Here is a 60,275-nt window from a genome sequence, read left to right as displayed (position 1 = left end):
CACAATTAAATTTTTTGACAACTTTTTTATATTTTCTATAAAAGTTGAGTTAATACTTTTCTAATATGGTTTATTAAAAATTATCCTAAAAACGACTATTAACATGACTCTTTTTAAAAATAAATATAAATCAATAAATCTCTACTACAACCTTCTTATTCACAAAAAAGTATGCAACAAATGTGAGTAATTTTTAGATAGTCTAGAGCAAAGTGAATGGTGTTCTCTATTCTCATATTCATTGTGGGTTTTACTCATTAAATTCATGATGAAGTTCATCATGAATATATAAAAAAAGAGACAAATTTTATTATGCCAAAGAAATTTGATTTTCCAAAAATGTATGCATTTAGCTGTGGGTCCTACATAGAACTACAATGTTTCTTGGCAGGTTATCGCTATATTTTTCTTCCGAGACAAGGATTGCTACTATTTTTATATGTTTCTATCCATAGAAGTTAATATCCACCTATAGGTCCAAATAATATTTTTTATAATAATTTTTCTAAACTATTTTTTTTCTTTTTATTTGTTTTCGACTAATTGCACTTTTCCCTCCTTGATTATTGGGTCAACTTCAATTTCCCTAAACAATAAAATCAATCAATGTCCCCCTAAACTATTGGAACGTTTGATAAGAGATTTTTAGTAACGTTATTTGTATTTTTTGGAAATACGTATGAGTGAAAAAGTATGTGAAAATACATATAATATTGTTTGAACACTAAAAATGTTATTTAAACAATGGTTACAAACAGGCAATAACTTATGATTGTCCAATTTTATGTTAAGACCAATGAAGGGTAATGGAATCTTTTGATTCCCTTTATATTGTTTAAAACTAGTAAGTTACTTGTGCAATGTATGGATAATATTGTAATGTTTTATGTAAGATAGTTTTGAAAAATGTTGTATATATATTATAGCATAATTGTTATAGAACTTTATTAGTAATGAGTTCATCATAAAAAGCAATAATTATAAATTGTACATACATATCCATTATTATTATTCAATTGAAGTAATGAGAAAAAAAAAATTAGAGAAATATTATAGAATAAAAGTTGATATAGAATGTGTATTTCTCTTTTTCTTTAATTCTAAAATAAAATACACATCCTAAACACACACAATCAACCACATCATTTACAAAACTCATAAATCTACAATGTCCGACCTTAACATCAAAGTCATAATTGCCATGTCACTCAATATAAAATGCAAGCCTCCTCTCCTTGGTTGTAATCAACTCATACGAATTAGGATTATATGAAACAACAATGTTAGAGCTATGAGTGTGTATATATATAAAGAGGTAGAGGTGCAAGAGGTAAAAAATCGTGAATTAAAATGCAAAGAGTTTTGTGTGTATGTGTGAGGGATGAAAAGTCTTGAAACATTGAACCAAATGAAACAAAATGTCAATATTTAATTTGTTCTTATCTCTAATGTGGCACTTGAAAATATTTTAATTCTTTTTACATAGAATGCACCACTTCACATAATCTCTCTCTCTCTCTCTCTCTCTCTCTCTCTCTCTCTCTCTCTCTCTCTCTCTCTCTCTCTCTCTCTCTCTCTCTCTCTCTCTCTCTCTCTCTCTCTCTCTCTCTCTCTCTCAAAGAAGCTTTTATGCCATTACGAACATCACAATTGTGCTCTACCACATTGTTGACAATGGGGTTTGTATTGGTTGGTTTCTTTGAATGTATAATTGTTCAAATTTGTAAACCTTAAATACAAACCCCATTGTCAACAATGTGGTAGAGCACAATTGTGATGTTCGTAATGGCATAAAAGCTTCTTTGAGAGAGAGAGAGAGAGAGAGAGAGAGAGAGAGAGAGAGAGAGAGAGAGAGAGAGAGAGAGAGAGAGAGAGAGAGAGAGAGAGAGAGAGAGAGAGAGAGAGAGAGTCACGATGTGATTAATTTTTTAACTAAGATATATCTGGTATTTTGCATGATTATTTTTAGATCTAACATAATTCTTTTTTTTTTTTTAATATCCCTTTAAAATTCATGAAGTTAATGAAAATTGGTAACAATAGGGGGTATTTGCTATTTTCTAATAGTTCATAAAGTATATTGATTGATTTTATAGTATAGAGGGATTGAAGTTAACAAAATAGTTAAGGGGGAAAAGTGCAATTAACTCTTTCTTTTTTTCTTCTTGTACTAGCTGAAAAATCAATATTGGCTTGAACACCCGAAATACCTTGATAAAACTAATAAGACTTGGCTTGGGTCCAATGTTGGGGTATTTGCTATTGTCTAATAGTTAATTGCATTTTTCCAACCTTAATTATTGGGTCAATTTCAATCTCCCAAAACTATAAAAATAACCATTATCCACCTAAACTATTGGAAATAATCATATGGCTTAGGCTTCAACCTCTAAGCCTTGACCGAAAGAAAATGTTGAAATTGGGGAAATATTGTAGAAGTAGTTTAAAAAATCATATTTGAGGAGAAAGAAAAAATAATTATAAATGAAGTTGTATGTGAAGAGTGGGTTAGCTAGCTCAACAAAAAATATTTTATATATGACACATGTATTTAGTAAATATAGGACTTAGCTTGGATCTTGTGCTCCAATTCATTAGTTTACACTATTAAAAATGTTTTCCTATTCTTAAACTTTACACACACACACACACAAAAAAAAAAAAAAAAAAAAAAAAAAACTTTTTTCAACCGCAAACTATTCAAGAAAGTTCTTTTTGGGTTCCTATTTTTTACCCCTACACCATGGAAAAATGCTGAAGATAGTGCCACAATCACGCCCTCCAATGCCCACAAAAAACAAACAGCATTCAATCTCAATACAAATAAAACTATCACTTTGTTAACACATGTAATTCAAAGAAAATAATTAATAAGAGTTACATAACTGAAGTTTGAAAATAAAAGTGAATGGAAATAAATAAAACAAGAATATAAATAAGCATGAAAAACAAAAACAGATTTGTCTACAGCTATAGCTGCTCCATCTTGAGTCATCAACGAGGACCACCTGATTCGCCATTGCCAAACTCATGAGCTGCTTTCGAGTACTTTGTTACCTTTAGCTTCAGATCATGTTGAGCCTCCACAGAAGGTCATCTGGCCTCAGCTTTGATAGGCTGGAAAGAGGAAACAAGAAAGAGTGTCAGCAACAGTACAGAAAAGATACAAGGAAAGAATCATGACAAAGATTAGAAGAGATATATACAAAGTACTTTTACATCTTGTGTGTTCAAGGCAAAGTGATAGCCACAGGTGCCCCGCTCCTCTTAGACATGGGCATCTCTCTGATGGAACCGTCATCCATGTTACTAGGACAATCTAAGGAAGATACTGTAATGATGGGAATTACTCTGAAGAGCTAGCCCTGTTGCATGCATCAAAACAAACCGAACTTTTGTGAGGTATTTTAAACAAAAATTTTCTCAGTTTAAACAACATTATAAATATTTTTACCTACTTTTTCACCCAGACGTATTTTCAAAAAGTACAAACAACGTTAATAGAACAACATTATCAAATAGGTTTATTACTTGAAAAACAAAAATAACTCCAAACTTTAAGAATGAAAAGTGTGTTTTAGAAAATTATTCCCTTCTTTGTTTTCTTTATTTTTCTTTTCATATTCCAACATGTAGCATAAAAGTCCTTGTAAAATAGTTTGTATCTCTAATATTTTTTTAAAAAAAGATATTTTATTTCCTTTTACACTCTACCTTTCCTTGCTATTTTTCTTTTCCTTTTCTTTTTCCAAGTGCAACCAAATACAGTGTAAAAAATGAACTTCATAGCTAACAAGGAAAATTCATTGAATCCATATTCCCTTGAATACTAGGGCTATTTGGATTTGTTGTTTTCATCACCCATAACTCAAAACTGATGGGTCCCACGGTTGAGTAGTTTGCTTGGATTTTTTTTCAATTTTTTGTTTTCATCACTCAATTCTCTAATTTTTTAGTGATGAGTCATGGAAACTAAAAACACATTTTAGGTGTTTTCATGGCATTTTGGTAAATAAACACACATGCATGGGACCCACGGTTAGAGAAGTCACGTCCTTACTTTTACTTTTTAATTTTTTTCTCTCATTTCTTCTTCACAAACTCACTCCAACGGCCATTTTTTTTTTCTTCTTCTTCTTCATTCTTTTTCTTTCTTTTCTTCTTCACAAAAACGCATGGGTAAATTTATCAAAAAAAAAAAAAAAACACATGGGTACCAATTTCTCAAACCCATAAACACATGATACTGATCATACACACTAACACACAAACACAAACCCGCAAACATGTTCATCCACACAATAAATCTAAAAATTTATTCTCCAAACACAAACAAAACCCAGAAGTAAGAAATGAAAGAGAGGAAAAAGGGCGGAGAAGAGGGGTGGAATCGATCTTGCATGTCCTTTCCTGCATTCTTGATCGGCGCTGCTGGGTCATGATGGAGGAGATCGGTGCTGTTGCTGCCCGTCGGAGGTGATCTTGCAAGCTAGGTGCCGATGGAGATCGGCACTGGGTGAGGTGGAGATTGGCTCTATTTGGACTCAATGAGAGGAAGAGAATAGAGGGGCAGGGAGGGGTTTGTACCATGTGTCTAGGTATTAGGGGAGAGTGATGGGGAAAAAAAAAAAAAAGGATTTATGGGGAGAGAGAGGATACACGCGGGTATGGTAACCGTGAGCCTAACATGGTGCTCAGGCAGTGAGTCCCACAAAAAGTACAAATTTTTGAGTGATGAGAAGTTGAAAACAGTGTGCCAAACGTGTAGGGTTTAGGAAGTTTGGGTATTTTAAATGATAAGTGATAAGTGACGAGTGATGAGTGACAAGTGACAAGTGACAAGTGATGAATTATGAAAATTGAGTGAGGAGTGATGAGTGATGGTTTAGAGTTTGATTTTCCTCTAGTATTTGTGTACATCGCAAGATATATAAGCATGTGATGTAAATATGAATTTAGATTTTGTTTATTTTTAATTGTTTATTTGTACTATGTTTATAAAAAGACATAGTTTTTTTTAAATATATAACAAAAGGTTAGCCATAAGAGTATTTGCAAAAAAATATTGAAAAAAAAAAAAAATTAAGCATCCGACACAATTTAGGCTTTGTTTGGTAGAGTTGTTAAACAACTCATTTTTAATTTTTAAATAACATTACACATATTTTCACATACTTCTATACTTACACATATTTCAAAAAATTAAAAACAATATTATCCAAACTCTTTCAAACCAACCCTAACTTTCAGTGATTAGTTTCCAGTGTCGCAGTTTAGTGCGTAGCAAATTACTCCATACCGCGCTTGGGTGAAAAAATGGTTACATTGAATGAGAGGTGTATGCATCTGACCACAAAAGGTGTTATCGTCAGCTTCAGATGTTACCAAAAGCTTAAATATGCTGTACCTTATGGCCAGATTGACAGATTGATTCACAGTAAAAAAAGAAAAGAAAGAGAGTAACATTGGATTTTGCGCATCCTCTCAGACTCATACTCAGACGTCAGATATTTTGCATTATTGTATACATACCTGCTGAACCATGACCTCAACATAGCTGACATACGCACCATTTGTTGCACAAAAACCAAATCAATCTTTTTTACCCTTTACTTTGAACCTTTTTTTTTTTTTTTTTTTTGGCCTCCGTTAGAGAAACAGTAACCAATAATGTTAGGACTCTGACTAAACTTACATTTTTGTCGCAATTTATTCACGCAACATTATGAGTATTAAATAAAAGTAGTGAGTTAATGTAAGTTTATAATTTGTTATGATTCTAGTAAGTGTTTCGTATTGTTTAAGTGTAAGTTTAAATATGTATTTATAAGTTCTTCAATATTCTCCTTTTACAAGCCGATTTTCAATGGTGAATTTTACCTATGGGTTCTTAACATTTTGTATGGGCGTGACTTTTGTGGTCGGATCCCAGAAGGGATGACTTAAAAGCTAAATTAAACTAATTGATAGTTTAAACATGTGTTTGAAAACTCTTAAACACCCTCTCCTTACAAGTAGTTGCAAATAACTTTCATACTAACCTTACTTTTTTTCACCATCCATAATTCTATGCAATAAAATTGTGGGAAAATTGTGACCAAATGAGCTGTAGTCGTATATTTTCTCATATGTGCTGTGTAGCTGACCTAGAGGGCAGTACATTTTCTGGGTTTTGGACCATTAATATGGCTCTATTTGTAGGAGGTGGATGTGGCAGTGAACCTAGTGGTAGCCTGGTAGGCACCGGCCAAGTTTAGGGTGTGAGGCTGTAAGCAGATATAGGCACCGGCCAAGTCTAGGGTGTGAGGCTGTAAGCAGATATAAGGTGATGGTATTTGAACCCACATTTTCAAGCCCACCCAGCAAGCTGATCATGTTTTCATATTTTTATAGATACACCGTATTTCAAATTTATGATATACGTTTAATATAATTGTTTTTTATTATCAAATTAAGATATTAATCAATTATTTGATATTAGTGGGAATGAGATTTTTTATTTGATAACAAAAAATTTTACCAATTAATCTAACTTAAAACTCAAAATACCATTTTTATTATATATCGATCATAACTTGTTATTTTATCTATTATAAAAAATATTATAAGATTTGATGTGTAATTGGTGATATCAAAATTGTCACCGACATTTCCACCAAAATTGTGTAATTTCTGTGTGTTGTGATGGACTTCAATGAGACGAGTTTGTGAGAAAGTATGTAACAGAAAAAATTTTGTTCCTGTAGCCGAACTCTTGGACTGGACTTAACTTTGCATAGGATGCTATGGAAAAAGAAACTCATAACCGTTTGACAGAACAGAAGTTGGCGGCCGCCCAATAATTTTGTATTTTGTGGCTCAGGCTCAGGCTCATCAAATAGAAGAATTCATATTTACTATTTAGTACTGAAATGTCAAAAGGACTACACTAGAGCTATATATGTAGTATATACATATCAAACTGTTAGGCCAGCGACATTTACCAAGCTGGAACTTGACTGGTCCTCTTGGGAATCCAAGGTCAAGTCATGAGCTTTGTTCAAAATTTACAGCCAAGCTTTTAGTCAAGAAGACCACCAAACATTTTTCCACGCGGCAAAAGTTCATAGACTCGAATAGAAAGCAACTAGCCATAGCTGGAATATTGTAAAAGAATTGGTCTTGGTCATAGCATATATAGGAGAAGAAATATATGAAATTAAGGTCTTACTCTTACTTTTGTTCTATTACACTTACAACTATTTGATGGGTTTTGATTGTTACGTTTGAAAAGTTCATTATCATTGTACATTGAGAGAGAGAGAGAAGCTGTCATACATGTATGGAACATAGTAATTTAAGACCTTTAAAATATTCTAAAGAGGTCTATTATTGTATGTTGCACTTCTTAAGGTAATGGTTGGCTATGTGTGAACTTTTTTGAATGCAAAGGAGCTAGCTGGGGTATAAATCAAACCAATCAATCATAAAGGAGAATCGCATGCCACAGTAAAAAAGAGGCTTGTTTATTATTCTATCTACCATAAAAGTTGAGGCAACCATATCAAGGATTTTCAACTTACTTTTCAATAAAAATGATGATGGCATCATGCTAGGATGCGGTACTAACAGAACAATCCAACTACTTGGCCCCTGATTCCACCTTTTATTTGATATATAAAGCCAAATTGGGATTTAGGGACATAGTATATAGTTCAATGCCTTCCAACAAGTTGATCCAAATGTACCTAAATTGTTATTGTTTATGCATTGCACCAACAAGTACGAACCTGTCCAAGAAATGGAGGGCTCACACGATTCATTGTGTTTAAGTAAAAAGTACCACTTTATCTGGATACAAGTTATAATTTAATTCAAATTGTTTTTTAAATATAAAAGTAAAAAAGAACGGAGAGGGACATGTTCCGAATGAAATTTCTATGTTTTATATATTAAAACGTATATACAATATTTGTCTATATTTTTTTTTTTTTTTTTTGCTCCTAATGATAGCTTTTTTTTATTAAACCAAAACACCAATCGGTTTTTAGTGTAGGTGATGATTGAACTCTAGATCTCTTATTCAACCTTTAAAAATTTTACTAGTTGAGCTAATTGGAATCTACATCTATCTATACCCTATGTAAACATACAAGATAGTTAACCAATGAAGCCTTTAAATTTATGCATGAATCAAGGAGACTTGATATGCATTGATTCAAGCCCTTAATCAAGGGTTGACTAAGCAATGCTAAAAACATATACAATGCGAAATCAAATATGTGTTTAACATTAAGCAAAGTAAACCAATAAAAATAAGTAATCCCAAATGCATTATGAGGAAGATATGATTCTCGGAGTACATAAAAACCTGTCTTGGTTAAAATGCCAACTGAGGAATGATGCTCCTCGAGTCCTTGACCCCAAAAAGAATAGACAAATAGGGATCATCATTAGAAATGGAAAGCAGGCCTCCACTGGCTTTCTTGCAATGCCAAGTAATATCTAACTGGATACTGTGAGTTGCTAAGGTCAATTGATTGAGTAATTGTGTCCTAGAGGAAATTAACCGTGTTGGGAATTCAAAGGGCACACTGAGCAAGTTTGCCTAGAACTGGATGGTCCTTTTGGGAGCACATATCTTCAGAACCGCAAAGAAAGTGAAGAGGGAGTGTGAGGTAGCTATTATGCGTGCTAGACCTAAACATTGCAATCATTTACTAGTTGATAATGCAATAAACAATGCCATGCATACTAGATTAGTAATAGTGGGATACAAAAGCCATATTACCCTACAAAGAAATATTGTATGACAACCAAGAAAAGTGAGTAAAGCACCCAAAAAGAAACCATAAAACTTTGTACACGTCTGTGTTTCTACTTCTATAAACAAGGCAATCTGCCATGCTTTTCCAACAAAATCATGCAATGTTAACATTAACATTGAAAATCTTTAAGAATTAAGACCCATCATTCAATATTAAAAAAAAAAAAAAAAAAAAAACCCATCATTCGGTGGATTTCACTTTAAATAATTATCCATCATCTCTTGGTTTTGGTGAATTTGAGGGTGCCCAATTGATTTTTTTTTTTTTTTTTTGTCAGAGGAAATAAACAATTATGGTCATTTGTTATAGTAACAGGAACAATTACTGTTGTTTCCCTGTCGTCACGCCAACTTTAATATAAAGTAGGAGTACTATTTTAGTGTTGCGTCAAAGTTTATTAGAGGTACTTCGTATTCCTAAACTAATACTAAAATGTTAACAAAATTGTAATTTTGATAAGGCAGGACAAGTTCTGTTGTACTTATATTCGTGCAAAATAATTAATAAAAAATAGGTGGGTTAAACTTTTATTGATATAAAAATCTGTGCAAGCACATACGAAAACTGGCTGAGATAGTGATAGGTGTTAAATGTCCATAAATTCTGGCTCCAAATTTATATAAACAACCCAAAAATATAAAATATTAATAAATATATATAACAACACACAAAAAAAAAAAAAATTTATTTATGGAAGGGTTGTTCAAATGGCTTTGTACTACTACTGTGCAAGCAATATTTGGAACGTTGGTGTGTTCTTCACCACTATTGAAATGTCACTGACTTTGGATGCATGAGTCATGATGACATGATGCCTAACCACCATACGGGTATTTCAACCTAACACAACACAGCCAAACCGCACATGAAAAAGTCACATAATTCATGACTTGTTGAAATCAAATTGCAAAAAACAAATAAAGTTCGAGTGTGAGTTGGTTTTTGATTGCAAACCACAACATTTTTATAGTAGTAAATAGTAATATTCTCACCACCAGCAAGCAACAGCATCTTCTTTTTCTTCGGTAATTAATCACCAAGCATCATTTTTTACTTTGTCAACGCACTAGCTTCTTCCTTCGTCTTCCTCCATACACTAACTTATTTACTATATTTGAACAAAGGAATGTGAGGGAGGTAGAGAAGAGAAGTGGGTAAGATAACTCATTGACTCTCATAGTCATACATTTAGAGAGCGAAAAATTACTACAATAATAGAAGTTATATTTTACCTCATCTTCATGAACCTCAACTCTATAAAAATGTTCACCATAAATATCAAGCAAGCTTTCAACTCTTTACTCTCTAGGGATTTTTATTTTTGTTCATTGAAAATCAGGTTTTTTTTTTTTTTTACTCAAAAATTGTTCCTTGGTTGCTTTTTTGTAAATAGGATAACCCTTTTTTTTATGTTCTCTTCCTCATTGAGATGGGTCCGATGGTCCTCCTTATAGTCGTTTTCTCAATAAATTTATATATATATTCTCCTAGTTTTCCTCTCTCCTCTCATTTCATTTCCCCATCCTAAACATACTTAGGCCCTACTTCAGGTTATGATAAATCTATTCCACTTCACCTTAATATTATCAATATCTTGGGAAGAGGAACTTTAATACAGTCATATGCGTATCATTGTGATTAGAGAATTCAAAGAGTTTTTGTTTAATTACTATAAATCTTGGGATATCAAAAACCAAGTAGATATTGATATTCGGATTACTATTAAATAAATAAAAATATGCAGAACACACCTATAACCTCGTAATAAAAACTCCTAATTTACTGGTTGTAGTAAAAAAATGTAACCCTATTCATGAAAAGTTGAGAACAGTGTGTTTACCTTAAAAAAAAAGTACTATTAATAAATAAAAATAAATAAAACACTATAAAAAAAATTAAAAAAAAAAAAATGAGTACACAACACACACTTAAAAACACTTTTCGAAACAACCTCGTCTCCTTCACATGAGAGGGATTTTCCCCCACATAAAAACTCAAAGGCCCTGACCCCAAAGCAAAGCTCTCTCTCTCTCTCTCTCTCTCTTAAAAGTCTCACCCGCTCTCTCTCTCATATGTCCTATCATGCAATTAGTAGTGTAATAGAACTAGAAGAGAAGAGAAGAGAGCACCAGGGCAAAAGGCAAAGCGCTCCTTTTTTTTTTTTTTTTTTTTTTTAACCCCTTTAAAAACTTCATTCACCCCACGACATTTGTTTCAACTCTCCATAGGCCAGCTCATTTCCCTCACAACACAACACAAAGCCCCATCACCAACCCAACCCTCTCTCTCTCTCTTTCTTCTCTCTCTACAGCTCTCAGCGTTTTCTCCACCAGATCTCTCGGAGTAACCCTTTCAAGATGCGAGCTTTTTGAGCTTTTATCTCTCTCTACAACCATACAAACCCAAATACCCATTTTCTTTTTTTGATTTCTTTTCGCTTATTTTTGACTTTTTCTTCGATTTCTCTCCGAAGGGTTTTCAGGGTTGGTGTTTATTTGTTTCCTTATTTTTTATCTTTATCAAAGAACAGATTTTTATTAGTCTCTCTCTTTTTTGGCTTTATAGAGAGAGAAAAATGGCTAATGGGGTAGAGAGAGAAAGTGAGTTGGTGGTGATGTTTAGCGAGGAAGAGCTGAGTGAGATGAGTGGGGTAAGGAGATGTTTGAACTATATAGAGGTCACGTGTGGTTGTACCAGTCACAGATATGGTGATGCTGTTGGGAGGCTTAGGGTTTTCCAAAATGGTGACCTTGAAATCACTTGTGAATGCACCCCTGGTTGTCAGGAAGGTCTCTCTCTTTTTTCTCTCTATCTCTCTCTCTCTCTTTCTCTATCTCTCTTTTGGTATTTTCAGGAAATGGGTTTTGATTTTTATGCATGTTGGATGCGTCTATGTGTGTGTGTTTGTGTGTGAAAGATAGAGGTTGTGGTGAACTGGTTTTGACGTTGATGTGTGTCACTTTCTGTTTTAATCTGCTTCGGGATCAGAGTCTAAGGTTGATGATGGAGAGCTTTTCATTGTCTTTCCTGTTACACAATTTATGTGTATGTTGTTTTGTCTGAGTGAGTGGGTGGAGTTCTATGTGGTTGGATATACTTCCGGCTTGATATGGTTTGGTTTTAGATTGGAACATGGCTTATATGAGTGGTTGTCTTTTGAGGTGGAGTCTTTAAATAAGACCTACATTGTTGTTATATTTATGACAGCAATGTATTAGGCTTAGGTAAACAAAGATTGGTTTTTGACCTCCAAGTTCTGTTCTTTCTGTTTGACAGAGTGGCCTTGTGGGATGATGTAGCATTGGCTATATATTTTATGCGTTTTCTCTATATTTTCTTCTTCTTCGTTCTGTTGGAATGTTAAGACAAACCTGGTTGGTGAATTTTGTTTGTCATTTTTGACATTGGCATATCTGGGGGTGATGCTATGATGATCGGTTTGTTCTTAGGCTATTATCCTCTCCAGGCAACGCTCAGACTCTGAACTTGAATTCTGATGAGCAAGCATGCGTACGGTTTGACAAGTTTGGATTATGCATCTCTTGGTCTGCATGTCTTTTCATTTTTATGATGCAGGTATCTAGATTGAAGGTTTAAGTCTTACAGTTGGTGAGATATCAGAATTAAGATGGTGTTGCATTCCTACTTTACACAATTGTTGATATCAGAGGCTTGCCATAGCAGAGCATGTCCGATCAGCTCCTAGAAACTTCGGGAGAGGATTATTGCAAGAATTCTTTGTAATATGCCAAACTTGATTCTCGAAAGATAGCACTTTGAACTTGGGTTGATGACTGAGTTGGATGAGAACTTGAGACATCTGGATGTTCTAACATCAAAAGTGTATGTTTAGGGGTTGACTCAATATATGGTTTCTTATCTCCTTCTGAAAGAAACTTAGGTCGATTAGGGGGAGATTTCTTCTGTTTATCTTTGACTTGTCTTGCAGTTGAGCATTGTTATTTTCTTCTACTCCAATGCTCAGAAGTGAAAGGATCACCTACTTGGAACTATCACTCTTTCACCATTCTTCTGTATACAGTTAGTCATCGTATGGCTCTTTTGTGAATGTGGTAAATGTGATGACTTGGGCAGTTAGTTTAGGCCTTTGTCTTGGTCAGCACGATGTTTTGAATGCTGAATGTGTTGAACTGATAGGGATACAGGCCTATTATTTCTTCTTACCCTGCTTTATGTTTTCATGCTTGCAATTTGCTTTCTGATGTTTATAGCATATACCATATAATACAATCCCAGGATTTTTATCCTCATTCTTTCCTTTAATTATCATAATCTAATTATTCTATTGACAATTTGAATGACTAGACAAGCTGACTCCGGCTGCATTTGAGAAGCATTCTGGAAGAGAGACAGCAAGGAAATGGAAGAATAATGTGTGGGTCATAGTTAACGAGGAGAAGGTTCCATTGTTTAAGACAGTGCTGCTCAAGTACTACAACCAAGCATCAAAAAATGCTAATGGGTCCCATAGATCTCATAATGGACGAGCTTGTCATCGTGATGAGTTTATTCGCTGTACTAGGTGCAACAAGGATCGAAGGTTTCGTCTGCGGACAAAAGAGGAATGTCGGATTCATCATGATGCTTTGGCAGATTCAAATTGGAAATGTTCTGATCTGCCATATGACAAGTATGTTTTCCCCTTACATTGAATGAATTCTTCTTTTAGTATTCTTGAATGAATAATGTTGCATTCTGTTGTTTGATATGTTATGCTATTGGCCATTTAGGAATGTGTTGCGATTTTAATCCTTTTACCCCTACACTCTAGGTATCTGGAAATTGTCAATGAGTTAAATCCTTTTCTAACGGCTTAATTGGATGCTCATTCACTGTGGTGGCCTGTTCAATATCTCTGTCTGTACTTAATTGGTGTCGTTTGTTATAGAGTTGTCTTTTCCGCCTAGGAAGCATTTGAACTTTGTTACAGGAAATAACATCTATAGTTTGTTAGTAACCTGCATGGTTGCAATATTAGTCCTAAATTGATAGTTGAAGATGTCAGTTTGCTTAATAGATTAAGGGGTACTTGTCTTGTTAGTTTCAGAGTTTCGCCATACTGCTATATTGTTTGATTTCTCATAGTAGCCATCAAATCTAAAAGGCTAATTTATATGGTATGTCAGCTGAAGTCTGAAGGGAAATTTACAAAGTAATTTTGTTTGATTGAATGATTGGAAAGAATTTGTAGAAACCTTTGCAAGCTTATACATATTTATAGATAGAATGCAGCAAAAATTCTTAAAACATATGAAATCTTGATTTTGGTTCTCCTAATTATAGATAAAGAAATCAGTTGGCCCTTTTATATCATTTTGTCTTCTAGATGGAATGCAGATGATCATGCACGCTCCCTTAGACAGAAGGTAAATTTATTTTGTGCTGCTGTAAAGTGGACATGTCTGCATCTGCATAATCAAAGGGGAACTTCCAATATCTGTGTGGTCTCAACCTCTTACCCACACCTTGTGATTGGAAAACAGGGTTTCCACTTTTAAGGGACATCAAACCACTTCAATTCATCATGAACCATGGCTATGTAAAGGTTGAAGGCCATGACAATAAGCATTTATCTATTGGTGCTATATTGAACTTAGTAAAAGCTTCTCTATGGTTGCCCGCTTAAGGAACTCTGCTTGCTTTTTTGTTTATTGTTTGGTAATCAGTCACAGCTGATTTCTTGTTTTCTGTCTATTGGTGACATTAAATCTCCAAATGATATATTTTGCTAGACGTGTACTCAATTTAAACCAACATTTGAAGTGGGTGATATTTTTATGATAATTTACCGTTTGTAGAGCTTCAACTAACATGGTAATGAGAAATGGACTAGACTATCTAAGGTGTCCTTCAAAGGTGAGGATGTGCAGCAGCAACAATGGTGATGGGTACTAGCTGTTGGTGCTATTGCATGTGTGAAATAGTGTATGTGATTCCCAATTTGTTGGAATTAAGGCTTAGTTTTGGTGAGTTTAATAAGAGGACTTTATTACGCCATTTTCTATGAGGACTGGAGTTTTTCTGGCTACTTTGTATGGAGAAATTTTTAAAGTTATGGAAGATGGAAAATAGAAATGTCAATATGTGCACATATGGGTAAGCAGAGTTGTAAAGAAATGTCTCATGGATATTTTACTCATGCTTAATGCCACAGACGCAGCAAATAACTGAGGATGGGGTTATTATAAGCAGAGTTATATCTAATGATAGTTTCAACATGAAAGTAGACTATTATTTCTTTTCAACCAAATTAGTCTAAGGTGACTTCAGGGTTAATTACTTTCCATTAAGCAGAATTAGATTAGAATTAGACTTAGACGAAATTTGGTCAAGTCAAGAGATCCCTCTTTTGGATATGCTTTTGAAGGAGACAACACAAATGGTGATATTGGTAAATGAACACTCTTACTACTTACAAAGTTGGAGCTTAGCAATAAAATGGGGAATCCAATCCTCAAAATTTGTAGAAGTGTGGTTCATCTGTACTTGACTGAACAAAGCCATAAAAAACTAACCTACATCTTTTCCAAGATTGGGGTCTTGGATCAAATCATTTGCTTTGACCTTCCTCTCTAATATTAAAGACGTCATGGTTACCTGGAACCTGGTGTTTTCATGTTCATCATATGCTTTTGTGCCCAGAACATGGTATGGTGGGGGTAGGCTTAGATGGTTTTCTACTTGGAATCATGGTATGAATGGATTGGGATGCTAATTTGTGTTGATTTGGGAACAATACATACATGTGCACAAATATTTTATGTATATTTTGTGCAGATTTTATATATTTATCATGTATAAACATAAAGAAATTGGATAAACTACAAGGCACAATCGTGTGAGGATAAAATAGTACTACGACAGTTATGCAACAACATTATATCAGAAGAACACGTAAAATAATAATAATAATAATAATTAAGAAAATCAGATTTTTATTATTTTTTGGGTATGATTGAATTGAATATTCTATTATTTCAAAAATTAAAAAATTTCTATTATCATATTTTAAATTTAAGCATGAGACAAGTTAAAATGTTAAATACACTTCTTCTTTATAAAATTAATTAATTAATTTTTAAAAGACAAAAAAACTATGTGATAGAAGAAGGGGTGTTGCAACCCCCACCCCGTACATGCACACTAATACAAAAGTAAACATCTATTTATGTATGTTTTATATCTATGTATTCCCACTGATGTTTTTAGGGTGCAAGTACACTGTTTTTATTATCTTTGGTTAAATAAGTTGGATGGTAGATAATGTGAACATGCTTTCTGAATTCAGAATTTCATGCGATGATGATGAAGAACGAGCAAGTCGCAGGGTGTACAGGGGCTGCACCCGGTCTCCAACATGCAAGGGTTGCACTTCTTGTGTGTGTTTTGGATGTGAAATCTGCCGTTTCTCAGATTGCAGCTGCCAGACTTGTGTCGACTTTACGATGAATGCAAAAACTTGAGTCTCTAAAGTAACCTTGCTATCCTGATGATTTCCCCTTTGTGTGGGTTCTCTGCCCATTATTGGTGCTGCATTCAAGCGCCACCCCCCACACATTTGAAAAAAAAAGCTTCCATTGTCTTTGTCTTCTTTATTTTGAACATGAATTTCCAGTCCCTGGGTTTATCAGTATTTGCTGTTCTCATTGACTGGTTCAGAACTTCAAATTCAGTAATTTATTTCCTTCATTTATATCTCTTATGTGTGATATTTGTTTTTTATTTCCATTATTGAATTCATTTACCATCATTTTTCCCCCAAGGAGCTCTACTGTTAATAGTGGTTCCAATTTCATTTAATGGAATGGCATAATATATGGCCTGCTGGCTGCAGAGATGCATTCTTGTGGGAACTTGTAACATCTCGAATCAAAATTTTAAGAACCTTGTAGCTCAACTGACTACTCGTGTTTCCAATGAATATGTGCAGGGTTCAAATCCCCCATCTCCCATCTCCCAACTATCAATTCAAATTGTCTAACTCAAGCAAAATCCTTAATGGTGTAACCCCCTATGGTACTGAAACAACTTAATCAAGCAAGAGATGCATTCTTGTGGGTACTATTGTCTCAAAACGCTGTAGGAATTAAAATCCTGCTCATCATAAACGAAATGATTGAAGTTTGTGTGCGCGTGCAACCTACTGACCAATGAAATGACAAACGTGAATATGATACACTTTGAAATTGGTTTACTAAAAAAAAACAAGCAATTGTGGTTCTATAACCCACGTGTCCAGTCCCTAATTTGTTTTTTTTTTTTTTTTTTGGTTAAACCTAATTTGTTTTTTGTGATATCAATATAAGATCACAAGTAATTGATTTTGAATATATAATGGGAACATGATTCAGCATTCGTTTGGTCAGAAATAGGGTGGGCTCTTTGTCGATCTCCCAATATTGATTTTCTAGTGTGTAGTCCCTTATTTCACACACATCATGATGTGAGCATAATATAAACTCAAAGAGAGTCAAGACTCATGGAATGTTATTGTATGTCTAAGTTCCCATGAGTTCACATTTGATCACATGAATCCTAAAATTGTCAGTGGCCCACTCTATGCACAAAAAAGGAATTTCGAACTTTCATGTTTCACATGATCTTGTCAAAAATTCCTTGAGGATATCCAGGACTAGAAATCTGATCATATGTAGTCATTGACCCCATCATTATTTTAATTTTTACAGTCAAATCCAAAAGAAGGAAAATGAAAGAAACGAAAAAAGGGCTTATAGAAAAGAGAGGGAGATATATATATATATATATATATATCATGAGAAAAAGCAGAGTGGAACTTCAGTCCAAATTGTGCCGAAAGTGACAAAACATGAAGAATCTTCTTTTTCCAAAAACATAATCATTTGTGGGTAGTACAATAATTGGGAAACATTGTAGCATTTTGGCCGTTGTACAGGTCAAATAAATAAGAAAATCAATCTTCCACTAAATCAGGAGTATCTTCTTCATCATAACCAAACAGTTCCTAATTATAGGGGTAATATGGATTTTTTGTAATAGATGCTTCAGAAGACCGTTCATCCTCTGAATCATGATTTGTTGTAGCTTCTTCCTCCTTGATAAGTTTCTTTAGGAGGGCAAATAGAGTGTCAGGGTCCTTGCGAATTTCCTTCAAAGGAGAATCTTTCTTTTTAGGCTTAGTAGAGGACTTAACAATTGTAGCAGATGTAGAAGTAGGTGCATTGGCTAGTTCAACTATTTACACTGTGGATCTAGTTTTAACAGGTAAAATATTGGGGGAGGGGAAATCTCTGGTAACATTGTTAAAAATTGCTTGTGTGTGAGGAAACTTATCCCACCACTTAACATACCAACGGCGAGTGAGAACATTCCCTTCCTTATCATATTGCCATTTCAAGATCCAAGGAACCTTATATCTTTTTATGAAATGGAGCAAAGGAGGGAATTTAGCACCGTAAGAATCAACTTTGAACATGCTTTGTAAAATATTTGAAAGAACCTACTAATTATTCTGGGAATATTTCAAGAGCAGAGCCAAACTGGGTTCACCATCTTATGAACCAAAGAGGCAATTGGAATTGAAATCCTTGTCAAAATTAACAAACCATGAATGAGTCATATTTTCATTCTGATGAAACATGAATTTGAATCAAGCAGTGAAATAATCATGATAGGAATATATATATATATATATATATATTAATGCTGAGCGAATTTGATTTGTAATGTATATTAATGCTGAGCGAATTTGATTTGTAATGTATAAATGGGCTCAGCTGTTGAGTTTCTATGGTCTTTGTCTCGGACAGGAGAGGAAGAGGGCTTGACAAGCAATCAAGCATATTGATGTTCTATGGCCTATATGCATGACTACGAACAGGCACAACAGGTACCTACTGCTTTAAAGTCAAAATCCACCTGCTCGTTGGGCTCCTCCACAAGCATGTTGGTTTCAAGTTAATTACAGATGGGGCTGTTCTTGAAGAGATACAGAAAATTAGAGTAGGTGTTTTAAACCGAGACGACAAGAGAGTACGGAAGCTAGAGCAATTGCAGCACCTTGGGGTATAACCGTCTCATGCTGTCCTCTTGATGTTATTGAGGGGTGATTCCTTGGGGACCATAAAAGCTTTACAAGCAGAGAAACAAGTTCAATCTAGAGTTGGGCATATTACTGATTTGGCTAGAGCTCAGGCCACTGCATTACACTCAAATTACACAGTTGTTTTTGCTTATGGGCCTAGGGAAAAAAATTAGGGTGTCATGGATTAGCAAGATATGCAAAAGGGCTATGAATATTGGGTTGAGGTTCCACCTTTTCTGTATAGTACACTTTCTAAGGATGAACTGTTCACCTAATGAGTGAATTTTCATTTTCCATTACACAAAAATAAAAAATAAAAAACAAAACTAGGCTGCCTCTGTTACAATACCAACATAAGAATCTGCAAGGGAATTGTTTTTTGAACACTCATTTGCATATATTAAACAGATATGAACAAAGCGATTCCAAAATTGCATTGGCCATAGCCTATTATAAGTCAAATTCCACAAGTTTTAATGCATCGGGGCACACAAAAGCCATCACTTGGATTGCTGCCGAGCTCTCCCACCTGCAAAACGACCACCCCCTCGACGATATGGTTTCCTTCCACGACCAGAAGATGCACCCGCATTAAATTGTTGGGCAGCTTCAACATTACCAGGAGCAAAAACAGATTGCTGCATAGAGTTTTGTTGGACTTGTAACCCATTGGACGAAATTCCTGGTTCTCCCACATTCATTGATGGGTGAGTAAGTTGGCCCTGTAAACCCATCCCAAATGCCCTTTGATTGAAGTCATTTTGAACCATGAGCCCTTGTGCATATGTGGGTCCAACTCCTGGTAAATTAGCAGTAGGATGTGTCTGACTAGGATCAAAATGCTGTTGAAACGGCATTCTGTTTGGCATAGGCATTTGACACGGATGTTGATGAGGATTCTGAGAGAACCAAGGCACACCATTACCTGGAAATCCATTAGGAAAGACTGCACCCTGTGGTGGCTGATATGCCATCCCATTTGCCCAAACTCCATTTGAAGGTGTGTTAAAACCAATGGTCTGCGCTGTTGGTGGAAATGGTGGAATAAAACCATTGCCAATAACAAAACCCTGTCCTATGGAAGATGAGGACGAACCATGATCAAAAAAGGCTGCAGATGGTGAGAAATTATGCTGACTTTGATTAGATGGTAGGTTCTGGGGTTTCTGGGGTGAAGGTTGAGTATTTTTCCAGGGCCCATCCTTATTTCTGACCTTCCTTCTATTGTTTTTCTTGTTTCCAAAATTCTCGTCTTGTGTGCCCCTCTTTGTCATTTTTTGCATTCTTTTGTACTCAGCCTCTTTTTCATCATCTGAAAACTCTGCCTCATCTGACATCTCCTCGTCATTTGCACCAGATGCATCATACCCTTTCTGGTAAAGACTCTTGTCATTGAGCACATGATTCGCAAACTCTGGAACAAAAGAGATCAAAGAGCCCTCATGGATCCCAGATGGGACTTCACTTTCTGAATTGTATCTTATCTTATAGTATGGATTTTTGACAGGTCCAAATATTTCATCCACAAACCCCAATGGAGATCTGCTTTCAGTTACCCAGAGGATTGAACCCTCACTAATAGGGTTGTGCTTCTCAACTCCCTCGACAATGACTTGGGCACCAAGAATCTGCAAGTAGTAAATATCATCAAACTGATCTAGCCAACACTGCTTTGAAATCAATTTAAAGCTGCTTAAGGGGTTATCCAGCTCCTAAAGCTACAACATTCAACTGACCAACAGAGTTTATGTCAAAATATATGGTTCTGCCTAATAGTTAAGATCAAATTCTTGGGCCAATGAGCTCCAGCAACTACTGTAAGAACAGGGTGGAGGGTGTGGTAGTGGGTTAGTGACCCACTGGAGGCATGTATTATTTTCCATGAATTAGTTGTTTGTTGCTTTCATTAAACTGATGGGAATGCATTGCCAAGAAACCAACAAACCACAATTGATCAATGTATAAACCACAGGCACATAGCTAGGCATTATCATCAGCCCTATACCTGTTCAACTTACCGTCAAGTGTCAACTACCAATATATAAGCAAGGCCTACAGGCCAGTTGTGATACCGCTATACTTCTTATTCCAGCCAATGAATAGGAATATAGGATATATGCATGTTTCCATTTTCCAGTAAAAATAGAAATAGAAAACAAATAATAATATATAAATTTTAATCCACTAATAGTCAAGTCATAGACCATGGGACTCTAATTTCTTAAAAACTTGAAATTGTTTCGACCACAATAACTTGTTGACTAGATCAATGTGTTATATTGGCTATGAGTCTATGATAGCATTGCAGAGAGAGAATTCCTAAAAAGCCATTGCTTGTGGAAAGTGTGTTGACAAAATCAGGGTTTGGAATGATAGGTCGATTCTAGCCACCCCTACTCTAAACAGGCCAATCGATGCTCAATAGGAAGAGGTTTTTGAGCTCAATGATCAAACATGAAAATGTTTTAAACTTTGGCCTCACACAATGTCAGGTCAGTATACAGTTGGAGTGGTTATCAATACTTAAAAAGGTCATGAACCAATCAAAATAATAAAAATAATAGGGTGATATGCTTATTGTTTTCCATGAACTCACCGATAAGACAACTCCCACAGGAAGCATCTGATGATGTGGCTGCAGGGTCTCATTCACCGGAGGAACAGGAGGAAGGACCTGCAATTCAATACAATTTATTGCAGGCTGTGATATCACTTTAAAGGAACCAAAACTTAGCATCATCAATGGAATAAATAAGCAAGTAATCCTCATTAGAAACCATATTTTGAAATAGAAAGGAACGAAAAGCATGGGCGTGTTTCTTGTGCGGGTATCACAAGTTAAATGAAATCAGAAAATAGAGATGTTGCACTTTGTTCAATTTTCATGAATCATGTGGTTTAAAGGTTAATTTTAACAGGTCAATTACCCCAGGGTAACTGACATCCAACATTTAAATAGCCTAAGAACAACTAGTCCTTCATATTAGAACTCTAGTTTGGATTGTTTAAGCTTGTCATTTAACCATTTTCAGTTTCAGCATACTTGGTTGATCATTAAATTTTACTTCCCCTTTGAGAATGAAGATGCTTATAATTTTTTAGACTACCTGTTTAAAAAATTAACTAATTGTTGCTTAGAAATGTACTAATGCACATAATGTTTAAAATAATAAGCTCCTATGGCCACTCTAAATCGGCCAATTCAAATTTACACTCATAAATTTCAGGAGCAGGATATGATTAAATTGCTGCAATAGACACCCAAACCAATCAAAATCTATCCTAACCTGCAACAGCAACATCTATCAAAGCATTTAGGGCCATTATCCAATCAAATATACAAGATTTTACCATGAAGAATGCAAGAAATACTCAAATTTATTCCTCAAGCTACAAAGAATGCAAATGAGACAATTAGAGAGTAAATTTTCAGACACACAAAACCAAAGTGACATTTGCGTACCTCAAGCTCATGCTTTGATCTAATGGGTCCCTTTGGAGCAGCACCTTCATCATCTTCATCCTCTTCAAAATCGCTAAAACTAGCCATCAGCTTTCCATCATCTTCATCAATTTCCTCCTCCTCCTCCTCTTTCACCTCCTTGTCATCATCATCTTCAGTCCCACCAACTATCTCCTGCCCATCAGCATCCCTTATCTCACCTTCTTCAACTTCACCGGCCTCATCAGCACCATCCATCGCCTCCACCTTCACTTCCTTTAGACCCTCCTCTTCCTCCTCCTCATCATCACTACTATCACTACTCGAAGTCGCCGCCTCCACCTTCACTTCCTTTAGACCCCCCTCCTTTTCCTCCTCATCATCACTACTATCGCTACTCGAAGCCCCCTCCTCCGACGAAGACGAATCACTCTCAGACTCCGAACTTTCACTACTTGAAACCAAACTTCCACTCTCATTCCCATCACTTACCACCTCACTCTTCACCCCACTTCCACCACCACCATCAAGACCCAAATTCCCAGGCTCAACATCCAAACTAACCCTCCCCATCTCTTCCTCAATGCATTTACTAAATTTCCCCAACTTTTCCCACTCCTCCACCTTCACCTTCACCTCAGCAACTTTTGGCTCAGACCCATCACCAAAATTTTCAGTCTCCATCTCCTCCACCTTCACTTTCACTCCAGAATTAGACCCATCAGCCCTTGGCTCAATGGGTTTCTCAGAAGCCCCAAACTCAAACAGACCTATATCAGCCATACCAGGTACAGGTATATCCTCAAACCAATCCTTAATGGAATCAAAATCAGGGAATGAATCAGAGAAGGAGAAATCAGTGGCTTTTTGATCTGAAGGATCAAGTGGGTGGTTTGAATTCTTGAGCTTTTGAACTGGGTCGAGGTTTTCAGTAGTGGGTTCAGAGATAAACCCAACCATCTACAACCAAAGAAAAAATAAAAGTAATCAGAAAATGGAGTTTTGGTGTCTGTCCAACACTGTCACGCCCCGAACCCAACTATAAAGATAATTTTTTTAGTCCAAACCCTCATCCCTTCACATTAGTAATTTTTTTTATCCATTTAGCCTAAGCTCTTCTATTCTCAAGAGATTCACCTAAACCATTCCCAACCCAATACATGCATTGAACCCAATAATAACACAATATATCAAACCCCATAAAAATTAAAATGTTATACTCCAAATTTATCCCCTCAAACGCATAAATAAAAGTCGGTGCGTACAGTATTAGTTAAGAAAGGATTAGAATGGAAAAAAGGCTAGGGTGATTAGTGATTACCTAGACTTAGGCAAACCAAGACCGTAGATGCAACCTTTCTCAATTCTGAATAGGAAAGTAAGAGCAGAGGGTCGGAAAGGGAGCAAGGCATAGAGCTGAAACTCCAGGACAAAAAGGCTAGTTTCAGTTTTAGCTACCCGAAGAAATCGAATGGCAGAGAGCTGAGAATGTAGTTGTGGCGGCGTGGTCCAATTTTCTCTTCGGGGGTTCAGACTTTCAGAGACGTAGCGTAAAACCCAGAGAGAGAGAGAGAGATCAAAGTAACGGCAAAACTAAAACGGGGAGGGAGTTACGGCTACTAAGGGGAAAGTGATCAGGGTTTAGGGTTTTATCTAGTTCCAAAGCCAATTACCAAAATACCCCTATCTTTTTAAATATAAATTTAATCCCTCAACATAATTCTCGAAACAAAATACATATTTATAAGATAAGAATTGCTAGACCTTAAAATTTTTGGGTATTACAGATAAACCCAACCATCTACAACCAAAGAAAAAATAAAAGCAATCAACGTGTGTTTGGGTAAGAAAATATAGGTGTGTTGTAGAATTTGAAATTCTATCAAAGAAAGACCTTTGTTTGATGGGTTTTGGTGATAGCTGATGATAAAGATGGAGCAGAGGTTTTGTTTTGTTTTGGCGTCGATCTAACACTTAAACCTTAGTGAGTTGGGAGCTAGAGTTTTTGAAGATTTTGGGTACTAAGTACGTACGACACAGTTGGAGATGTTTCGGTTAATTATGCCCTTAAGGCATATGTGCATACCACTAAATTTTCCCTCTCTACAATATGTTAGTAAACTATTTTAAGATATTTTTTATTGAGAAAAGAATTTTTAATTTCCGATAAAAATTTTCTTAATCGGACCCAATTTTCGAATGACAGTAAATACTATTTTTATATAAAATTGGTTTTCATTTGACTCCATTACTAATATCACTTTTTTACTCATTAATAACTACTCACCACATCAATAATTTATAATAAAAAAAACTGATAAAATAGTTTGTACTTTTGACCATTTTCATAATATTGCAAGGTAAATAAAGAGATGAATTATTACAAATAGTAGTTTCATCACTTCATGATTTCCAAATTATAACTGAAATTGTATTTTTTTAACACAAAATTTCTAAGCACATGTTCTACGAGCAAATCGCAAATCTTACCTTTTTATAAGGCATGGTCTAATGGAACATTTAATACTATGTCGGATATTACAACACCAATTAAGTTCTATTTAATGCACAAAAATACTACTTTTACGGGTTACTTTATTTTTATTTTATTTTATTGTGAAACTATTAAATTTCATTCAACACAATAAAGGTTCTGCACCAAGTGCTAGTACATTCTCAATACATGCAGGGTTATCCTCTACCTAACAAAGTGTTGGGCTAATCAGCATTATTTCCTAGCTCTCTTTAACATGTGAAATTTCCATACGACCAAAAGCTTGCAGCTGTAGGTCAGTTCAATGATAACATTCTCTAAAATTGTTGTGGGCAGCCATTGATTTTTCCTTGCAAGACTTTGCAAAGAATGTTGGAATTGCTTTCAAAGATAACCTCATGTATACCAAGTACCAACCTTTAGTGCAAAGATCACTGTGACCTCCATTGCTTTAACTTTAGCTTCTAGTTTTTTTTTTTTTTTTTTTTTTTTTGATAAGAAATACTTTCATTCAAACAGAGGACAATACAGTACGTACATCAAGTGCACATTCATGCACAATATGGCTTGGACATTCCTCAAGCCATGCACTAAGTCCTCAACATATGCAGCATGTTGAGCTAATATATGGGCAGGGACATTTCCTTGCCTTCTAGTGTGCGTGAACTCAAAAGTCCTGAAACTCTGGACTTGTCGCAGAATTCCAGCGATGATATTCTGAACCGAGGATGGTGGCTCACTCAGCCCCTGGACCGAGTTGCAGATATTCAAAGAGTCACTCTCAAATATCACGTCTCTGACTCCGACATCGCACGCAAACTGAATTCCTTCCTCCAGTGCCTTAGCTTCTGTCTCCAACGCACCAAGCGGCAATGCCATTTTCTTGCTTAGTGCAGCAACCACCACACCCCCACTGTCACGGATCACCACACCAATTCCTACTTGCTTTCTTTTGGAGAACACAGCGCCATCTACATTAACTTTGTAGCAACCCGGTCTTGGCGGACACCATTTGACCACCACAGGAGCGCTCACCTTGGTCACTTGTGGGCCCTCATTCACTATTTGGAATTCCTCCAGAAGTAGAAGGGAACTTCTTGTGACCGCCCTTCCAACTCTGCCTTTTCCTCCATGAAACACCTCGTTTCTGTTTTTCCATATCCCCCAGCATATGGCTATTATACGCTCCAACAAACCTGGGCATTGGTCCTTTCTTTTCTGTATGTGCCATACAACATCTATAAAGTCCCATGAGGGTTTAATTTCAAAAGGTAAGACCATCTTGCTTGATTCCCAGACTTCTTTGGCCTTGTCACAAAACCAAAAAATATGGCATGCAGACTCCAGTTGCTCCCCACAGGCCTCACAGACATCATCCTTAGTGATATTCCTCCTTTTTAAATTTTCCTTGGTGGCCAAGATGTTCTTGCAAGCCTTCCATGCAAAATGCTTAAGTTTGTTTGGCGTATTCATTCTCCAGACATGCCTCCAAATCTCTCTCAGTTTTGTTGGATCAGATGGCTCTGCTCCTTTTGCACCCCACTCTGTTTCTTGGGCCATTTTGTAGGCGCTTCTCACTGAGAATTTGCCATTTTTGGTTCCTGCCCATATTAGTCTATCCCGGGCCCTGTTCGCACTAAGGGGGATGCTGAGGATTGCATCTACATCCTGGGGCATAAAGGTTTGGCGAATTAGATCAACCTTCCACTCCATTCTGTCTTCATCGATTATGTCTCGTACCCAAGTTACCCCAGTACCCAAAATCTCCGGAGTTACCACCTTGTATGTACTTGGGTTCGGAAGCCATTTGTCTTTCCAAACTTGGATTCGCACCCCATCCCCTACTTGCCATCTCACCCCCCGTTTGACCAGGGCTTGGGCTGCCATGAGGCTTCTCCAAGCATATGAGGGTTGATGACCCATATTTGCCTCTAAAAAGTCACACCTTGGAAAGTACTTAGCTTTATAAACTCGGTGGAATAGAGATGAGGGGTTTGTTTGGAGTCTCCATCCCTGTTTGGCCAACAGAGACAAATTGAACGTCTTCAAGTCCCTAAAACCCATCCCTCCATTCTCCTTTGATAAACACATCTTGTCCCAACTCATCCATGCTAATTTCTTTTCTTCTTTCACTTGCCCCCACCAAAATTGTCTAACCATGCTTGTTAGCTCCTCACATAAGGAATTAGGAAGCTTAAAGCAAGACATTGTGTATGATGGAACAGCCTGAGCAACAGCCTTTATCAGCACCTCCTTCCCCGCATTGGAGAGAAGTTTTTCTTTCCAACCCGTTAATTTATTTGCAACCCGCTGTTTCAAGTGTGCAAAGGTGTTTCGTTTCGACTTTCCTATTAAGGATGGCAAGCCAAGATAGGCTTCATGGGACCGGATTACTTGTGCACCAAACATTGTTTTTATAATCTCCCTCGTACCATTACCCGTATTGTGGCTGAAGAAAATGGATGTTTTGTTCCTATTCAGTTGTTGACCCGAGGACAACTCATAAATCTGTAACACCCTTTGTATCTCAGCACTCTCTCTGGCAGTAGCCCTTCCAAAAATCAGGCTATCGTCAGCAAAAAATAGATGTGAGATCCTCGGACCCCTGGCCGAGGCAGCAACTCCCTTTAAAGCTTTATTCTGGACTGCCTTGTGCAATAAAGCCGATAGTCCCTCAGCACAGATCAGAAAAAGGTAAGGGGATAACGGATCCCCTTGGCGCAGCCCACGTGTTGGGACAATCCGACCCCAAGGATGTCCATTGATGCGAACAGCATATGTCACTGAGGAAACACATCTCATGACCAACCTGATCCAGTCTTCATGGAAACCCAGTTTCGCCATAATCAGCTTCAGGCAGCCCCACTCCACCCGGTCATACGCCTTACTCATATCTAGCTTCAGAGCCATCTCCCCGTTTTTTCCTTTTTTCTTCCGGTTAATATGGGTCATTAATTCATGTGCCACCAACACATTGTCGGTGATGAGTCTCTCTGATACAAATGCACTCTGATTCTCACATATAATTTCCTGCATGATCAACTTTAGCCTATTTGCCACAGTCTTGGATGCAAGCTTATAAATCACGTTACATAAACTAATTGGTCTATAATCAGGCACACATTCTGGGTTCTTTGTTTTGGGAATCAAAACAATATGGGTCTCATGAAAATTTGGAGGAGTTATATCATGATTAAGAAAATCCAAAACAGTTTTTATAACAATAGGATTTACAATAGGCCAGAAATGTTGATAGAATAGAGGGGGCATACCATCGGGTCCAGGAGCCTTCATCGGGTGCATCTGCTTCAGTGCTTTTTCCACCTCATGGGCTCGAAAGTCCTGCAAAAGAGTGGAGTTCATTCTGTCCGTAACTTTGGTTTGAATTGCTTCAAGGAGTTCATCACTGACAGTGGGTTGAGATGAAGTAAATAGCTGCTCAAAGTACTCCACAAAAGTGCTGCCAATCAATGCTTCATCCTCTAGCCAGACCCCATTCGAACCCCTGACTTTGCTAATCGAGTTTCGCTGATGTCTATTAGAGGCTTTTGTGTGAAAAAAAGAAGTGTTACGATCCCCTGCCTTCAGCCAACAATTCCGTGATCTTTGATGCCACATGTCCTCTTCCACTAGTAACATTCTGTTCAATTCTGATTTTACTTCATTTATCTCGTCCATGTTTACATCTCCCCTGTTCCTCCCTTCCAACCATTGAAGTTTCGACTGGAGTGCTGCTATTCGCCTACCAACGTGCCCAAACGTGCTCTTGTTCCATGAGGAGAGAGAAGTCCTGCATTCCTCCAAGCATTGGGAGAATGGGTGTTCCGGATTTGCACCTTGGCCTCGCTCCCACGCCTCCTTCACAATATCCCTGCATCCCACATCCCTCAACCACATGGATTCAAATCTAAACAATTTTTTTCTCCGGAACGGTTTTTGTCTGGTGCGTGCACTCTTAAGGACAAGCATACAATGATCCGACGTAGAAGCTGCTATGTGGTACAACTTGGCTTGTGGAAAAAGAGACACCCAGTTAGAGGACACGAATGCCCTGTCCAGTCTTTCACGAACCCAGCCCCGCGGGCCTAACCTTCTGCTCCACGTAAATTCCGACCCAATAAATCCCAAGTCCCTCAGCTGGCACCTGTTAATTGTCTCGACAAAACTACGCATTTGCCATTCAGGCCGAAGGTTTCCCCCGACCTTTTCATTGAGATGCATTATTTCGTTAAAATCTCCCATAATAAGCCATGGAAGATCACTACCTTTGCTCAACTGTTCAATTAGTTTCCACGAATCCATACGTTTGTTTGTTTCTGGATGGCCATAAAAGCCGGTAAACCTCCACTTCCTGTTTCCATTTTCTTCATTTACTATCACATCAATGTGACGAGGAGAATACGATTGAACATCCACTGTCAAAGAGTTTTTCCACAATAGAGCCAGACCACCTCCCCTGTTCACACTAGGCACAACTAGACCTTGTTGCCTCTCTAGTTTGCGTTTTATTCTTGCCATCTCAGACACAACATACTTGGTCTCAATGAGAAAGACCAAGGTGGGATCTTCCTCCAAAACAGTCTTTTGGAGAGCTTTTACTGTGCAGGGGTTCCCAAGCCCCCGACAGTTCCAACTTATGGCACTCATTGCTCTCGGCGGGGCTGTCCCGCAGCCTCCACCGTTTCATGTTGCTGTGTTATTATCTTGCTCATGACCTCCACCTCTTCCACCACTTTTTGCTTCTTTCCATATTCCCCTGTATCAATCTCTTCTAATGGAGATCGATCCTTTCTCTTCATCCCAACCCCGTCCACCTCAACCTCCATCACTGTCTTATTGCGTGATGCACATTTTTTCTCCCCCTCTGAAATCGCCCCTTGCATGTTTTCCTTCCCTGCATGGTTACGTCCAGCCTGATTTTTCTTTTGGGTAGGGCCCCTCCCTTTCCTTATTTTGATCTCACATTGGGCTTTGGAGCTATCCGTGCCCATCACAAACAATTTAAAGTCTTGAGATACCTCTTGGCCCAACTTGGTTTCCTTTGCATTGGGGGGAGTCATCCCCAAACTTTCTAAGCCCACGCCAACATTAGGCCCAAGGGAAGGCCCATTAGGAAAAACTAGACTTGCACTCACCGTATTTGTCAATGGAGGAACAGAGGACAGTGGTTTATCTGTCAATGAATCCCAAGTTTCATTAAATGGTGGCGCCAATCCTGCACCTTCCGTACCCATAATCGCTGCGTCAATCTCTTGGATTTGCTGTTCGAAATTTGAATCCTGCCATTTCTGTGGGGTTCGGTGCTCAAAGTGCGCTGTCAGTGTACTTTTGCTTTCCGTATCAGCTTTAGTGAGATCCACGCCATCTATCACGTGGGACCCTCCTTGTACCACTATCGTCCCACTATCATTCTGGCTTTGGTAAGCTCCTCCCTCACACGGTGTCGCCGCTGAGTCTGGTTGTGGTCCTCTTCCCCCATTGTTCTTTGTTGCGACTATCAGTTGCGGCTTTTGGGTGCGGTCTTGGGTCGCTCTCATCCATGGACCAAACTGTTTATCCTCTGCTCGGAGAGTTTCCTTGCTGCGTATCCAGAGCAAACAGTCCCTCTCATCATGATCCACTTTCCCACACCAGTAGCAGAAGATCGGAAGCCTTTCGTATTTGAAATCCACCCATATCTTACCCGACTCTCCCATGCGGACCGTGCGGCCTCTACACAACGGAAGTGTTATATCCAAGGAGACTCGGATTCGAAGGTAGCTACCTCTGCAAAATCCTTTCTCCTCAACGTCCACCTTCTCCACCATTCCCAGTGTCTTCCCAATACGCATCCCAGCCTCTTTAGTTTGGCTCATCGTAGGCAAACCGTGAATCTGGACCCAGAAGGATACTCTGTTGAACTGGAGTTTGTTCACAGCCTCCCCTGCCTTGAGACTGTGGAGGATTAGAAGATATTTGTCAAACGACCATGGGCTTAACAGTAAGACTCTATCCATGTCGTCCTTACATATAAACTGAAAAAGGACCTTATTGTTACCCAAATCACAAACCTCAAAATTATTTTCTGTTCGCCATACCGATCTTAAGACTCTCGCCACAGATTCCAAACTCACCCATCGTTTAGTGCAGAATTTGCCGGCCAGGACATAACCGGTTTCCGTCACCGGCAGAGACAGATCAACCTCACTCCCTTCTCTATCGGACAAACGAATACCTTCACACCTACTTGTTATCTCATCCATTACCCTCTGCCTTGGAAGACAACGACAAAACCAGGAAAAAGAAGATCAGAAAAAGAAAATGAAGAAAGAAGATCAGGAAAAGAGAATGGGTTTCTACCGTCACGCGGAGAGAAATTTTTGCCTAACGGCAAGACTTACTTTTCACCTCTGGGACTTCACTGAAGGCCTAGAGAGAAAACTTTTAGATTTCAATTAGAGTTTGATAGGGCATTCGAAAACTTTAGCTTCTAGTTAGCCTAGCAGAAAGTTGAAATTCTTACTCATTACAGCAGCAACACGTCATCCGTGATCACCACACCCATTCCTTCTTCCTTCTGGTACGTGAATACCACTCCATCAACATTAGCTTTAGACCAACCATTTGGCAGTTAAAATGCATTAAAAAAACATTATTTTTGTAGTGGCCTTTCCTCCAAGAAACCCTTGGGCCACGTCGGGATTTGGGCCCCCTAATTTATTTGTGTTCTTGTTCGGGATGAAACCTACAATTGGAGATCTCTGGGGTGGGTTTCTCAATGGTGGATCATACCTTGACCTAACTTGTCGTTGAATTGTTTGGATTGGGCTTAGCCAAGGAGATTCCCCGGCAGCTGAGCTACCTGTTTGAGGTCTGAGCAAGTTCCCTAAACCCCAAACTCTATTCTCACTTTTCTCTCGTTTATCCCTCCCCCAATTTTTGTTCCAACCCTTTGTTCCACCCCTCTTTCCTCTTTTATACCCTTCTATTAGTGGAGCCCTCATGATGACAGAATATTCCACACGTGTGTGGGTCCTACCCCTCCTAGAGCGTAAGTGGCTCTTCATGTCTATGGCACTATTCCTTATGTCAAATCTTTTATCGGGCAGGGAGCTTGTAGCTCTAACATTGGGAAGACTATTTAGTAACTTGTGCCTAACACCAATTTTGTGCTCGAAAAGACATTGGTCCTAGCCCTAGCAATTACCCCCAACAGTGCAAATCATCAAGGGAACCCCCGAGGTGAAGCACATTTGACCACATTCTGCTCGGCTTAAAATAAAAAAGGGAACGAGGCCGATTGAATTCAATTGGGCCAAGCTCGAGAGGGATGGGCCTCCTTTTTTATTCCCACGACCATTTCGTACAATGAAATAAAGATAATTCCTTAATAGATTTTTTGATTTTGTACTATGAAAGGGAGATTGACGTGACATACGAAATTAGTTATAGATGATTTTTTTTTTGGTAATACATCGAATGCAAGTATAAATCAATTGCGAATAAGTTTATTATAGAAGAGTTTGACTTTATCAAAACCTAGTAGGTTTTCCACCATAGGTGGTGAGTTATCAAAAAAACACATGTTCACTAAATTGATTGGCTCATAGCTTAGAAAGTGCATCAACACATTGATTTGCCTCCCTAAAAATATGCTGAATTTTAGATTTGCGGTAGCTTCTTAATATGAGCAAGGGCTCCATCATAAGATTTTTCAAGGAATGGTTGTCAAGCAATATTGAAAAGGTGTTCCTTTTTTCATTTATTAATTTAGCTTTAAATTTTAGTATATTTTCTTATTTTGAATAATTCAAAATTTTCTCATGCTTTGAATTTTAGATATTGGCCTTTAGTGTGATGGCAACATCCAAAATAAGAATTCACATGTGAGCTCGAGAAATATATCTCCAAAATCAGGGGAGAGTTTGTCTACCATTCACATCTTCTAAACTAATAAAAAAAGTAGTAGTTTTATGACCCCCAATAGGAAAAAAAAATCCCAACATTGTTTTTGTAAGATAGACGCTTGCTTTAGATACAAGAAAAATTAATATGAAATTTTGTAGATTAATTTGAAATGTGTTAAGAAACCATTATTATTTTTCTTTAATTTATATTTTATTAACATTGAATGATGCAATTTTTATTTGTAATACATTAATTTATTCTTAAATTTTTGTATAATTCTCATTATTAATAGTGAAAATGTTTTGTTCAAAATTTGAACCGCACTACTACAACTAAAATTCTCTTTTACTTTTTTACAAAAACAAATGAGGTTATCATTTACAAACATTTTAGCATGTCACATAGATATATGTGTTTGCTAAATTAAATGAATGTCACTTGGTTTTAATAATTCCAATCTACATTTCTACAACATGAGGACAGACACCAGTTTAACTTGAGAAAGTTTATAAACAAGAAAAAAAAAATTTGCTAATATGACAAATTGTTAGTAATAAGCAAAAAAAAATAATGTCAATAATGAGTCCATATAAGAATTAATAAATATTTTTGTATCTATAGCATTACTTATTATGCTTTTTAATATATTAGGATTACTTATTTTGCTTTGAAAAAAAAAAGCAAAAATATATTTAAAATAAAAAAGTCATAGGCCATAGCCGTAGCCAGAGGGTAAGATACTAAGATCAACCAAGTAATTAAAATTTAAGAGCTGTGTCCTAATTGGTCCAGGGACTAAGAGCATCTCCAACAGGAGAGCTAAACACCAAATGTTCTCTACTTTAAAGAGTAAACCCACAAAATAAGCTACTGTTCATTCTCCAATGGACTCTCTATATCCTAAATTTTTTATGGCTCATGAACAATAGCTCATCAAGTTTGATGGGCTACTGTTCATTCTTCAAATATTTTTTTCTATTATAATAATAAGGTATTGAATAAAAAAATGTTGGAAAATGTGTAGTTGTTAAAAAAAGAATAAATAATGAATGAAGAAATAATATTTAAATGAGATAGAGAATCTGTTGGAAAATGTATTTAAAAAAGTGGGTAGTTAAAAGATAAAAATCATTATTCATTCTCCAAACAATACAAAAATTTGTCTAATTTGCTGAAGATGCTCTAAAGGGCATATTTGTCCTTGAGTAGACAGCAATGAATGAAGTGGGAAGGTTTAAAAGGGCAGTTGTGTCAATCAGAAAGTACCATGATTCTGTAACCCAAGCGAGCTTGTCCCACATCGACTAAATAGTTAGCAAGACTTGAGTTTATAATAGTAGTTTCAGCTTGTTTGGTCACGACCTTACTTGAACAGGATCTGTTCTATAGGATCGTACCTCTGAATCCTTGATCACAAAGGAGACAGGACCTAAACCCGGTGGATGAATCATGGCCGTGCGATCAGAGCGTGATTAACGGCCCTGATGCTTCTGGTTGAGGCATCAGTCTGTAGAGGATCGTTCTCAACGTGGGCTTGCCTCGGTTGGGATGGTCGCATGGCTGTCTGACGGGCTTCCAAAACAATTTTTGCTTTTTGTTCTTATATAGTCATGGTATACAAGGAGTTTGATAAAATTCCCGACTCTTTTTTTTAAAATTTATTTTGGGCAAATTTTTTTGTACAGCATCTGGAATGCAATAGAAAACTGTGATTACAAAATTGATGTTTTATTATTATTCCTATGTGTACAAAGGTGTTTGATAAAAATTTTAAGTGATGTTAGCAAAGAGGGGTTGTTGGCCTAATACATGTCACTTCTACTTGTTAGAGATTGGATGATGTCCTAACAACTAGGAACATTTGATTCTGACTATGCTATGAGGTTATATTTTGGCTTTTGAGAAGGGCTTATGGTTTTTAGATCAGTATTATCATAGTTGAATTTTTATTGCAATTATATTGAGTTCTCATGATCATTATAACATAACATGATCTAGCCAGCAGAACAACCACTTTGCTGATGATACCATCTCTGATCACCACAACCATACCTGCCTCCTTAGCTCTAGCACAATCACAAGAACATGGGCAGTAGTTTCTGTTTCTTTTCCAAACTCCTCGCATAAACTATCAGGAGTTTTATGTCTACGGAATAAATTGTGTTTAATAAGCTTCAAATTGTTGCCTCCTCATTAAGTACTTTTGCTGAAATTTATTTCATTCCTGCAAGTTGAAACTCACTAAGAAGTGAAGAGAATCAGAGATGATCAGTGGGCAGTTGTGAAGTCACTTTGCAGACACTAGGCAATAGGCAAATTGAAACTCAAAAATTCAATCTGAAATTTTCATCCTTCCAAGTTCCAATACCGGACCCAAGATTTCAATTGATCGAATGGCAATCGAATGACAATCAAATCTTTATAAACTGTTTCTCTTGAGTTTGCTTCTTGTACAAATGATCTTAAATTTGTATGAACACATTACAGACTCATTTGGCAGTTACATTATCATGGAATTCACCAACTAAAACTTAAACATCATTCCTTGCTTTGTTGGCAATCAAGATTCTGCAAGTTCTTCCTCTTTCTCTCCTCTCTATTGTCTGACCCTAAAGTATTTTTGTTGGTTGGTCAATTGATATTTTATATATTTATAAAATGGGTTCCATTGGAATGCACTTCATGCATGCATGACAAATGACCCTAAGTAGGGTTGCAACAAGTAGTTGTGTCGGTAAAGGAACATATTCACAAAAAAGTGGAACTTGAGGAGCATGATTCATATAGCAAGTGGTTTTATGCAAAACACTTCTTTCAAATGTTGGAACTTAAGGAGCATATTTATAAGAAGTAATAGTAGAAATGTGTTGGTCATTTTGGCTTTAGAATTACTTTTCTTCCTTATGAGCACTAGAGGACCATGTTTACTTGTACCGTAAAGCATTCACGTCCTATCTAGTAAACCGTAGCCAAATTTTAAGGTAAAAAGTCAATGTTATCACAAAAAAATTTTAATTAATTACAGGCTTTTCAAACACAACCTACAACCTAGTATTGATTTTCTTATACATCCAATTAAAACATTCATCATATATCTTTCGATAAGAGATAGATAAAGTTAATAAAAAAGAGAAGAAAAACTTTACAATACATTACAGGTTCTTAAAACCTGTAGAGCATAGTCAAAAGTGGGATTTTTTAAGTCTTTCTTAGGATTTGTTTGGACACCGCTTATTTGCTGAAAATTGAAAATTTATTACTGAAAATACTGTAGCAAAATATTTTTTAAAAGGCAAAATACTATTCACTTGCTGCTGTTCACACGTTTTTGTGTTTTGGCTGGTCTATGAACAGTGCGATGGGACCAGCCAGAAAAGGCAAACGCACATTCAACGCAAACACAATGCTAAACAAACACAGACTTGATTACCATAGTTTTCAATTTGGTTAAGAAAATGTTTTTGATGAGCTAGATGCTAATGCCCTTAAGAGACGCAGACTTAATTACCATACTTTTCAATTTGGTTAATAAAATGTTTTTGATGAGTAAGATGCTAATGCCCTTAAGAGACTAACAATTCTGGTCATACTTAAAAGCACAAACTTTCATTTTTGTGGGATTTGGGAGAGGCAAAGATAGACAACCTTACCTTCAATTTATTAGAGAGACTGATGATTCTTAAGACTAAAATAACAATGAAGGATTAAAAAAATTCAACCACCCACTTTCTTGTGAGCTATGGATGAATAAAAAGTTCAATAAGATTCTCTAACTCACCAAAATAAAAAAGTTTGACAGAGGATAAAGTAAAAATAAAAATAAAAAAGAGAGAATCTCTAATTCTTTTTAGTTTGATAAATTTTAATCTCTCCATATTCTAAAGATAATTTTTTGTGTTTTCTAGTGTTTAATAACATTAGAAAAAATGAGTTAAAGGAAAATTGTTTTCGGTAAACATAAAAAGTATAACTTATTTTTAGAAATTTTTTTTCACTAATCGGAAAATAACTCTATCTCACAATAAGTTAAATAATGGAAGTTAGGAGTTGTTTTTCAACTTATTTTAAGTTGCTACCAAATATATAAAAATGAGATAGTTTTATAATTTTTTTTAAATAACTCATTTTCTATAAAACATTATTGCTAAAACAAATAGAGTGAAGTTTGTGATTATTTTTGTTTTGTTCTTTTATGTTTCAAATTTTGTATCTTCTTTTTTTATCGGAAAAAAAGAAGATACAAATTTTATATCTTCAACATTTGTGTTTAACTTCATTTTCATATTAGCATTTTCGTTTATAGCAGTTTGTAATTTGACCACCAAATGTAGGATAAGTATATAGTAATTTTAGTAAATGAAGATTGACTACAAAGAAAAATATAAAGATAATATCAAACATAAGTAATTAAAAATGCAAAATATTAAAATATAAAGAGGCATTTGATTAAGACATTGCATAATGATCCGAATAATTTTGTTACATCTATACATTAACGGTTAAAAAAAATTAAAAAAATAAATAAAAACTAACCAAAGACAAAACAAATATATATATATATATATATATTACCTTATTTCTTTATTGGGTAAACTACATATTTGGCCATTATCATTTACATCATATTTCAATTTGATGACTAACTTTTTAATTGTATCAATTTGGTCTCCAACCTTTCAATGTCATGTCAATTTAATCTCTGTCATTATCTCTTGGATGAAAATTGTTGACATGGTTAACAGCTAAAATAAAAAATTAATTTTTGTTGATATGGTAGTAAACTAATTTTTTATTTTGGTCGTTTGTTATGTTAACAATTTTTATTCAAGAGATAATTGTGGGGACTAAATTGACATGACACTGAAAGTTTAGGGACCAAATTAACACAATGGAAAGGTTAAAAACCAAATTAAAATATTGTGTAAAGGATAGAAATCAAATACATATACCCTTCTTTTTTTGAGCAAAATTACAACTTACTTGTGGTTTGGTCGAAATTTAAGTTATCTACTTGTAGTTTAACAAATTATAAATTACCCACTTGATGTTAGCTCAGTTAGAGTTCTATAACTCACCTTTATTAAAAACATGGCTAAATATATAATTTTACTTCGCTTTTATGCCTCTCTTCTCAAAAAAAACAAAAAAAACAAAAAAAAAAATACAATGACAAAACTTATGTACAGTACCTTAATTGCTGTTTCTTAAGTTCTCTTTTTAAAATTCTACCATGTGGTTACTTAAGTTAAAAAATACACTTTCATTAATGAGAAAAAAGCTACATGACAGAATCTTAAGAGATGAACCTAAGGAACAGCACCTAAGTATTGTACCTAAGTTTTGCTCAAAATACAATATAAAAAAGAATCCAACAGAACGCTTGCACCATAAAATTTCAAACCACAAATAGGCAACTTAAATTTTAATCAAATCTCATAATGGTAAAATGTCAAATTTTAAATTATATATAAGCAACTTAAATTTCGATTATTTACCCAAAAAAAAAAAAACTTAAATTTCGATCCATTCACATGTAATGAGTTGTAATTTCCCCTTTTATTTTATTTTATTTTTTTTTTTTTTTTTTTTTGGAAGTAGAGAGACCGTCAATAACATGACAAATTTTGAGGTTGTTGGCTATCAAAAAAAAAAAAAAAAAAATTTTGAGGTTGTTGGGTAACAAATTTTTAATTTCCACGTTAGAATTGTCAATTCATAAAAAAAACCAAGAAAAAACAAAAACAAAAGAACAATTCCTTGCGTAAAGTAGTAGAAAGTAGAATCCAGAAACCACTCTTCACTCACTCATTCATTCATTCCTTACCGAGTTTCAGACGAATGGAGTCCGACGAAGACGAAGTGATGCAGAGGGTCCCACTGAGCGAGAGACCGGAGTGGTCCGACGTGACTCCTGTCCCGCAAGACGATGGTCCGAACCCGGTTGTCCCAATCGACTATAAGCCTGACTTTGTCGAAACCATGGACTACTTCCGAGCCATCTATGTCGCCGACGAGCGATCCTCTCGTGCTCTCAATCTCACCGCCGAAGCCATTTCCTTCAACCCCGGCAATTACACTGTAACACCTCTCTCTCTCTCTCTCTCTATTGCAATTCGTGGATTCAAAGTTTTAAACTTTAAACGCGTGAGATGGTTTAGCGGTGTTGGGTTTGTTTGTTTTGTTATGAATTTAGAAACCCAGGTCTTTAAAATGCGATTTATAAACAAAAAATGTAAAATTGCTTTCTGGGTTTGTTTGTGATTTAATAATTTTCTCTTCTAAATGTCAGTATAGCTGAGAATATTTGTTCAATTTTAAGAAGGTTAATCAAATTGATGCTAATATATCAAAACGTTGCTAAATTTGTACTAAACTCTCTGATATTTATGAATAATCTACACTGTATCCTCTCTCTTCAAAGGCTTAAACATGTGAGATGTCTTAATGGTTTTGGGTTTGTTTGTTTTGTTATGAATTCAGAAACTCAGGTCTTTAAAGTGCGATTTATAAACCAAATTAAAAAAAAAAAAAAAAAAAAAAAAAAAAAAAATGTAAAATTGCTTTCTGGGTTTGTTTGTGATTTGATAATTTCCTCTTCTAAATATCAGTATAGCTGAGAATATTTGTTCAATTTTAAGAAGGTTAATGAAATTGATGTTAATATCACAAAAAGTTGGTAAATTTGTATTAATCTGTCTGATATTTGTTGATAATTTGCATATTTAGAAGTCATGAAGTTGTGGAAAATCAATGTTTGCAGTCTTAAGAATTTAGAAGTCGGGTCTTTGTGTGTGTGTGTTTTTTCTTTGTGTGCGTGTGTGTGGGTAGTTTGTAATTTCCTCTTCTATTATCAATATACTAGCTGAGAATATTTGTTCACTTTTAACAAACTTCATCAAATTGATGTTAATATCCCAAAAAGTTGCAAAATTTGTACTGAATTGTCTGATATTTATGAATAATTTACATATTGAGAACTCATGAAGTTGTGGAAAATCAATGTTTTGCCTGATCCTTTTTCTCTTTCATTCTGTATAAGAACAGACTCTTTTCGTGGCTAGTTTGTAATTCCTCTTCTAAGTATCAGTACAGTAGAGAATATTTGTTCAATTTTTGAAGCTTAATCAAATTGATGCTAGTATATCAAAAAGTTGATGAATTTGGACTAAACTGTCTGATATTTATGAATAATTTATATATTGAGAACTCATGTCTCATGAAGTTGTCAAAACATACAATTTTCTCTGTTTATGGGTTATGATCTTTTTTGCTTTTAATTAATTGTCAAAAGTAATTCAAATTCACAATTGGGCTTTAAGCTTACTACCCTTGATGTTAGAGTGCAGAGAGCTTCAGCTTCTTTAAGCACTCGTTATTGAAATTCTTTGGATATTAGATGATTGATATTTGTTTGAACTTTGAACTTAGTATTTCTTAAAGGTCATACCCAGTGCACAAAGCTCCCATTCTGCAAGGTCTTGGAGTCATGATTGGTGGGCAGCATTACTCCCTTTTTTTTTTTTTTGAGAGGTTGACTCCCGAAATTGAACCTGCGACTTGTTGCTTTTGATGGAAGGCACTTGTCTTGGCACCAAGCCCGACCTCTTGAACTAACTTAGTATTACTTATATATGTGTATATATATATATAGAGAGAGAGAGAGCATTCTTTAGAAACATATATGATATACAAACTCTTTCACATGTGAGGCTAGGAAATTGTGTTTTTAAACAAGAACCCATAACATTCCAGATACTAAGATGTTTGTAAAGGAGGCCAATTTTTTCTCTTAGATGATATTCTTGAAAAATGTTGGTGACAATTTAGTTTTGGATCTGGGACTAAGAAATCTTTTTTTTTTTTTGGTAGGTATGGCATTTCAGGCGTTTAGTACTCGAGGCACTTGATATTGACTTGCAAGTTGAATTGGATTTTATCGACAACATTGCTAAGAATAATTCAAAAAATTATCAGATATGGTGAGCCATAGTATCTATACATTTTGATTCATTTCTCTTAGTTTTTGTTTACAATGTATGTAAAATAAAAGAAACGTTTTATGAAGATGTATTAAAAATTTGAAGCTGATGTTGTATCTGAAAACAAGATGCAATCACCCTAAACTTTGCAGTCAGCTATGGATTCTAAACAAACTAATTAGGGCAGCCCCATGTATTTTTTTTAACCATTTTTTCCAATCCAAATTCATACTCTTGGTCACCCATCTCCTCCGCCCAATGAAAAAGAAAACTTGAATTTTCAATTTTTAGGCTCTTTAAATATTCATTTTTAAGATGCCAATTATTGGATGGAGAGATTACGAAAATAAGAAATTGTGATGACTTGATTGAACTTGGAGGTGCTAATTTAGTTAAGATGTAATTAATAGACTGTGGTGCTATGACCTAACCACTATGCATTAAATCATATGAATCTTAGTTTGTAACTCAGAGCTTGAACCAAATTAAGTTTTAACATAGATATCATGTCTGAAATGGTGTCGAATAGGCATCTACATAAATTGTCCACTAGAATAGAGGGTGCTGGCACAGAATGCTCTTTAGTTCCCTTTGTTTTGAGTAAATACTTATTGGCTGTAAGTTGGGCATAGAGTTTCTTACCATTATTCGGTTAAACTTAAATGGTAATGCCCTATCTTCCAAGGCCCTGATTCATTTTCTGGTGTATTTGTGTAATATGGTCTAAAAGTCCTGTTGTGATGCATCCATGGAAGATTAAATTTGTTATTATTTTGCAAAGTCATCATTTCAAGAAATTTATGGGCCCACGTGTGAAGTCCAATTGAAGTAAAAGTCATGCTTTTAAAAGTATAGTTATATTTGTCGGAGGGCTGAAACTGTTTTAATTTGAGTTTTTATTTAACAAGTAATGGTCAATTTAGTATTCAAGGGCAAAATTGTAATTTCTGCAATCCTTGCAAATTATGGGTATTTCAGTAGTTTTGTTGAATCTAGAATTTTCTAAGAGATTCTAAATTATCTAAGGTTTTATTTTCCTTTAATCCAGGTTGGTCTTTTATTAGTTAATACCTTATTAGGTTCTCAGTTTACTAGTTAAACAAGAATGAGTCCTTATATATATATTTGTGTTCAATGTACTTTAAAAATAGATAGATTTATAAAAACACTGAATGTTTGAAGTATTGAGGTACGTTGGCCTTTGTGTAATTCTTTCTTTCTCTTTTCTTCTTCACTTTTTTGTGCTACTATTTTCGGGTATTGTTCATACTTCACCTGAACTCCACATATTTCTCTTTTCTCTTGCTTCCTTAGAACCCTAAATCCGACCTTCATCTTTTCTATTAAACCCTAGTATCTTCTATCAATGCATACTTCCTATTCTCTTCTTTAGTATTTTAAATAATAGTTTTGTTTGAATAGATTCTTCTGAGTCATGTCAGTCTAGTTTTCATCTTAAACTCTCCATCCAACTACAAATTTTCTGTTCTGAGTTCTTTTTGGGAGTTTCTGTAGTTTATTTTACCCTTACCCAGATACCACTGCATTGATCTTAATGACAGATATTTGTAGGCATCATAGGCGGTGGGTTGCTGAAAAATTGGGAACTGATGCTGCAGACAAGGAACTTGAGTTCACCAAGAAGATACTATCCGCTGATGCGAAACATTACCATGCCTGGTCCCATAGGCAGGTTTGTGCTGCTGTTGCCTTCTTTATGCTAAATGGGTGACATTAAGCACTTCCTTGCACGATTCCCTGTATATATATATATATATATATATATTCCTTTAAGTAATTGGAATTATTTTGAACACTGTTGCTTGGAGGCTTCTATATATTTCAAGTTATACTTGGTGGTGAAATAGAATCATATCTAACTTTTTTTTTTTTTTTTCTTTTCTTTCTTTTCATTAATGCAGTGGGTTCTGCTGGCGCTAGGGGGATGGGAAGATGAGCTTGACTACTGTCGGGAGCTCCTTGAAGAAGACATTTTTAACAATTCTGCTTGGAATCAGGTACAGTGAGATGATGGGCATCTGCTGTTTGATCATAATAATCCAATGTAATAAAAATAAAGTGGTAGTCACTCGTGCATTTGTGTGAGTTACTTTGTTCATGCCTCTAATTTCTTATTAAAAGGTTTTTGGGGGGGGTGAAGTGGGACATGGGTGGAAGTTAACTAATTTATCTATTGCACTAATGCAATTTAGTACAAGATAATATAAGTTCTGATGAGTGTAGTCCCATACTCAGACAATCAGCTGATTAGAACAATTTTGCTGTGGATTCCATGGTGGACCTTCTCATGGCTAGTTTGGCTTGGTCCTTTTCTTTTCTTTTTAATTTAATATGCAACCTTTAGTTATGGATTTACTAAAACAGTGAATCTACAACAAACAACTCATGATAGGCTTTTTGTTATTTAACTATTTTGAATACTGTTACAATGTGCCAAGAGCATCTTGGCTCAGTGGCAACTCAGATTCAAACCCTAGGGGCAAGGTCCCATCATCCTATGTAGCAAAAAAAAACAGTAAGAATACCATTACACTGTGAAATGACTACTGTTTGTTACAACTTCATCTCAACCTTCTACTATTGGTCTTTGATTCCTTAAATTCTTGTCAAACTTTGCTGCTACCATGACCATTTTTTATTTACATTGATGCCTGCTAATTATGTTGGCATTTTGCTCTGCGTAAGTTTACTTTTCTGCTTTCCATCTTTGCATCTTTGTTAAAAATTGGCGGGCTGGGTTATTTGATTATTTCTCCCTTTTTTTCTCGTCTTGGTAAATCAACAACCACATGTTTTATGTGTAACAGAGATACTTTGTTATAACAAGATCTCCCCTCCTGGGAGGCCTAGAGGCTATGAAAGAGTCTGAAGTGAGTTACACTGTTGAAGCCATTCTGGCCCACCCAGAGAATGAGAGCCCATGGAGATACCTTCGAGGGCTTTACAAAGGCGACACTCAGTCTTGGGTGAATGATCATCAAGTTTCCTTACTGTGTTTGAGGGTTTTGAATACCAAAAGCAACTTTGTGTTTGCTCTGAGCACACTTTTGGATCTTCTCTGCCATGGTCTCCAACCAAGTCAAGAGGCCAAAGATGTCGTCGCGGCTCTAGAGATGTCGGGCACTGTTGAACCAGATTCTGACTTGGCAAAATCAGTTTGCTTTATCTTGGAACATGTAGACCCTATCAGAGCTAACTATTGGCGGTGGCGTAAGAGCAAGCTTCCACATGCGACTTAATATCTTTAGGACTAATGGATGAGCTGGTTGCTTCTTCTCACTGTCAATTCGTCTTCTGGTTATTTGTGTCTACAGGTCGAGTTGGATACATGGTCATGATCCTTGGTAATATGTTTGCAAGGATATTTTTGTCGTAAGAATATAATGTTAAAAAACCCTAGTCCAATTTGCCTGACATTATTATTTAATTGGAACACCACTTATCATCCGCTGATTAATGTCATTTTTTTCTGCCTAGCAAATGAAATTAGTTGCTTGCATTTCCCTAGAAAATGTAACCCTGCAAATTTTAGGTTTCCATGAAAGATTCTGTCATTTCAGATAATGACCTTGCTAGTAGTTTCTCTAGAATTGACATTTGAAATCAAAGAGATCGCTAGACATGCATAAGATACTGGTTTGACAAAAACTGCGAACTGGATTTAAATAGTCTGATTTAATAACATTCATTATTTCTCTATCTTCCAATTCAAAATAATAATAATAACATTCATTATTTCACAGCATTGGTTGAAAGATGGTTGTTTGTAGAGCCAATTTTAGGGCCCATCATTTTGCAGAGAAGTTTTGATTTTGGCGCGGATGCCTACGGGAGAGAAATGATGCCATACAGGCATACTTGTGTCCCAATTCAGCAAGAGGTTTGGAATTGTGAAGTCATAGTTGAGGCGTGCATGAAAATGATAATACAACCAAGTTTTTAAAGTTCAGTTTAGGAATCTAAGGCACAGTATACAAGGAACTGTTCTATGTAGTTTATGATGTTCATCCATTTTGTAGAGAGATTTGGTGTTTAATCACAACATAAATGTCTGATCACTATCTGTAAAGAAGCACCATCAATAAATTTAACTTTGGCAATGTTAATGGAAGCACCAGAGAAATTTAAATTCATTCAAGTATAACAATTTTTATTGGCAGCCTTACCATTTCACAACATTTCTACAGAAAATTATTTTGTAGTGGGTTCTCACGTTCCAAGGCCTTTTTCAGTTTTCAAGCCTTTATAAGTCATCATTGTTGTGCTACCACTACTCAAATTTAAATCCGATCTTCTCATTGCATAATGATACTTGACTTAACAAATATTGAGAGAGATCGATTTTGATAGCTTGATATATATTACAATGTTAGTTCAATGACAAACACTTCTCACAAAAGTTTTGCCAGCCGAAATCATCCAAAATCTGCATTGCTCCTATTCCCTTTCACCAATATACAGAGGCAAATCATCTTCCTCCTAAATTACATGAACAGGCTATCTGTGATACAAGGAGGGAAAACACAAAAGAGATATTCAAAAATATGAATATTTTGAACCCTTCGGGATTGCAACGTTCAGAGATGGGGTGAAAAACCAAAACACCTTACAAGAATCAATCAGATCAAAGCTTCCTTTTAAGACTGGACTTTTTCGACTTGGATGAAGGGCTTGAGGTTTCCTTGAAGGCTGATGGGCAGAGCTCACTTACACTACACCTTCCACAGTTAGGCCTGACAGGAGTACAAATTGTCTGCCCAAATCCTACCTGTTTAAATACAAATCAGAACCAAAAAAAGAAAAGAAAAAAAGGATTTAACAATTACATGTCTGCACCTGTATTGGGATGCCACAGTAAGGTGATTAACAGTGTCACGCTCAGGCACACACTTAAGCACAAAGCGCAAGCACATGCCTAATTGAAGTAGAGCACGCATTTTTTAAATACATAAATTACTTTTGTTCTTTGGGTTTGCTAGACAAGGATACTACCATGCAAATTATGCAATATCTTTATTTTCAAATCCTTGGTGACCACAATCCCATATAACAAAATTGTTAAGTAATGATAAGTACAATTATAAGAATTTTTTCCCGGATAAAAGGGGGAGGGGCAGATGATGTGGTCCCTTGAACTTTTGGTGCCTTCTTTCTCCAGGTTTTATCCCCACAGTTTTAAATATATAAAGGAAAACATACTTGTATTTGGTATTTTAAACCATAAGAATAGAGTCGGTAAAACTAATAAACAGTATATTATAATTGGTTTCAGAACCATGCAGTGCAATAGTACGTTGCTATATATTAAATTGATGACCCAGCAACCAGCTGTACTTTCAGTATGCATTAGTCAATACTCACACGACACAATGTTTCAACTTTAGTAACAGAAAGACCTGCCTGAAAGGGAGAAAAAAAAATCCTGAATTTGCCAGCACAGAATTAAATGTACATTCACACATATGATTATAAATACCAAATGTATGAGTTGACAAATCTATGTGCACAACTACAGCACAAGTGCCGATTCCCGCCCACCACCCCCCCCCCCCCCCCCCCCACCCCTTCTTATTTTTCCTTTTTCTGTCAGTATGAGTCAGCTACACTTACCAAAAGAGGGTTTATTGGAACCCATTCTTCCTTCGGTAGCCACAGTTGTAACGCCTCTCTTGTTTGCTCAGGTGTTGAAGTTTTCTAGTAAAGACAACAAGGATTAGCAGCTGATGTTATGCCACTTAATAATTATGAGAGTCGTGAAAGGGCCACTGAGTTATCCCTAACTTGCAGTGATTCAAGATTGTAAATATATCTCATGCAAACAAATATAATCAGTGGACGAACAGGTGTTTTATATATATATATACACACACACACAATGGTAGAGCCAAGGGGGCAATTGCCCCCCCTGACCCCACCAAAAAAAATTTGCTCTATATTTATGCTGCCATATATTATTAACCCATGACTGCAAAGTAAATTGATTGACCTAACAGAGGCAGAAACAAAACAAAGCTTAGTTTGCACCAGAAGGGTGAAGATGCCATTGATTTTTGTATATTTACTTTAATTATATGAAATATACGTTTGAAAGAACAAATTATCAGTTATATTTATATTGTATTTTTTATGATAATTACATTTCTAATAAGTTGATTTGTTTTTTTTTAATATCGATTAATAATTTTAGAATTAATTCAGCTCTTAACCCATTAACCGTATCTTTAATCTTTACCCCCTAAACTAACATTCTAGCTCCGCCACTATATATATATCACACACACCAGGGAAACTGCCAAAATTTGGTTTAAGTTGTAGATGTTCTACAATCCAAAAATACCTTTTTGCTCTTTAATTTACATGCACACAATAAGTCTCGAATCCATGATATCATCTCCCACCCTATTCCTATGAAGGGAATAGGTGTTAGTTGAGTTAGAGCTCATTGGCAAAATATTTGATGAGAGCAAGGGAAAATCTCCAGTGTGAAAGTCAATTTTAAAAAACCATCAAAGATTTTTTGATTGGTAAGTTATGCACCCAATGGGTCTTGAACCCACAACCTCACCTCCCATCCCATTATTATGTAAGAAGTGTCATTTAAGCTAAAGTTCATTGGCAAACCACCAAAGCTGAAAGCTGCTTGTATGGATCAAATGGATAGCAATGAGAGGTACCTGTTTTGTGCCTGGTCTTGAAACCCATCCAAGCCGATTACAAATGCGGTGTACATGGGTATCTACACATATCCCTTGAACATTATTCCAACCAACATTCATAACCTAAAGCACCACATACCACACAACTTTGAGATGCTAGGCAGCAATCTGATTTAATCAAATAATGCAAACAAGCCCTACCAAATGAGCCATCTTAGGGCCTATCCCTGGAAGTAAGAGTAGTTCCTCCAATGAGCTAGGTATGTCACCATCATACTTCATGAGACAAATTTTTGCAATTTTCTTCATATTCTCAGCTTTTCTTGTATAAAATCCAACCTAAAATTTTTTAAAAATAAATAAATAGAAAGAGGTAGTAGAAGTTTCATAAAATACTCCAGAAAACAGACATACAGGGTAAATCAAGCTTTTGATAGTTGCTTCATCGGCTTTGTCAATGGCATCAGCAACGAGCAGATCATTTTGAAGGAGACGCTGAATTGCTCCTGCAATCTTGACCTTTGTCAGTAGAGTTTGAGGGCATCAATGAAAAATCAGAACATGATTTAGAGAAAATAAGGAATCATATATATATATATATGAAGCCAAAGCAAAGAGAAAATCCAATTAAATTCTAAAATTGAACTCTAATTTGTGCCACATGTCCCATCTAATTTTTAAAATTTTTGTGCTATTTTTGTGCTACAGTGAGCTAATTGAGCACAAATTACGAGAAGTCCAATTTAAATGAACCACGAAAAACCCAATCATATCTAATTCTATATCTAAAATTAGAAGAAAAGAGAGTTTGAAAAATTTTGCTTTCCAATGCCATTTGTTTGTCTAGCTAAAAATAATTCAAATTTATTAACTTTTTACATAATACTACTATGAACACTTTGTTACTTATTAGGTAGAAACTTATATGAGTATATGATGTGTGTGTGTGTGTGTATTGTGCCCATGCATATGCACGGGGTTCTAAACTAGCACAGTATATATAGAGCACAATGGAGCACGTGTATGCTTTAGGAGAACAGCATAAAATTTATCCCACTATCTCTTAGACTCCCATATAATTTCCATGTTCATCATCATATCTTACCATTATAACTCTTATTACAGGGAATAACTTTCTATATCTATTTAGGTTGCTTAAATGGTCAGTTAATGCACGTGAAGTAACCAAGTAATTTAAACAGTCTCAATACAAACTCAAGGAGTATCATGTGAAATATTCCCAAAAAAAAAAAAATCAATACACTCTAGTTCAATAACAACTGCCCAATTAGATTGTATATGGCCATGAGCTTATTTTTGTATTTTGTACAATAGTTTTTTACCACTTGTACAGTCTCAAACATTTTTTATTGATTAATATAGACTTTTTCAAGATTTTTCCAAGTAAAATCTGGAACTCTTCATTTTAGCAATCTGCAATCTACTCACTTCTGATCAATTATTTGTAAAAAGTGAAGTAACAGCTAAAAATGTATATTATCAGAAAAAGGATCTAGAAGAAAAAACAGGTGTCTAATATTTTTAGATTAATCATAAAATGAATTGGGTGCTCAGACAGGACGATGTTAAATGCTCTCATGAAGCAGACCAACTAATGGAATTGACATGTAGGTTTTAAACTCGCTACCTCACCCTCCATCCACACTTGTGGGAGGAGCTAATCTCATGAGGTCTTTTGAATTGTGATTATTATCATAAAATGATTGGGTGCTCTGACAGGACAATGTTAAATTTTCTCATGGCTCCTATTACATAGTTAGATTTTGACGGAGAGCAGACAGACTAATAAAATTGACTTTTTAGGTTTTAAACTCACTACCTCACTCTCCATCCACACTTGTGGGAGGAGTTACTCTCATGAAGTCTTTTGAGTTTTGAGTCAATCAAAAGGATATTTTTTATTGAAGCTGACCTAGCTCAGCCGAAGAAGTTAATCCCATGCTCAAGCACATGCCTCCCTTAGATTAAATTAATTCAAGCTTCAACCAATCCATACATGGCTCAGCCCAGCTTGGCTCATCTACATTCCAGACCTGTCTTGACCAGCAAACTCATAATTTCTATTTTCCCTAGTTTGCCATCATAACTTGTTAATTCAAGGCTTCTGAGATGGTCTTTGTTGCATCCTTAGCCCTCTAAAAAAACAGCTTATCACTAGATCTGAGTGTGTGCGCGCACGCACATGCTCATGTAGTCATGTATATGAAAGTATTTTGATGATGACTAAAAGCTAATAGCAATAGTTAACTTCCTTCATGTGGACTGTGCACTGTCCTGATATTGTATCACTGATTGTAACTACAATCTGAAACATACTGGTGATACAAATTCCTGGTAAGAACAAATTGAAACAGCCTATTAAAAAGTTTTTGTCAGTGAAATAAACTTTAAGAGCGGGAAGACTTGCCATTAGTAACATTATCCTTGGTTTGACTTGACAGAAGCGAAGAGACTAAGACAGCAAATCTTCTTTCCTGATGAAAGACAATATATAAATAATCAACCTATGCGTACTATGCTTCATGCACAAAGTAAAAACTTTATGAAATAAAAAAGAACTGATAATGTAATATGTCAGAAAGTATATAAGCATATTAGGGTGACAGGCCTACTTATCAAAAAAATATTAGGGTGACAGGCCTGCTAAGCCCAACTCTAGGCTAGTTCTGTAAAAGACCATTTGACCACGAGTCCAAGGCTCATTGGTGCTTGTGCTAAATTAAATTTGAAAAGGTTGAAATCATTATTAATGACTAAGGATGTCTTGTGGTACAGACTGAAAGAATATGGAAAAAGAGGTCTTGGATTTGTTATCATTTTAAAACCTGTGTGGTTTGGATTAGTTAATCCCTTCTTGAGGGGTTGATTGGTTTGTTCCATGTTTAGAGGTTTCAAATGATTCTAACCTCCTAGTAATTGGAAATTAAAGGGTTTATACTTCTAATAAATTAACGATTGTCCCAAAAACTTAAGCTATTAAAAAATTGTGAATTTAATCATTCAACCATAATTCTAATACTTCACCTCAGGTGTGAGCCTAGGGTCCATCTGGATACAACTTTTTTTGCTGAAAACTGAAAACACTGTAGCAAAGTAATTTTTAAATGTGTAAATAGTACCGTGAGACCCATTTTTATTGAAAAAGTTGCTGAATAAAGAGGTTTGTGGGTCCCGTGATTGGACCCGTGATCAGTACACGGGACCCACCCACTGAAAATTGAAAACAGCCACAGAAACGCGCTTTTCCAAAAAAAAAAAACCCTGAAACGCAGACATCTGCCGCAAACATGTATCTAGAGTAGACTTCCCCTAAATAAATGAGGCCTAGCATGTGGGATTTTTAACTTTATAATTTGGAGGTAGAGAAGAAACATGGTTCAAACTTAGAACCACCTGTTTTGATACCATGAAAATTTACCAATTGTCTTAAAAGCTTAAGTTGATAGAAAATGGTGAATTTAATCATTCAATAATAATTCTAAGTTCTAACAACTTCCAATGCGCAAGAAATCTAGCAAAGTTTCTGCTTATTTCTCCAAGTATCCATAGATCTATCTCCGATGCATCGCTCTAGTTATGGCTCAGCTGGTCCTTAGCCACCCAGACCACCTCATAGGGATCTAGAAATATATCGGGATAGAGTTGTGGCTAATGAGGGATTATTACATCGTGATCTCCTTTAGTCAAACAACTCAGAACCCGGTGATAAGTCATGATACAAGAAACAATCATCCAAACCTATTCCAAAACAAAAAGATTTTATTACACCTGTCCCTGTGGTAGAACATAATGAAGGGTTATTACATCATGATCTCCTCTAAAAAGACTATTCAAAACCCAATAAAAACTCATCAGTCATCATACCAAAAACAAAGGGCCTAATTGGAAAGTTTTCGAGAATCTATTCTCCTCCCACATTCTCTTATGGACTTTAGTACAAAAAAACTCCTTTTCTAGAGCCGCTTTGAAATTCTGACACCTCTAGGCGTCTACCACCTTGATTCTCCTGCCGGACCAAGTAAATTTTCCAATACTGTCCCAGAAGTAAAACTAGATGTTTCCAGTATTATGATTTATCATAAAATTCCTAAAAGGAATTATATAAACATTACTTTAGGTTCTTTGATTTCTCCTTTTTTTTTCTTTTTCTTTTTTTTGAGTGTACACCTTGATTTTCTCTTCACCGTTTCTCCACTTAAAAAAAAAAAAACAGGTGAATGTCCAGGATATACAAACTTTGAAAGCATTTTTTCATTCTCAAAGCCTACATTTTATGAAGTTGAACATCTGATTGCTAGTGTTAGAGAGCTTATCAACAGCTGAGAAAGAGATAATGATACTAACATAAGGTCTATCAATCCATATGCACTTTTCACTTACTCTACCCATTACTGGACAAGGGAGAATTATACCTTAGGAGGAAGAGAGCTGCCAGCTTTCTCACATCCCATTGTGTCTACTGGTGCATCCTCAGAAGACCTCATTTTGCGAATCCCTTCAAGGACTTTCATCCAATTTGGAGGTGGTTCACCTGTATTAACCAAACTGCCAGTTAACCCATCCATGCAAACAGCCATAAAAACATATTTAACCATAAAAGGCAGCCTTTTCATCATGGTATGTGATATTCACATGAAAATGGGTGATAAAAAGACAACATTATTCTTTCATACGGTTATACTTAGATTTATGTGGGACAATTGAAAGTCTAAGATCCTCATTGTACTTGCATGTGAAACCAACATGCCATGAGATTTTTGGATTTTATGCAGCTTATAGATTGACTAGTATCACTGACAAAGACCACTGAAATCATTAAAATGGTCCCATATCACAAGCACCACCAGGAATCAAAAACCATGACATGAAAAAGTACCCGTAAAGAAAAGAACTTCCTCATATAACTGACTGCAGCCATCAAATTACAGTATTTTGGCAGTTAAACAACAATTTCGTCAACACTCAACATTCAACAATATGATCTTGATGACATGCTTCCAAGCAAAGCAAGGCACAAGAGAGGGCATCTTTTGTAATACAAGTTATAAATGAATGAATCAGTCTGGGCTCAATGTGGCAATCTTTAACAGATGGCTACTCTGAATATTCTGCGTAGGACTTGATACCCAGCATGTTTCACTATAAAAAGAGAAAAATTCTTTGTCTGCTGCTTCACATCATGGATAAGAAATAGAAAAACGTATACAGTAATTCTACAGGAGCATTGGCAGTAATTTTTGGCTAAAGCAATTAGTATAAATTATAAAGCTATCAGCCAGGCTTTGAAATAATGCCAATAGGACATGCCTAAGAAGCAGTGTTCTATGAACCATTTTATTCTAAAAAGAACAAGGAAAACCTGAGGATGCAATTATCAGATAAATCTTTTTGAAATGATCGTATGTATAATGAAGATACGTAAAACACACACTCTCTAGCTAAATTGACTTGTAGCTGGTTCATAATTTCTCTAGAAAAACAATCTCCTATTTATGGGCATAATATAAAACTCTTATCCTTTATCCTCTAATTTCCAAAAGCAATTTTCAAAATGTACTGCTTCTGCATGTACCTCTAGGTATGATTGAAGAAGCAACTTCAGTTTTCACTGGAAGCACATCTGAGGCAGGATTTGACTTCCCTGCACAATTTTTTACATGAGAAAAAATTTTCAGGCCATGATAGTGAATGTGATTTTGTGTGTGTGTTTGTGAGAGAGAGAGGGACCTCTCCACACACATAATACTCATGATATGGATGAGGTGTCATACAATAATAAACTCATATACACAGTCTAACATTGCATGAATTTGAGAACTCTAAATATCTCAGAATCTTTTATTTGAGAAAAATTGCTCACAAGATGTTAAAATTGCCTTACCAATTTTGATGAGATTATTATTCTAGAATTATCCAAAAGCAGGGTCTATAAATACGATTTCTATAAACATTAGCATTCAACATAGTTAGAATGTGGTATACAGTAAGCTTAATATACATTGCCAGCCTCTAAGTAACAGCATTACCTTGTGAACTGATGGTTCCCAACAAAAATAAATGTCCATCATTTTCCAATAAATCAACATCTGGGGGATAATGTGGAGAACATAACATTTCATGTAGACATTTTGAACTCATAATTTCCAGCATTTTTTATAAGTGCTTTTATTACTTTTGAAAGTAAAACTGGCTTCAGTTGTACTTCATAAAGCAAATTGTGTACTTTCAAAATGCAACCCACATAGCATCAAAGAGATTTGGCCCAACTCCATGCATTTTGTATTCTACATGTCATAATTCTAAAGAACGTAAGGTGACAAGTGAAAAAAGAAAGCGTCAAGAAGTCCAGCTTACTCAAAAGAAACAGCCAGTAGATCCCCGCTACCTCACCCTCCAAGCCTCCAAATATAATCCTTTAACTTTTTTTCCCATTAAGGTAATTCTATATCCATCCTTTCATGTTATAAAGATACAAGGAGAATTGCAAGTGAAGTCGAAAAACATTGATCCAATGTGACTAACCAAAAGGCTTACTTTGCTCAAGTAATACATCCCCGCTACCTCACCCTCCAAGCCTCCAAATATAACCCTTTTTCCATTAAGGTAATTCCATATCCATCCTTTCATGTTATATAGATACAAGGAGAATTGCAAGTGAAACCAACTTACATTGATCCAATGTGACTAACCAAAAGGTTTATGGGCCTTTGCTCAAGTAGTAATGGGGTAAAGTGGGATGTAGCTTCAGTCCTACCTAGACAAGACAAAAGGGGAAAAAAGAACAGAAGTGTGGGAAAAAGAAAGCACTGTTTTCTGAGAGGCAAAGCCAAAAGCCAAAACATTACCCCACTTCCATTTACTTGACAGAATATATATAAATATATATATATATATATATAAACGAACCCGTCCATCATTCTTGCTTCCTAACTTTTCAGACAATTATAAATATGCAAATAAATTGATGGTAATTCATTTTACCACAATTTATTTTTCTGTAACACCTATAATTTCCTTGTCTTTTGTTTCCTTTTCTCCTCTATTATAATTTTATAAGTCTTAATAACTGCACTCGTAACACAACTTGTTGTCATGACTGAGTCAACTTCCTAGGAAGCAAACTCTGCGTTAATCTTCATATCAATTAACAGATAAATAAAACACAATGGGTACCTCCGGTTTTAAAATTCTCAAAGACATGGAAACTTCAGATAAAATTCCAATTTGGTCATCAAGCTGACATTATAAATGGTCTGCCTTGGCTATTTATTATATCTCCTTAGGGGATAGCAGATAAACAAACAGCTGACCAATTAAACATTCGTCAGATATCTTTCCAAAGTCACTTACTCTTTTAGGTTAAAAGTAAGCTGTATACAATCAACTCATTATTAAATGGTGTCCCATCACAAATACAATATGACTACTTCTCCACAGCTTGTAAAATAAAGTCGGAAGGTCGCTCCAAAACTATTTTCATAGTTTGAAAATGACTCGACATAAATATAGGCTATATGAGATAAATTCACCCACTTCGGTAGCATATGTAAAGAATGCTACATAAGTTTTTAAAAAATGCATGCAAACTGCTGTGAACCTAACATATCTATCATCATTCGCATGTTCATCAGGGTAGAATAAAATAATTTATCCGGTGTAAATGACTCAAGACATCAAACAGGCCAAGAAAGTGTTGGTAACAGGGGTCCTTACTTGACGGAAAAGAATCATTCTTGTATGCGAATTCTTCAATGTCAGGTAGGCCACGCAGCTGCATAGAAAAAGCTGATCATGATTTTATATGGAAAGAAACCACTGACCATAAATATGACCCTGTAGAGTTTAAGTTTTCCAAGAGAAAATAATCAAATCATAAAATTTATTCCAAAACGAAACATGGGTACTCCAATAAATATAGCATAACATTTTGCAAAATTAGATAAGGCTAATTTTATAAAATCTAAAATGAAAACCCCATTCTCTATGGAATTCTGTTCCAGTTGTTGAGACTAAACAATCATTGTCTCTTTCATGAATAATTATAAAATACTAGTAGTTACTATAAAAGGCAGAGACATACATTCAAATAACAAAAAACAAAACAAACCCATGTCACATTAACACTAAATCAAACATCAAACAACTAAAAAACAGATTTTGAATTCAAGAGAACTAAAAATATTCATACTTTCTTGTTATTGGATTCTGCTTCATGATCCTCTTCTTTAACTTGTACTAACTTTTTCACTCTCTTTTTCCTCACATATACATGTTGTTCTGGGACAGAGCCGCCATTGGAAGATTCAGAACCTGGAACTCCTTAAAAAAACAGAACACAAAAGAAGACAGTGAAATGGGATTGTATTAGAAGAGCATATATATGTGCATTGTGAAAGTAAGAGAGAACAATGACCTGGGTTTGGGTCTGAAATGGGCACTTGGGTTTTGGAATGGAGGAGTTTGGAAGAGAGTGTTTTGTTGGGTTTGGACATGGCGCCGAACAATCTGATTCGACCAAAACCGAAAGCAAGTGAAGATGTGCACAAGTTAGTTCCTAGGAGAATGAGGGGCATTTTCTTTTCTTGGGTTTTGGAGGGACGCAAGGACAGTGTCAGAATAAATCTAATATAGTTTATTTATTTATAAATTTAAATTAAGGTTTGTGTTGATGTTACATTAATCTTTTTAATTATGGGATTTAATGGATTCATTAATCGCTTTAATTGTCAAATTATTTATTACAAGAGTAACTAATGTGATAAATTCAAGTATAAGAGATGATTTGGTTAAAATTATCAAAAATGAAAAAATTTAAATGTACAAAAGTTAAAGAAATCAAGAATCTTTGTAGCTCCAATGACATTTTTTGGTGTTTTCAGATTTCAATTAAAATATCTGTGGTTCAAAACTTAAAATATTCCCTCGCCATTTATGGAATTATAAGAAAAAAAATGAAGAGTTAAAAAAAAATTTATTCATTATTGTAATAACTAACAAGTGAGTTAAATTTAAATTATACATATGTAAACCTCAATTTAGTTTCTCTTTCTAAGGTGTTGTAACCTAGTTAGGTTACTTTTTTTTTTCTCCCTTCATAATGTGATAATTATAGTGATGGGGATAATGAATTTCAACTATGGACTTCTTTATTGGAAACACAGACATCAAAGGTGTTTCAGCTACAAAGATCTTGACTAATAGGTGCTTAATTTTTTTTTTTTTATATAGAAGAGATAGTTGCTTAATTAAATTCAATAATGTGGATGTATTAATCAACACATCGCATTTTTTGTATTAAAAAAAACAATTAAATTTAGAAAATGTGGTGAATTAGTCAATGCACTAAGAGAGGATCCTGAAGGGTTTTACTCTAACAAATATGCAAAGTAATTTAAAAAAACAAACACACAATAGCAAGCACTCAAATGCAAAAATACACTAAATACACATGAGATCATGCGCAAATGGTACTTACTCCATGTGGTTTGGACTTTTTATGATTTAGTCCATAAGATTTCACTTGTTACATTTATATTGTTAAAATTAGGACTAAAATAAAATTGATATAGCCTTGTCACAATTTTAGTCTACTAAGGGTCTGTTCAGTTGGATAAAAATAGGGAGAACATAAAAAAGGGGAGAGAAAAATGGTTTGGGGAATTGTTTGGTTATGGTGAAAATTTTGAGAAATTTTGATGAGGCCTACATATTTTATTTCAAAACCCACCAAAATGTTTTCTCTCCGATTTTGAGGTAAAACTTGGATGATTTTGGCGCAACCAAGTAAGTGTTTGGATCATCAATTTCCATAACTCATAACTTTGTTTCCATAACTCATAACTCAAAAATTGTGAGACCCATAGCTAGAAGTCTGTTTGGCACCACCATAACTCTGTTTCCATCACTCAATTATCTGAATTTTTAGTGATGAGTTATGGAAACTGAAAACACCTTTTAAGTGTTTTCAGTTTCCATAACTCATAACTAAATGACATTTTTGTAATTAAACACACATAGGGACCCATTAGTCATAACTCAGCCGCACCTTTTGACCAATCTACTTTTTTTTTTCCCTTTCTTCTCTCGGGTTCGATCTCAGGTGTCTTCCTTTTCTTTTTTTTCCTTTCTTCTCCTGGTCAGGTGTCTTCCTTTTCTTTTCTTTTTTTCTTCTTCTTCTTCTTCTTCTTCTTCTTCTTTTTTCACTGGGTTTGGTGATCTGGTTTTTTTTTTTTTTGGTTCGAGTTTCTTGGTACTGGGGAAAAAAAAAAAAACAGCACCGAGTGATAAGTATAGGGCCCACAAACAGTGTGAAAAATATTGAGTGATGACAAATGAGTAATGGTGTCAAACGGGTGTGGTATTTTAAAGTGATAAAGGATCAATGATGAAAATCAATTGATGAAAATTGAGTGACGAAAATTAAGTGACAGAAATTGAGTGATGAAAAAAAGTCATCCAAACAGCCCCTTACTTTCCTGTCCTCGTACACCTTTGTTGTAACATTGAACGTCTCTGTCTCTTTAATTTTTTTATCCTTCTTTTCGTCATTTTCTTTCTTTGTTGGTTTGTTGACTTTGTTCTTTTCCTATTCTTTCTCTCTTTTTCCCCTAATACTGTTTTCTTTTTTCTTCTTTTGGTTGATGTCGTCTACTTTTTTTTTCCCTTTGTTTTTTTTTCTTTCTTTTTATGCTTATTCAGAATCAATCTTTTTGTGCTTTTCTTCTTCTTCTTTTTTCCCCATTGTTTTATAAAAAAATGTAATAAATATAATAACAAAGAGAGAAAAAATATAATATGTATAATGTTTTAATTTTTATAAAATGTTATTTTATTAATTTTAATTAATAAATAAGTATTATTTTATTATTCTTATATGTAATAAAATAAGGACTTAAGAATAAATTTACACAAACTACATTTTCTATCCTCCTATTTTTCTTCTCAACCAAAAAAATGAGTTTTCCATCCCTCCCATTTTACACTCTTCAAACCAAACAACATGAAAGAAAAATAAAATATTTTCTATCCCCTCACTTTTCCACTCTCTTCTCATTTTTTATCCCCCACTTTTCTATCTCTCCAACTAAACAGGCCTTAAGTTTAATTTACTACATGATTCTTTAAAAAAAAAAAATTATTTAGTACATATAGTGATACAATTAGGTTGACATCCAAAAGAGGGGTCAAGTTTTTTTTTTTGGAAACTAAAAGAGGGATTAAGTGATGCGTGTGTGAAATATAAAAAGGCTTCTATCAAACGTATGCTGCAAGATTATCCTAAATTACCCATTAGTTCACAATTGATTACCTCTCATCATAAAGAACCCCCCCTCCCATTTTGATCGTCTAATCATTATTTGTTTAACAGTTCCAATATAATTCCCACTTTTTTCAGTTTATTCATAAAAAAAAATTAGTTAATAAGAAATAAGAATATATATATATATATATATATATAAGTAAATTAGAAATTGGTTGACATGTCCCGGAATTTAGTCCAAGATGAAACGAATGGGTTTCTTGTTCTAATTTATATTTAGCCCACGAAATTTCATTTGTTACATTTATATTATTAAAATTTGGTCTAAAATGAAATTGATATGGCCTTGCCACCATTTTAGTATGCTAAGTTTCAGTTACTACATTATTTTAAAATATAAAAGATTCATTTAGTATCCCTAAAGTTTCTATTAAAAAATGTCTTGCGTATATGAAATTAAAAAAGGCATTGCTCAAACTTATGCTGCAATATTATCCTAAACTACCATTACTCCATAATAGGTAGATGAGTCTAGCATATTGTAAAAAAAAAAAAAAAAAAAAAAAAAGTTAGATGTAAAATAAAAATGGTTAGTATCAATGTTGTGAATTTCATTTCGGTACCGTTTTAGTTTGTATATTAGAATAAAATATTTTGGAACCAATTAATTCCATTACCACTTATATATATACAAAAGCAAACTTGAATTACCAATCAAAATTGGCCAAAATAACTCAAAATTTTGTTCAAGATGGAATGAATGGGTTTCTTATTATGGTTTGCTTACTAGTATGATATTTATCAGTTATTCCAATTGGAATGGGACATAATCCATAACTACGATTTACCACCAGTCAATTATGATTAAATATTAACGTTTTCCCATTAAAAAAAGAAAACAGTAACATATGCCTTAAGGGTATTTGTTAGTAAACAATTTTAAAAAAGTTTTTATGGAAAAGAGAAAAAAAAAGTTATGACAGCTTTTTCTATTTATTATAAAAGAGGTGTTAAACCTTCCCTAAAATAACTTGTTAATAATTGCCCTAAAAGCACCCTTAATAGGCATTTGTTAGTGAACAATTTAAAAAAAGTTTTTATGGGAGAAGGAAAAAAAAAAGAAGTTATGACAACTTTTTATATTTATCATAAAAGAGGTGTTAAACATTCCCCAAAATAGTTTGTTAATAATTGCCCTAAAAGCACCCTTAATAAATTGGATTTTTATTATGAAAAAAAAAAAAATTTACATGCTTAAATAATTTATATTTTTCAAACTAGACTAAAATACAAAACTCACTTTCTAAGTTTCTTTAGAATTCATTTAAGTTCTTTAACTTTATTTTCATTTATTTCAGTTTTTTAAATTTCAGATTTATTCAATTAAGTCATTTCCATTAACTTTTGTTAAAATTTTTTGGAAAAAAAATATGGAAAACATTATTTAATCAATAATTGAATTTTTTAATTAAAAAACTTGAAGAAAAATTAAAAAAATTGGAAAATTAACCACAACTCATAACAAAAATCGATGAAAAACTTTTAATTAAATAAATTTGAAAATTAAAGCATTGAAATGAATAGACTAAAATAAATTTTAATGAAATATAGATGATAAGTTTTG

General features: G+C 35.1%; 4 protein-coding genes and 1 non-coding gene across 9 annotated transcripts; 3 read left to right on the top strand and 2 right to left on the bottom strand.

Annotated features, from left to right (window-relative positions):
- Positions 1-10,983: 10,983 nt before the first annotated feature.
- Positions 10,984-16,525, top strand: LOC126701463 (protein ULTRAPETALA 1-like). The gene is made up of 3 exons (XM_050399576.1): positions 10,984-11,596; positions 13,134-13,458; positions 16,117-16,525. Exons 1-3 carry the CDS (start codon positions 11,383-11,385, stop codon positions 16,289-16,291), a joined length of 714 nt encoding a protein of 237 aa, XP_050255533.1. The 5' UTR covers positions 10,984-11,382; the 3' UTR covers positions 16,292-16,525.
- A 2,680-nt stretch (positions 16,526-19,205) lies between these two features.
- LOC126701810 (H/ACA ribonucleoprotein complex non-core subunit NAF1) lies at positions 19,206-23,966 on the bottom strand. Its single transcript, XM_050400188.1, has 4 exons — positions 23,655-23,966; positions 22,355-23,293; positions 21,488-21,565; positions 19,206-20,519 (listed from the first exon to the last, which is right to left on the bottom strand). Exons 2-4 carry the CDS (start codon positions 23,291-23,293, stop codon positions 19,392-19,394), a joined length of 2,145 nt encoding a protein of 714 aa, XP_050256145.1. The 5' UTR covers positions 23,655-23,966; the 3' UTR covers positions 19,206-19,391.
- Positions 23,967-34,071: 10,105 nt separating this feature from the next.
- On the top strand, positions 34,072-34,288 carry LOC126704513 (small nucleolar RNA U3). The gene has a single exon (XR_007648220.1). It is a non-coding gene; the product is annotated as a small nucleolar RNA U3 (small nucleolar RNA).
- Positions 34,289-38,453: 4,165 nt separating this feature from the next.
- LOC126704397 (protein farnesyltransferase/geranylgeranyltransferase type-1 subunit alpha) lies at positions 38,454-44,161 on the top strand. The gene is made up of 5 exons (XM_050403391.1): positions 38,454-38,792; positions 40,584-40,693; positions 42,266-42,386; positions 42,616-42,711; positions 43,522-44,161. Exons 1-5 carry the CDS (start codon positions 38,553-38,555, stop codon positions 43,951-43,953), a joined length of 999 nt encoding a protein of 332 aa, XP_050259348.1. The 5' UTR covers positions 38,454-38,552; the 3' UTR covers positions 43,954-44,161.
- Positions 44,162-44,988: 827 nt separating this feature from the next.
- On the bottom strand, positions 44,989-56,000 carry LOC126704396 (endonuclease III homolog 1, chloroplastic-like). Of its 5 annotated transcripts, none has more exons than XM_050403385.1 (11): positions 55,805-56,000; positions 55,580-55,710; positions 55,105-55,162; positions 52,964-53,032; positions 51,804-51,922; positions 49,799-49,865; positions 47,785-47,876; positions 47,572-47,709; positions 47,389-47,493; positions 46,325-46,408; positions 44,989-45,482 (listed from the first exon to the last, which is right to left on the bottom strand). In XM_050403385.1, exons 1-11 carry the CDS (start codon positions 55,962-55,964, stop codon positions 45,339-45,341), a joined length of 1,167 nt encoding a protein of 388 aa, XP_050259342.1. In that variant the 5' UTR covers positions 55,965-56,000; the 3' UTR covers positions 44,989-45,338. The 5 variants fall into 5 exon arrangements, with proteins under 5 accessions (XP_050259342.1, XP_050259345.1, XP_050259346.1 ...); XM_050403388.1 differs by having other exon boundaries at positions 44,989-45,478; XM_050403389.1 differs by having other exon boundaries at positions 47,389-47,450.
- Positions 56,001-60,275: the final 4,275 nt, after the last annotated feature.

The sequence above is a fragment of the Quercus robur genome, chromosome 10 (genome assembly GCF_932294415.1).
Source record: "Quercus robur chromosome 10, dhQueRobu3.1, whole genome shotgun sequence".
Classification (NCBI taxonomy): domain Eukaryota; kingdom Viridiplantae; phylum Streptophyta; class Magnoliopsida; order Fagales; family Fagaceae; genus Quercus; species Quercus robur.
Note: the sequence above shows the minus strand (reverse complement) of the source record. Positions and strands in the feature narration are given on the sequence as shown.

Bases quoted from the DNA above. Each gene is read 5' to 3' on its own strand.
- LOC126704396 (XM_050403385.1), bottom strand. From the start codon at position 55,964: ATGCCCCTCATTCTCCTAGGAACTAACTTGTGCACATCTTCACTTGCT. The intron at 55,711-55,804 runs GTCATTGTTCTC...TGTTTTTTTAAG, and splicing joins CATTTCAGACCCAAACCCAG to GAGTTCCAGGTTCTGAATCT. The intron at 47,710-47,784 runs GTATGTCTGTTT...AAAAAATTTTAG, and splicing joins TCAAAAGCTTGATTTACCCT to GTTGGATTTTATACAAGAAA.
- LOC126701810 (XM_050400188.1), bottom strand. From the start codon at position 23,293: ATGGTTGGGTTTATCTCTGAACCCACTACTGAAAACCTCGACCCAGTT. The intron at 21,566-22,354 runs GTACGCAAATGT...ATTGAATTGCAG, and splicing joins GATCAAAGCATGAGCTTGAG to GTCCTTCCTCCTGTTCCTCC. The intron at 20,520-21,487 runs GTGAGTTCATGG...TACTACTTGCAG, and splicing joins CTGTGGGAGTTGTCTTATCG to ATTCTTGGTGCCCAAGTCAT.
- LOC126704397 (XM_050403391.1), top strand. From the start codon at position 38,553: ATGGAGTCCGACGAAGACGAAGTGATGCAGAGGGTCCCACTGAGCGAG. The intron at 38,793-40,583 runs GTAACACCTCTC...TTTTTTTGGTAG, and splicing joins TCAACCCCGGCAATTACACT to GTATGGCATTTCAGGCGTTT. The intron at 40,694-42,265 runs GTGAGCCATAGT...AGATATTTGTAG, and splicing joins TCAAAAAATTATCAGATATG to GCATCATAGGCGGTGGGTTG.
- LOC126701463 (XM_050399576.1), top strand. From the start codon at position 11,383: ATGGCTAATGGGGTAGAGAGAGAAAGTGAGTTGGTGGTGATGTTTAGC. The intron at 11,597-13,133 runs GTCTCTCTCTTT...TTGAATGACTAG, and splicing joins CACCCCTGGTTGTCAGGAAG to ACAAGCTGACTCCGGCTGCA. The intron at 13,459-16,116 runs GTATGTTTTCCC...TTCTGAATTCAG, and splicing joins TCTGATCTGCCATATGACAA to AATTTCATGCGATGATGATG.